Here is a 60,149-nt window from a genome sequence, read left to right on the forward strand (position 1 = left end):
AGTCCTATACTTTGTCTAGACCAGCCTATATCACTCATAACGTGGGTCTACTTTTCGGCGTAATGGTACTATTAGCCTAACAATGCCCCGCCGATTACGAGCTGATCAAAGTTTGTTCGCGGTTTACTGCCAATATTAATACTTTATGAATAGAACCCTATTTTCATTTACGACCTCAATGAATTTTTGATACTCAAAAGTACTACACATTGAGCTCTAAACTAATAACATTTCATATGCTTTCTGTTGCTAAGCTGTGTCTGGAATGGTATATATATACTTTTATTCAAGCCATGGTAACAAAAATATTATAAGTATAGCAGAGAGACCACACACTGAATTAGTGATTTTCGATAACCATGTTAAAATGTACCTACTCACCATGATATTTTCATTTTACCATACTGCTGGTGACATGAGCTGAGATATATTTGGGTTGAAAATCCAATTATTGTATTTTTTTTACCTTTTTTACCAAAAATGTTAACATAAAAATAGCAATAACTTTGAAGGTAAATTACGGATTTAGTATAAAAAAAGCACACATACCGCTTTGGATTTTTTTTTTCAAAAATCGACGGTATGTCAACGAATCTTTGGCAACTGAAATATTGGGCAAAATAGTAAGAAAAGATACACCTCTTTTAAAATCACAGTTGATTTTTTGATAATTATATGGTGCCCAATTTTTGTGGGCAAAATAATTTACCGGGTGGGCATTTTGGGGCAATGGGCAAATTGAATTTACCTGGTGGGCAAATTAATTTACTGGATGCCGTTTCCTGTTATTTACCTCCTTGCAATCCTCCGGACGAGAACCAAACAATTAGGTTTATGAGACCTTTATAATGTGTTGATTGTTTTATTTATTCTTTACAGCCGATGGTTGCAGAACAGGTTGGCCAATAGTAGACCGCGGAGGTGGTACATACCTCTCCGGTTGGATGGTGGTATCACCAGATCAACAATTTCTCTGTAGTGGCCATGTTATGAGCTGGACATATCAAGGAGAGCTCTCACGACCATGGCGAGCTATAGTATTTAGACCGACTGCAAACTCTACTACTGAATTCCAAATTGTCGGCATTAATGACATACCAGCAGGTGAAACTTACATACCAGTCAATTATATAGTACCTGAAAATGAACGCATCACAGTCAAAGCTGGAGATGTAATTGGATGGTCGTTTGAGGGATCGTTGTTTAATGGAGTTGGTGTGATAACATCTAATGTTGGGGGGAACTACAATGTCCGATGGGTTAACGGGTATCTATTTATCATAGAGGTCAACCAAATAGTAAATATCACTTCTGGTACTAGCATGAAAGTTCATCTGTGTTGGTAGACTTCATAATTGTAAATTTAAACTTATGATCTCAACACAAAATTAAGACGTACCTCAAATTTTCGGTCACAACTTTGACCTTCATCTGGAGACTGGCAACCAAGTTACCCAGAGTGTACGACCGGGTTTGGGGTCAAATGTCCAAAAGGTCACTGATCCCAAACTTGGGTTGCCAGTCTCCAGATGAAGGTCAAAGTTGTGACCGAAAATTTGAGGTACGTCTTAATTTTGTGTTGAGATCATAAGTTTAAATTTACAATTATCACTTCTGGTGTTGGGCTTACGCACTTCCCACCAGGCCACTGTGTTGACTTGCGGTTAGCACAGCTGTGTGAGTGAACATGACACCACTGCTCGCACATTGCATTGACGGGCATGGTTAAATTTGAATTTTGACTGATATATTTACAATAAAAACGCATTCAAAATGCTAGTCGATTTCACATTTTATGTTACCTACAGAAGGTGTGAATTATCCTTTATGCATCACTTTTGTTCTGAAATCGACCAAGTAATAATGCGCACACACGCACAATTCTTAAACAACATCTTTTGCACAGAATTCAATGGGATTTGAAAAGTAAAGTGGCAGTTGAAACTCTAGTGATAACATGTTTGCAGTGCATGATGGGGCTTCCTTAAATCATCCTCTGGCTTAACAGTGAGCGATGAATGCCAAATGACATCAGAGTATTCCGAAAGGGGACCTATGTAACCAACGTAAACTGTATTCAGCTCAGAAACGTTGAAACCAAAACGTTTCAGAGAACGGAGCATGAAGAGGCGTTTGTTAGCACACTTGCACATGTGATCCACCTGGGCATCCCATTTAAGATCATGCTGTATGAAGATGCCCAGGACTTTGGCAGATGAAACAAAAGAAAGCAATGAAAGGCCTATCTTCAGATTGGGATGAGAATTTAATCAAAACAACGAACATACACATAAACATAAAAAACAATTTACAAAGAACCCATCTTTAGGTTGGTCTTAACCCAGGAATTGTGGAAACTTTCGGGCGTCATAACTGCTAAATTGTTGGTCTAAAGTGTATAAAAGTAAATATATTTAGAATGGCAATGCCTTGATAAATACAGTCTGTGAGGTCAAATTTGGGCCAAAATGCTCATTTTGGCCCAAAATCAATCCCCAAAGCGGGTTTTTGGGGTTTTTTAAATTAATTTTTAAAAACTAGATAAAAATATCTAAGAGCCGTTTTTTTTTAAATTTTTTTGAATTTTGACCAACTTTAAGAAATTTGCACCAAAAATGGTCAAAAAATGCTACTTTTGAGGGTCACTAGAAGTTTCATTGTGACTTTTGAGAAGATGTCTTTCGTGAACATCTGAGTATCTATTTCACGTATTTCTCCTATTATACCCTTCTTTATCCAGTTGAGAACTGAAATAATTTTGTTTTGCCCTCCTCAATAAGGAGTTTAACCTGTTACGATACATCTTATATCTATGTACATTCGTATCAGTAGGTTTTTGGATATGTTTTTGAACAACTTTGTTCTTTCTACAAATGCATTTTAGTAGAGAATAGGTTATCCAAGGTGCCCTAGGCATCATTTGTTTTTGTATGAGATTTCTTAACTACCTTTTTTTGGAATACATTCATCAAATACCTCTTTAAATTTATCAATACACTTGTATGATACATTGGCATCATGATTTTCCCACATATTGTCCCAATCAACCTTGCTGAGTTTATCTTTAAGTGCATCATTGTTTTGTACACTCATATCCCTAATTTCTATGACAACATCATTGGTCTTTTTACCATAAACACTTAGCATGCTTAGGTTTGTAGACACGAATATAGGAAGATGGTCACTTATATCAGTTAGAATAATAGTTATAGGGTATAGAGAGTATGATGTTATAACATCTACAAATTCACCAATTGGTTTATAAACATCATCATTAAATAGGTTTATATTAAAATCACCCATTATATGTAATGCGATCAAGCCAAATCAGTCGGAACTCGGAAATATTGATTTTGAGATATAGCCAAACAAAGGAAACTTTTCCTTTTGTTTTCCTTTGTTTTGGAAACTCTTTAATTGCTCATATCTTTGGAACTGGTTGTTTAATTTCAACGGGGTTTTCGGCAAAATCTAGCTTTGTAAATGCTTTCTACTATTCTATAGGAAACTGAAAATTTATTATTGTCGAGTTCCGACTGATTTTGCTTGATCGCATCACATATAAGCTTATTTTCTTCACCTGTTATTTTACATACTACAGCATCAAACATATTTATTAAACTCTTCAATATTTTGGTCAGGTGGTCTATATACTACACCAACTACAATGTTTTGCGAATTGTTTTTTTTCTTCTATAATTCACGATTCAGTACACATGATTTAGATCACTAATATGTCTAACATTATAAGCAATATTATCGTTAACATACATAGATACCCCACCACCGCTTTTGTCATTTCTATTACACAATTGGAGGTTATATCCTCTGAGATGATAGTAATCATGAGTATTTTCTTTCAACCAAGTTTCAACCAGTCCAATGATTTGAAAGTTGACATCAATTTCTGAGAGTAACTCCTTTAATGCATCAAAATTTTTAGTCAGACTTCTTACATTACTACAAAGTAATAGTAAACTGCTGCTTTTTATACCGGCTGTTTCTTTTAGGTTGTCTGTGGAAAAATATTGTGTGTTATTATTACAGTCATTTACTTCAAATGCATCATTTTTGTCTTTAGAATTGTATTTGATGTTCTCGAAAAGAGATTTCATATATTCAGTATCAGCCGACTTATCCTTCAAATGATTAAAAGGCATTTTCAGATGTTCATTACAGCTGGAGCAATTCCAATATATTGTATAGTCATTGCTTCTGAATTCCTTTGCAGATAGGTCACTGATAAAATGAGACCTATATCACTTGAGGGACACAAGCTTACGGGGGGGGGGCATTATCAGATATGTTTTGGTTATATCTCACGTTCCTACATTGTTGTGTTTGTCTGATTCTTGGAAAAGTGTGTGCACAAGATTGATTAGGTAATGAGATGTTGATATACCACTGATATTCCCAAATTGATTAATGTATATGATTCAATATCGTACACAATCCATTTGGCCACAAACCATTCAGCAACCTTAGCAAACCTCAGTAAGTGATATCGGTCTCATTTTGTCAATGCTGTGCGGGTGTTGCTTTGGAATGTGGATAATAATAGCAGATTTCCACTGGTGTGACACAATTCCCTTCTTAAAAGAACAATTCAACACGTCTGTTAAAAGACTACTCAGTTCATGAGCAAATTCATTTATGATTTTGGGAAGAATTCCATCCTGGCCACTTGATTTTGAGGTTTTAATTCTCTTAAGCTCTCTATACTCATCCCATGGATAAAGAACGGGGGCAGGTTTCACAGCAGGCAAAAAGGATGGAAGCTCAGAATGATCAAAGTATTAACAAGGGAGGATACGCTCACAAACCTGGAATTGATGGCATTAGCCATTGCCTTGTGGTTAGCCCTATCCACTCCTGGCATGTGCCCGTTAAGATCAGAAATGCTGGAATTTTAAAAGCATACACTTGATTTGTTGATACCATTTACGTGGTTCAGTCTGTTGCAACTTTCTCACTCTGTCCGCATTATAATTCACCTTAGCTTTCTCAATTATTTTTTCACCTCATTACACAACTGGCGTCATTTTGAGGTTTCATATCACTGTGATCACCGCTTTAAGCGCCCAGTCCCGTTGTATCATTAGACTACATAAGGCAACGTTACTGACGATTTTCCAACATAACAGGGAAAAAATTATTTTCCTTGATCACTAATCGTGCTCGCCGAATAACGTAACTTCACTTGTGAGACAAGGACGGTTTATAGTCATTTCTTATTCGGCATTATGCAGATTATATACAAGTAATGATGTATGCCTTCAATTCTATTAATGAACTCCTAAATTACAATTAAAAGCGTTAGAATACAGTATAACAATATATTTTATACTGATAATATCTATTGAATTGTAAACGCGCACATTTTTAGTCGGAGTTTTTTTTAATAATTGACTGACTCTATGCCGGTTCAACTAGAGACTACTACAGACTATTCGCAAAGAGCCAAATTCTCCATGCTTTGTATTCTGTGAATTCTCGTTCGATCATATGTGTCTAAAAAATCAACGCCGGCGTTGCGTGCCTCCGCGTTACGCGAGTAAAGCAATGCATGCCTCCGCGATTTTGAAAAACCGTAAAAACACGCGGTATCTGGCACTATATGGAACGATTGGCTCTCGATCATTAACGGGGAATACTGGGACTTAACCTGTTGGCGAATAGTCTGTATTAATCTGTGATTTCATCACACACCCCCACCCCCAACACACACAGCTCCGCCCCCATGATACCGGTTATGAGATACTTAGGTTGGGTCCATAGGAACCCTTGGCCACCAATGAGTGTGAAATTTGAATTTTAAAATCGATTTAAACATAAAAACATGCTAATTTCTCTGCGTATGTGCCTTCATACTAGTTATTATTAGTTATGAATGTAAATACATGTATACATAATTACACACTAATTAATGCACGTAGCAATGCTCTATACTGACCAGATTGGTTTTGTTTTGTGTTTGTTTTGTTTTTTGTTTTTTGCTTTTTGGTTGGCGCTCGAACACGTATAGCTAAGTGCAAATCCTACGGCCATCTTTATACCCTTTGGAAAAATACAAGTTGATTAAAATCATGGCAAGGTCATGTTATAATTATTTTAATTGACTATTAATTATAGAAAATATATCATGGGGGTATTTCAGTTCCAAACTGCATTTCTTAATATAGAAGTCTAACATCTATAATAATTTTGACCAAATTGTGTGGTTTTAAACAATTATTTTAACCTAGGTCGAAGGTCATACTCAGCCACCAGAAAAGGACTAGCTCAGATCGCGCGCCAATTTCGATATTTGTTCTTGTTTTCGTGCCTCTACATCAACCCTCATATATGATGTACCAACGTTGGTACGAAAAAGTGGTATTCCGAAGGGGTCCTCGGTTACTTTCTATACTACTAAAATAATGTAATACTGCGACTCATCGATCCGATATTTCGGATATAATTAGGTATCGGGGAAAACATGTTGACGGTCAAAGGGCAAAATTTCAAACTTCGTCCGATCGGGCTCAAACTTGGTGGGTGGAATTCTTGATACGAGGGGAATATATGCGCGAAACAAAATCGAGGTCAACCAAGGTTAAAGGTCATACAGGGGCTAAATGTAAACTTCGCCAGATTGGAATTAAACTTGGTAGGTGGAATCCTTCATATGAGGGGAGCACAAAAATAAATCGAGGTTATCCAAGGTCAAGGGTCATCCAGGGACTATATTTTAAACGTCGCCCGATTTGGCTTAAACTTGGTGAAAGTAATCCTCCATATCACGGAAGTATGAACAAAATCAAACCTAGGTCACTCGAGGGCAAAGGTCATGGTTCAAACGTTTGTGTATGCACAACTGCACTTAAAAGTGGTAAAAAGAATGCTCAATATGACGCAGTCAGTCGTGAGCACGGTCGCTAATGAGCTCAATCGGCTAGTTGTGAAATGAGGATCTTGAAGAATCTCATGGTTTCTCGCTCGCAATCCGTGTAAAATAATTTGGCAAAAAACACGCTGAGAACTGGCTGACCTGAAGGATAAGGTGTATACTGGCATCTGTTTTCTGAAAAAACATTTCAAAATTGCTTCCAAATTACTAAGGAGGCATGTACATTAATTCTGTGATAAAAAACGAGACCAAGTTTGCTTTATTTTCGTTGTTTTTGGTCATTTAAATGACACTACCTTTTTGTTGAATTTACCCAAATTGAAAACCTTAGGCGACATTCCTGTACCTCCTCTCCGATTTACCTAATCATGAACTTTTTGACATCATTTTCATGTAGTTCACATAATTAAGTTTGGCAGAGGTGGGGTTCGAACTCACGGCGCACCGCTATCATGGATACTGTGATGTGCCCTGAGTAATTTAATTTGATTTATCTTTGTTTACAGAATTACATGAGTGATGACATTTTGGGGGAATTCCCCTCTTAAATTGAGCAAAACAAATTGAATCATATCTAATTTGTAATATTTGGAAACCCCCCCTGAGGTTGTAAAGTGAAGATGACATCACGGGACTCCCCTCAGGAAATGATGTCATGTGAAAGGTTAATGTTATAATTAAGGCTTGGGAATTTCCAAGATCACATTTGGCTATTAATATTTGGGATTTCCCACTGCTTGGTATATAAGAAAAGGTAAACATAATTATTCACAGTTTATAGTGTTGATCTGGGCTAGCTAGCTAATATGCTTACAGTCAATGCACTACTGCCTGCCAGTGTTGTCGGAGAAGATCTAGAATACGTCAAAGAACGTACTTCTTCCAAGAAAGGAATATATATTCTTCTGCCGATTTGCTGAAGTCTGGTTATGGAGCAACACGACTGTCAATATAAGTGGGGACAACTGCATCGCAGTCCTGCTTCCTGAAGATATTGTGTGAAAGGTGGAAATAACACCATTTTGTGTGAGGATTTCATACGCAAGGATATTTATAAACGCAAGTGTTCACTGGACTTCGCTGATTTTCGCAGGACAAGTGAATAAGGATATATTACATCAGTCGTCCAGAACATTGCAAGAACTTTATGATCACCAAGAAGAATGCTGGCTAAGTACTAAATAGTTAAAGAGTGATTATATTTGATTATTGTGTATGTGCATTTGTTGTCATATATTGTACCAATCATAACGTGCTTTCAATTAAAGACTTATATTTTGTTAGCTTAACCAAACAGTGTATTTGTGTTGTGCATTCGTGTGAGTTCGGGTAAAAGGTGATTTTGGCCTTGAGTCAAGTACGACTCGTAACAATGCTCTATGGGTCCAGCGCCTTAGACCGCTCGGCCACTTGTCTTGTTGGTATCCATTTTGTAACTTATTTGAACAAATAATCGCAACTTCAACATATGCCTACCACGTGACAAGCAAAGGCAGAAAACGTACCATATTTTGGAATTTTATTTGCTTAAAAACATTAATGTGCATTAATAGCGCTCAATTGTTGTTAACTGCGTGTTCTACATACAGAAATCAATCCGACAATAAATGGGCCTCTACATGGACAATACATTATATAGATTTTGACTCGACGGACACGTGCTCGTATATACATGTGGGTCAGTATAATACTATAGTGGAGCCTACCATTTTTCTTGTATATACGTTCGATGTTTTTATCATTTATATTGAAAATCCACATTAGACCTCAATTTGTTTTTCAGGAAATAAAAGATTAGTTTACCATAAAAACGAAACAGTAATCTTTGGCGGGGTCTAATGTAATTTTTACATAGAATTTTCAACGTTTTTTCTATCCTTATTCTTGCTCAATTAAAAAAACCATTTTGGCGCATATAAAATTGAAATATAATTCTCTGCCCCTTAAACGACATCAAATGTGCCACAATTGGGTATCGCGAATCGTTATATATGTGCAGTAAATATTCATATATTCTTTTATACATAGGATGCTTCAATTTTGACACAAAAAATATTTCATTGAAAACCCTCTCACTCGGCTATTTAAAAAGGTAACCACGCTTCCCTAGAATGTGCAATAAATTAGCATTAAAAGTTTTCTTATTTTAGCAGCATTCCAGGAACACTTGGCGTTTGGCGAAAAGAGGAGTATTATTCAACTGATTATTCTCAGTCTGAGAAGTGGTTTAAGAATTGAATATAATTTGCCTGTGTTTAGAGGGAAAACACACCGTTGCATAAAAGGCACGGGCTTTCTTATTAAGTAAAATAAAAAACACAAATATCATGAACCCAAGTAAAGAATTCAATATACAGAAAATATACTGAAATATCTCCGTAGCTTCCTTTACTGCCAAAAATCCAGACACCCAGGTTACACCTAAAAGCACACCTATAGCGAGGAGCCTTCGCACCTTGCCGTGTTCCATTGTGTTGTGAGTACTTTGGACGGTTCGATCATGAAGATAAAATATAATCAGCGGGAACGTGGCAAGATTGAAAAGAAGTATTAGTCCAATCGGTACCAACACGGCACATATAAGTATCTTCTGCGAGTCGTAGAAGCAACTGCAAGATCAAAATGTGAAAAAAATGTGAATCTATACAGTTATCATGGTTATTTATTAAAACAAGTATTTTTACACACACACACCTACACCAAACCCAGCACACTGACTAGCAAACAGACGTACAAAGATGTGACCTGATTAAGCATATCATTAGAGGATGCCAACTGCAAAATCGGGTTTCAGATTAAAAGCTACTTTATCATCAAATCACAGATAATCCAATATAAGTTCGTTGCCCAAACCATTATCTAGAGTATTGTTAGTGGCTAGCACATTATCAAAACCATATGTCAAAATAACGGTCTCTGTCTCTGGACATAATAAAAGGAATACAATGGATGGGAATGATCACAGGATACGTGTAGAATTACGGAAACAATGTTAAAATGCATTTTGCAGTTCAATGTCAATTTTGCATTCTAATTATTTCGTATTTTTTTAGGGTTAATCAGGTGCTATTAATATTGTTTAAACATTTGCGAAGTAAATACTTTAATCAACATGTTTGATTAAAGAAATAACATGCGTTTAATCAATATCCGTATTATTTCGGCAAGAAAGTTCGCGCAAACCTTAAAAGGGCATTTCGTGATCCACAGCCTCATCCCCCCACTTTTCTAAAAAAAAGTTGAGATTTTTATACCACTGGATACCTCCTCTTACATAATGTTTATGTACCAAAAAATTTCTTGCAGATTAATTCGTTTAGCAAAAATATCGCCAAATTTGAATTTCGTTCTGGTATACCAGAACGAAATTACAACAGATTGTCTATGGAGCAGTGTAATACACATAATCATGCATAACTCGCAAACGCAAAATCGGAACCAACTGATATTTTGGGAATAAACTTTTTTTCGTGGATATCTACTGCTAAATGTCATAAAATGAGGATGCTAGGATCACGAAATCCTCCTTTAATCGAAGATTGATCAAAGAAAGAATACAATAAAAATGGCGGACTGCATCGACGAGGCATTGTGCGGTGGCTGACGAGCAATGATCATAACCATTTGCCGGAATATCTACTTCAATTTCTATCTACATTATTCAGGTGTGCAGCTAGGAAGCTCAAGATAATAGTGAATTACAACATGATTGGCGAATATAGAGAAGTTTGGCATTCGATACGCGATCGATGAATGCATGTGTATAGTGTTGTGAAGGCATAGTATATGTGCTACAAATAAGACTCCGAGAGGGACACCTCTATGCATGGATCCCAGCCAGTGGCGTAGCTAGGGGTGGGCAGGGTGGGCGACTCGCCCACCCTGAAAAAATCTGGGGGAAATTTTGGAGCGAGAAGGAAAAAAAGAGAAAGGAAAGGCGAAGAACAAAGAAAAGAAGGGAAAAAGAAGGGAAAAGGAAAGGAAAGAAGGGAAAAAAGAGAAAGGAAAGGGGGAAGAAAAAAGAAAAGAAGGGAAAAAGAAGGGAAAAGGAAAGGAAAGAAGGGAAAAAGAAAGGAAAAAAGAAAGAAGGGGAAAGGAAAGAAGAGAAAAGGAAGGGTATGTGGGGAAAGAAAGGGTCAAGAGGGAAGGAACAACAGAGAGGAAACCTGAATAAATAAAAAAGAGGGAAATAAAAAAAACAAAAGGGAAGTCTAAGAGGGATGGGGGATTGAAAAGGGAAAGGGGAGCGAAAGAGGAAAAACAACAACTTGTATGTTTATTGTGGGGAAACAATTCATGTACAGGGGGAAGGAGTATAAGAAAGGGGAAGAAATTGAAGAATATGAAGAAGGACAGGGAATTTAAAGCCCGGGATTTAAGGAAGGGAGCAGGAAGTGATTTGAGGGAAGTAATTCAAGTCAGTGTAATGGAAGGGGCAAGGAATGAGAGAAAGGGGAAGAAACTGAAGAATAAGAAGAAGACGGGAAGAGAAAGAATGGAAACTTAAGGAACAGAAGGGGAATAAACTGGAATGTAATTTAATGGAAGGGGGGAGGAATGAGAGAAAGGGGAAGAAATTGAAGAATGTAAAGAAGAAGGAAAGAGAACGAAGGGGGAAGGGGGAAATAATTTAAGTGAATGTAATAGTGAATGTAACAACTTGTTAAATCAACTCAAGAATATCAGTATTGTTTTATTGTATTGTTCTTACATTGTATTATTCATTTTTGTTTCCTTTCAGATAATTCTAAAATCAAAACTTTACATTTTTACATGGCAAAATTTTGGCATAAAAACGTTACAAATGTATGCAAGTAGGCTTCTCCTCATGGTATAAAAATGCCCCCAAATCCATGAGCTTCCGGGGGCTTCCCTGGACCCCACGCCAGTGGGCGCTCCACTCGCTTTGCTCGCTTCGCTCAATTTATTCAACTTGGGGAAATTTTTGGACCCTTGCCCACCCTGGCAAAGAGGGCTGGCTACGCCCCTGATCCCAGCATAGATACACATGGATATATGGACGGTAGGCCCTATCTGTCTGTTTTTTGTTTGTTTTGGTCTGATCCTTCCCAAATGAATGTCTTGCTTTATGTATGGACCTCGTTGTGTACATGCCATGCCTGGTGGCAGTAGTGATCTATTTCTTTCAGGGTTATCTCAGTATTATAATATTAATAATCTGTCGGGGTGTGTTGCGAGCGCAGCGAACAGGAAAATTTGCATCTATTGTGTTTACATACTGTTTTCCTAAGCCGCCTTAGAGCGTTTTATTTAAAAGGCGCCCCGTGAATGTCTGCCAAACATCGCTTCCCCCCCATCTCGGCTTGCCAAAATTGCCCCCCCTTTTGGCTCGCCAAAAATTTCTTTCCTCCCCAATTTTACCCTCACCCAGGGCTCGATTTTATTGCACACCCTGACCATGTTAGGTTTGTGAATTGGGTTACCAAATATTTGTCATGTGCAAAGGGCAGGATTTGTTGGCAAGCGGAGAGGGTGGGGACTGGGGAAAGGTTTTTTATGGGCATGCCGGGGGAAGCAGTATTTTTGTCAGGCCATTTTCAATTTTTTACATTAGGGACCGTTCACAAACACTTGTTAGGGAGCCTGATGCAAAATGGGAGGCCTTAAAAGTTTTGACCCTCCTACTAAGGGGGGGCCCTGAAAAAATTGACCACAAATTTTTCCGGGAAAATTGAGTTTATATGCTTTTCTGATGATGGGGTTGACCCATAATTTTCATGTCAAAAAAGAAAAGGGGTGGGCCCTGAAATGTTGGAGACCTGAAAAGCGGGGCGGCAAACAATTTTCGTGTTAAAATTTTTTTGCATCAGGCCCCCACTAACAAGTGTTTGTGAACGGTAGGCCTATTATTTGAGGACTTTTTGTAATTCTATAGGCCTAATTTTCATTTATTCATTTTTATTATTTTGTTTTATTTATTTTATATATCCTAGGCCTATATTTAGGAGAGAGGGAGAGAGAGAGTGAAAGAGAGAGATGAGAGAGAGAGAGAGAGAGTGGCAGGAGAAAGAAGTGGAGGAAGAAAACGGCACAGAAATTGGACACAGTTGTTTGTCATATAGCAGGGCAAATCGGAATTGGGCCGAACTGGTTCTTGGCCGTGCGGACGTGAGCTCGCCAGGCGGCATAGGAAGCGCAACACGTGACGTACGAGGCTGGCGAAGATACAGGGCTGACAGCCCCATTCCAAATACACTGTTAGCAATTACAAATGGAAAATTAACATACTTGCAGTGTGGTACATTCCCGGGGTACATTGTCGTACCCCGACGGTTTTAGAGTAAGATAATTTTGCTTTGACACCACATAACAAATTTAGAATTGTTTGTGTAAATTTCATGATTATGTGTTAATCCAATGGCGACCTCAAAATTGGCGATATCGCTTCCATCACCGCCTGGAGCTCGCTACGTCATTTGGATGCGAGTTGTCTGTATCATACGATACAACGTGTGTGTGTTGTGCTGGCTTGAATTCTCGAGGAAATAATATAAAATGGTCCGTATTTCAACATTTTTGATGAAAAAGTAAGTATTTAATTTTTGATTAGAATGTCACGCTAATCATTAATAACCATGTCCATTGTGCTGTGAACAGATTGAAAGATAAAGCTATAACAATTCATTTTGTTCATGTGTAGCCTATTTCTGTCATGGCCCATAACTCGAGATATTGAAATCCGTGAAAATGACAGCATCAATGTGACAAAACGCACAGATATTTCATTTTTGGCGAATCCTAGTAAAATTAGCATACCACGTGTGGTTTAAGAAGGTATCATAGAAATAATGTGGCTGAGAATTTTGGCGATAATATCATACACAAAAACAATATTATTGATGCAAAATGACAATAAAGTGGTACCAGATTTCACTCAAATTTTGTCAATGCATAAGCTTATAAAATAAAATCCACACAAGCTGTGTTTTCAATTGATAGCAACATTATTATGTTGACCTGTTTATAATCTGCAGCCAAATCGAGAGAGAAATCGGGACTTGTATAAATAAATTATGGCCTCTGTCACAAAAATCTTCATGCTCATTTTACATGAAACAAAATTGAAACACTTTCAAAGTACATTTGTGCTTGAGCTAGATTAATAAATAATAATTAATAATAATGCTTAGAATGTTAGCTTCGAGATGAGATGACCTATGATTTTTAGGCCTACGATGTTTACTTTCTGCAAAAAAAATATGGTTTAGGTGGCTACGTAAGTACGTAACAGCCAATTTGAACCTGGAGGTTAAATACCACTAATAGGCCTGGGCGATACATTGAAATACGATGAGGAACTATTTGTTTTCATGGCATTCGAAAAGACTGCATTAAAATCACTGAAATTGATCAAGTTATATAGCGAAAAAAGTACTTTTTAGAGTTTGATGCTTCAAAATGGTACATTTTCTCTCATTATATGACATTTTTGATGTAATAGTACCAAAATTCATACGCACGGCTTCGGTTTTAAATTGTAACTTTCAGCTTCGAGGGCGCACTGTCATTTTAAGGTGTTTACGGTTCAGTGCGTTAAAACAAGAAAAGTCTCAGGTCAACCTATGTTGAATTTTTGATCATTTGGCATCTAAATCATATAGTTTCACCTGATATTGGTGGCATTGAACTGTGAGAGTTCTGAATATGAGAAAATTCTACCCGAAATTAGGCATTTTCCCATTGAAACACGTGTAATACATAATTAGTGGTATTTAACCTGGAACCATCCAAATTCAGCGTAACCTTAAACCGTGAAGAGAGTTACAACTTTTAACCAATAAACGGGTTACCGTGCCATGTAGTGAACCCGTTGCTTACGATTGCATAAGGTTGTTTAAGGATTTCGTATGCGGAAAATAAGAGTGTATGTAAGTAAACGGTTCAAAACAGACTATTACCAGAAAAAAAGGGCGTGTTGTTCAGGACTGGCTCAATGTTGCTTGATTTTTCAACCTCTTGGGTGTCAACCTCAAACCAACACCTCACTAGTCCTGAACCACACGCACACCTTTATCTAATTTGGTAGGTTGCGGTACTTTCTATGAGAAAAAACATGGAAATGATCGGTGAGTTTACTGACGAGTCGGGTAAAAAAGCTTGGCAACTTTTTGAAAGCAGTATAAACATGTTGATTGAAATATTTTAAAATTAAAACTGCGATTATGAGGCCATTATGATATGAATACATAACATTTTGAGTTTGCTAATGGAGATGGGACAATCCTTTAATTACATAATCTAATTTAGTTTGCAAACATAACAAGAGTATGCAAGCATTGTGGTTTGATCTCACATTTCTAAAGAAATAAGTTTTTTTTTCTTTTGACCAGAAAATTATTTTTTAAGTATACTTCAGATTTACGTTGACTTCAACACACACCTAATGAAACGACTGATCGAGGCTTCTAACAATAACAGGCAATTATATCACTCTGAGTGATAAAACAAAATCATCATAATCATCCGAAGGTATACCTCAAGATATTGCAAAACGCAAGCAACTTTTGCATGACTTATACAACGGTGCTTTATGTTCCAAAGACGTCCCTCCTTCCAACACGTGTATGAATACTTGTGTGATACCAGTGATGATAAGTGGAAGACCTTTAAAAAAAAAAAAGAAATATGATGATCCACAATAATGAAACAACAAGCGGATAACCAACAAAAAAATCCGTATGGCTCAATAAAATCAGGCGAAACTTTATTTATTCAATACTATTCACCATCCGGTAATATATATAACTAGATTTCGCGGTTCTCGGGTCGGGCGCTTCTCGTGATAGGCCTATTTCTAATTACCCAAACCCGTTACCCATATACCTGCCCTGACTTTTTAAACTACTATGAAATGCGTCTCTCATTGATCAAGACCCAACTTGACACAACTTAATCGACTCTGTTTGTTTTATAGGTGTGAAGCTTACTGTACTTCAGTAGTTCGGTACGTGAACGCAAAAACGGTTATAGGCCTTACCACAACGGATAATTTTTATGTTAAACATTCTGGAGGATTCCGGAAATAGTCATGTTCTGCTGAAATAGGCCTATATGCACGTGTTTGGTGTGTGCACGTGTTCGGTATTGAAATATGTGTTGAAAATAAGGCCTATAATTATTGGTCCGATGAGATGCACCTGTTAGTCACACTGTAATGCTTTTCCGATGCGTGCACTGTACTCCGCGCATACTCCCGTTGATACATCGCGATAGCGCACCGCGAGCACGCGATACTGCACCGCGTGAACGCGAACCGCGCGGACGTGAACGCGATAGCGCGCGGACGTGAACGCGATAGCGCGCGGACGTGAACGCGATAGCGCGCGGACGTGAACGCGATAGCGCGCGGACGGACGGACGGACACGCCGTTATTAGTATTAAGATATCGAAACGACGTACATGTACAGCTCATAATATCAATCACATAATATAATTCGTTATCTTTCTATATGTTGTATTTAATTTGAAAAAAAGAAACCGTTGAATGGGAGACCACCAACAGTGGCGTACCGTGACCGCTCCTATCCCGGGGGGCTGAAGAAAATTCAATTTTGCCGCCCTTCCCCAACAGCCCGAAAAGGTTGACCCAATTTTTTTCGGTGGTTTGAAAAGTGAAGAGCAAAAAAAAAAAAAAAAAAAAAGATTTTAGGCGTTAGCGCCCTAAAAGCAACACATTTTGATGGATAGTACCATTTTTCAAAATTGTTAATACTTTTCCAATTTTTTCCGCCCTTTTTTCTTTGCTAATTAGTTTTGCCGCTCCTTCATTTTTTGCCGCCCCTGTTTTTACCGCCCCTTATTCTTCCGCCGCCGCCCCTGCTTATACCCCGGGGGATGGCGCCCCCCAACGCCCCCCCAAATACGCGCATGACCAATCAGTATAGACTCTAATATTGGATTTAGAACAGGTATGGCTCGCAACTGCTACATGGCGCCATTGCCCGTACGCGAGCATTTATTTTCACCGTTTCCCTATATCTTAGTCTGGTTAATCAAGCGAGAAAACGGGATTGTTCATTTGTTATTACTTAATTTCTTTGACATGAATAGTCTAAAATGTTTTTTTTTAAAACATATAAAAGGCGCATAACCAAATAATATATACAGTAGGCCTATTATACGTTATAATAACGCCACTTTTTTACAATAACAATTGCGTCGCTTCGGTCATTTTTGTCTCTAAAGGTGGAAATAAAATTTGTAATATTTCATAACATTATCCTACATTAAAAAAAGAGAGATGATAATTTCATAATGCATAAACATACCCCAGCAAATGATACATGCTTTCAACATGAAATGTGGTATATCGTATAGTAGAGTTGGCATAGGACGCTTTAATACGAAGAGATATATCATAAGTATCCCTTCAGCTGCCGTCCAGAAAATGGAAGTCAACAGTAGATAGTGCAACACCGCGGCGATGATGATACAACCCGGAGTGTACTGCGTTTGTTCGATACCACAGTAAAAGGAGAGATAGAGTGCCAATAAAGATAGACAGAGGTTTAGCCTAGCTTGGTATACAGTTGATCTACGCAGTTTACTGTGATAAAAGAAACAATATGTTTACATGTATATATAATGCAAAAGTCGGACAATTACATACATATCTGAAGTATAATAACGGAAAAGGCGAATAAATATTGTGTGCCACTGAACCCTCTTTTTCATGCGGTGGAGTTTAGAACAACAACAAACACAAGGATATATAGGAGCGGTTAAGTGGAATACTGGAAAACTGGGTAACTCCGAACTTCATCAGGCATCTGATTTGTCACGTGACAAGCGATGGGTAAGATTTTACAAAGCTTGGTCCTAGGCGTGTAGCAGTTGGAAGCGGAGGCCCCCCCGGGGAGGCCCGGCCCTTTTTGTTGTTGATGACTGAGCTTACTCATCCTCTCTCTCCCATATGGCTGTCCAGGATCACCTCCTCTGGCTTAAAAAAACTCTAATGTTTGGCAATGATTGGAAATGAGTTCTGAGCTTCAATCCCGGGCTTCAATTGACCTAGGTCTACGGTGGTGGTTAAACCTAGCCGTGAGGAACTGTTTGGTCTCTCCTACGCCCGGGCTCCTACGTAAGCTTCACCACAGACAGTAACCAAATTACTCTGTTTGTCCCTGGGGGTTCATTCGTTACGTGGACTAACTTCCCCCTGATGATGTCTGGGTTTATAAGAAGTTTCGATCCCAAAGGACGTCCACCAATAAATCCGTTCGCTCGCCTAGAGTCTTGTCCTTAATGAGATATTCGCCATTTTAGAAGGAATGGATGTGAATATAGCCATGATAGCGGTCACACCGTGTGATGTGATAATCTCATTTCATGAAAGTTTTCTGAGCGTTATTTAAGTGGTATAAACTGACCAACTAGGGGGCCGATGATCCGATGCTATATTAATGATCGGCATGACGGGTATTGGTTCAGGATTGTGTAATTTCGGTAAGCAGTAGAAAGCTGACACATTGGGTTCTGTGGGAGGAGTGTATTTTAAGCTGACGTCAATAGCTCCCTTCGAGTAAACTTTGCTGATATATTTGTCTGCGACCTGTTTTGCTGAAATCGTTGGCAGGGTTGTAGCCAATAGACCTCTTTTGGCATTTGTTATTGTCTGATGTATTCAAAATGATGGCACAATATTATTATTAATGTCCTTGTCCTTAGCTAACTCATCAAGTCTTGAAAAAGTTAAAGCAAATGTTGCTGAATATCATCAACACAGCCTGGCCTGAAGAAAAAATCCCAGACTTCAATTCGTAGACTTCAAAGCAGCATTTGACACCATATGGAGGGAGGCCCGTTGGAAATGTCTGCGATCAGTTGGAGTAGAAAACAAACTGGTGAACCTCATTGCAAGACTGTACGAGAGACCAAATGTTCAGTCGTGATAAATGGAAAGATCACTGATTGGTTTGAAGTCTTAGTTGATGTGAGACAGGACTGTCTTCTCTCTCCATACCTCTTCAATCTATATCTGGAGTTCGTTAGGAAGGACATCCAAAATCTACACCACACTCATGGATATGAATTTTGAGAACCTGCAAATCTCCTCTATGAATTGGAAATGCTTTCTGGGTATTAGTGTGCCCTCAGTAGAGGAGGATATTAAACGTTGGCAGCTTGGGCATTTGGTAGATTGAAAAATACCATCTGGTCTAACCATGACATCACCAGATTTCTAAAAGTAAGGATCTACCAGTCGATCATCTTCCCTATTGCCATCTATGGATTAGAATCCTGGGCTGGACACAGACTGGCTGTTTTTGAAATGCGATGCCTTAGTGCAATGCTTGGAGCCTCGACAAAAACCGCAATAATTCCATCAGACAGAGTCTCAACATCACTAGCTCCATCAATGATGTTATTTGCCGGAGAAGTTTGAAATGGGCTGGGCAGACCTTCAGGATGCCTCAACATCGGCTTCCCCACCAAGACTACATAAATTACTTCAGCAAAAAATTACCACCAGATCGTCCACCAATCAGATGGAAACTCCAAATTCAGAGGGACCTGGAAATGACCCCACAGGAAGCAGAGACACAAGCAGGGGACAGAAATGAATGGAGGAGCCCAGCAAACACAAAACGTTTTCGACATCATTCGCAATAGGTTATAAAAGGTTGTCAGAAAACGTTTAAATGTCGGTATATAAAAAGGGTATATTAAGGGTATAAAACGTTTCATAACCAAAGGGTATAAAAACATTTTAATAACATTCCAAAAACATTTTTGAAAACTTGATACAAAACATTCTAAACAGAATGTTATTTTGGAGTTGAAAAAATGTTTTGCGAAAAATATTTGACCAAAATATTTGCAATAACGTTTTAAAAATGTTTCCATGACCTTTATATAACCCGACATTTAAATGTTATTAAAACGTTTTGAAAATAACATCTTAAGAACATTTCTGTGTTTGCTGGGTGCAAATATTGTAACATTATGTTATTTAAGTGTTGACAAAATATTAGGCAAAATATGTTTTCAAAAGTAGTTTACAATAGCATTTTGAAAACATTTAAAAAATGTTGTTGTAGTGTGTTTACATACAAAATGTTTTAAAACGTTTTCATGACCTTTATATAACCCGACATTTTAATGTTATTATATAAAACATTTTCACCTAAACCAAAAGCCAAAATATAACTTATTTAAAACGTTTTTAAAACGTTGTTGTGTTTGCTGGGAGGCTTACTCAGCAGGGGGCAAGGGACACAACGTCCTGTGCAGCTATAAGTCAAGTCCAGATAATACCTAATCTATATAAATTTTATATATTATTTAGCGGATGGCTAATCTACACCAAGATTAACGCAAATACTTACGCAACTAACAAGATTGTGAGTACACTGATAAGAAGAGCTCCAATTGAGACGAAGCATCCTATTTTACTGATATAATCCAGCACAACGGATGTCACGAGTCCGTCAATCCTCTGAAGTATTTGAATCATGATGGAAAAGTGAAATTTAGATCATAATTAAGATGAGATAATAAGAGATAGTGCGTTATTCTTTAATCAATGATCAAAACAAGTGAATAAATTCATCTAAATATATAGGATTTTGCAAATACAAAATTACTCAATGAGTAAAAATGGAACAGACCAACAAAAGGAGTCAATATAAGAGGCTGTGCAATAATTATGAGCCCTGGGGAGGGTAAAATTGGTGGCAAGAATTTGTTGGATAGCAAGCAATTTTTGACAAGCCGAGAGTGGAAGGAAGAGATTTTGGCATATATTCATGGGTTGCCTTTTAAATAAAACGCTCTAAAAAGGCTTAGAAAAACGGTACCCAAAACAAACCCGCTGCGCCCGCAATATATATCTAGACCATTTTAGGTTTGCAAATTGGGATCCCAAAAATTTATCATGTACAAAGGGGCAAAAGATTTTTGGCAGGTCGAGAGGGGGCAAGCGATTTTTAGCAGACCTTTTGGATATTTTACCCCTAACTCAATGTTAATTACATTGTACTCAAATTGAGTAAAAATTTGATAAATATTGAGCTCTATTTGATTCATTTTATTGTTCTGTTCCTTTTTACTCAAAATTTAGTAACTTTTATTATTCTTTATTAGAGTGTGATTGAATCCATTCCATATCATCGCGGTCGGCTCGGAGCTATTAAGCTTAATTGCTTACCACTAAAACGGCAAAATGTGTTAGATGATCACATGAGCACGTAATACGGTTATTCTGCATTATGTCCATCTGACAACCTTCTGTTGACCATTCGCCGACTCCATAATTTAAATCAAAATTCCAGTAGACACATTCAACAAGATCAGTATCACCTACTGTCTAAAATAGAAAGAACACACTTCTAAATTAGTTACCGTCAACTCACTTCTGTTTGAAGGTACTTGGTCTGTTCATATAATACCTTGTACCTCTGTGACCCAGGCTTGGACGTACATACTGCCTCCGTGCGTGTATAGTAGTCCATGAAATACACCGGTTAGCACAGGTTGAATTTGGCTAAAACAACCAAAAGTCTAGAACATTTCTTTAGAAATCGACGTAATGATAATACAATTTTGTTGATTAATGGGCAATAAGAAGATATATTTTACAAAGTAGGTACGTTTTTTACTAAAAAAAAACATTCCTGAGAATGATTTTAGAGATGAAAGTATTAGTGAAGCCGGTGATCATGGCGATAGTTTGAGACAGAATATACCCCAAAAATGTTGCAATTTTTACCTAATTGGACTTGAAGTGCATTTGTGCAGCCAATCTTGCAGTTTAAACTTTAATGCAAAGGTTGTTATGGGTTATTATTTATTCTATCATTTCATCTGAAATATGCAGGTTCGGCCGTTTTCTATCTCTATTTGTCTTTCTGTTCATAGGCCTATAAAAATACCATTTACGTATTAATCAGTTATATTCACAACTTGTATCTTCATCGATCCAGAACAATATGTATAGAAATCATTGACAATAGAGTACAATGTTGCCAACACTGCGGTTAAAGCGCCAAATTGTGTTTTACATCGTTTACAGATCGTTCATAGACTCTTCATATGAATATTTCACTTTAGATCCCGGTTTTGGATATTGTTTGAAAGTATTCTCTTTACGACATGATGGAGCAACATACATCAATATGTATCGGATGGGTTGTCAATGAAGTATCTCCGTTGGCTAAACGTAGCTGACGTGGGACATTTGGCTCGGATTGGAAGGTCAATTGTTGATTCGCCACGCCTTTGTGCTTCTTTCACTGCTTGTAAGGTATCGGCAACACTGACTGAGCGAGTTGGGTTCAAATGAGGTTTTCTTGCGGGGTCAAATAGATGTGTAACTCCCCTCTATTTGACACATTTGATGCCCGATGTAATATGATAAATTTTGGCAATAGATAATTTCGATGAATTTGTAATCACAGATTCTAGAAGTGCTTTTAATCATGGTTCTGATGAAGGCTCCACAGCAAAGAACTTTTATAAAAATTAACCAATGCTACTTGCATATCGTTGTCATTTCTCATGTCTAAATACATATACAGGCTGAGTCAAAAAGAAGTAAACTCATGTTTCAGGGGCTGTAACTAGAGATATGTAAGGAATCTGCTAAAAATGAAAATATCATTGGAAAGAACAAATTCTACACGTCTAAATTTAAAAATAATTGCTGCAATTTTATTGCTCACAGCAAACTCAAGTTATACTCATTTGAATACAACCATCCATTTTTGTAGCTGCACACGGTTTCACTTCCCAAATATCTATTATATTGATTGGTAAGGCGCGATATTCAAATGCAAATAAAGTTACGTGGCAGGTGTGGTTTCGATCAACAATTAAAGGGTCCTTTTCAATATGAATTTTACCTCATTGCACTACATTATAATGAAACTGGCCAAACGACAATATGGCACCACAATTTACGGCACAGGAACGCACATTTCTGTCGACGAAGTATATATCATGAAACTAAGAGTCCAACTGAAGGTTTTTTTCGTGTCCAATTTCCCACAGCTAATCGGATATCCGCGGATTCCATGTAAGGGAGCAGTATATAAGAATGTGAACAAGCTCAATGTACATGGGACACTAAGGAACAGACAGCCGGAAGCTTCAGGCAGACCATGAACTGCTAGATCACAAGTGAACATTGCCAGAGTTAGACATGCGTTACAGCAAGACCCAAAGATCTGCTCAAGACGCAAACCTTCACCCAACATTCCCCAATCAAGCTTCTGCCGGATTGTTCGTAAAGACTTGAATTGGGATCCCTACAAACTACAGTACCGCCATAGACTTCATCCTGAGTTTATATGCATTGCATTGTTTGTTGATTATTAATTAAAAGCAAAAGTTGTCATTTCAACAATAAATCCTGTTAGCACTTTGTTGATTCGTCGAAATTGAAATAGATGAAAATCAATCAGCCGTGTGCAGCTACAAAAATGGGTGATTGTATTCAAGTGAGTGTAACTTTAGTTTGTTGTGAGCAATTGCAACAATTCTTTTTTTATTTAGACGTATAGATTTTGTTCTTTTCAATGATATTTTCATTTATAGCAGATTCCTTACAGACCTCTAGTTACAGCCCCTCAAACATAAGTTTACTTCTTTTTGACTCAACCTGTATAATGCAGGCCTGAACCACAATGCAGGCCTGAACCATTTTAAATTTGACGGAGACCTATATGTCGCTTTAATGAATATGTCCGCGTAATATACCGTGGATAATGACATTATTTTGGTCTCCCAAACAATCACGACTAGAGCTTTATTTTGACCGTGTCACCATCCCTTGCATTGATATATTCTTACCTGAATTTGGCGAAAATATACCTTCACTGGAGTAGACGGGGAAATCTTTGAAGCATCAGCAATAGTAGCACTCATAATACGACTATTTACATACGTGTCATCTTGCATGGTTTCAAAACTTTGAAATAGGTTGTCATTCAGGAATACAGTGAATACAACTGGAGATGAGACTGTCAGAAAGGAAGCGCGTCATGTATTTTATATGTAATTTATTTCTATTTATTTATGTACAATACGTAAGAGAATGTTAAAGGGTACGGAGTACATGTATAACTTGTTATTTCATTTCTTTATTACATCAACATTTTTAGCAGTTTTGAGAAAGGGATCCACGTTATTTATGTCTTTTGTATTAACTTTGTTTGCAAAAATGTTTCAGAATTTTAACATATAATTTGCAGTATATTTGCTTCTCTATACAATTAGCATTTTAAAACATTTAAAACACTGCGGAACCATTAAATAAAAAGAGTTTAAAAGATTTAACAAGTTATACAACTGATAACGATCTAATGTGACAACGATATGACATTGTAAAAAAGCTTCCTCCTTCCTGTTTAAAATAATTAAGGCCAGTTAGAGTTGTTAGCTGTTGTGAATTGGGCGAATCCTGGTATCCTGTGAATAGTACTCATTTCAAATCTTCAAAGTGTAACTTTTTATTAATCCTCTAATATAGATAATGAAAGTTATTATTGTTTGGAGTTAACGACCATGATTACTCCATTGTATTTGTTGACCCTACACCATGTACACTGCGACCAAACCTCAGAGCAATAATTTTTATAATATTGCGCTGCCAGACGCACAAGGCGGCAACGCTACACGTAGTTTTACATAACCTCTTTCTCATAATTTTCGTACCTCCTGAAGAATAATTATTGACCTCACCTGGCAACCAAACCGCAACCTCTGCTTCATCGACCTGGATGGAGGATAACTCGAAGTGAACCTGTTGTTCATTGTTTGAGAGGTTCTCATCAATTGTGCGATTTGAAGGAACAGATGAATATCCCAGACCAGTGTTAACGAGCGTTTCATTCGGATATATCACCGTCACCTGTAGCTGCTCCTCGCTCTGGTTGAAATTTTGTCCAACCTTGTTTAGCTGGTCTTCTAGTGATTGGAGAATTATTCTCGTATCAAGTGCGTTTACGCCACCGGATGTCGGTATCGATTTTGCTAAGTTGTTTGTAGTGACAATGAAGGATGAAGTGACCTAAATGTAAAATAATTATAACCCGATCAGCGAATATGTTATTGCTCTGAAGATCTGTTAGTGATGTTTTTGAGATCCCTCTTGCAATTTCACTCATAAGGTTCTGGAAGCTATTCATATGAACCAACTGAACCGAGTAAAAGGTGTAGAACCAGGTGGTGCAACATCTTCCTATTTTGACGTCATCAACATATGTGACGTCATCAAGTATCTCAACATCATCCCAAGCTCTCAAGAGCAATAACACCCGCTGAAGACGCCGGTTGAGCCGATGCAAGTGCCGGTAGCATCCTGCACAAGAACATAATTATAAACACAATGGCGAACGATTGCTCGCTACAAGAGGAAATTGAATATTAATCAGATAGAAAGAACAGTGAAAGAACAGTTTACCAATCCCCCGACCAATCCAAAGGGTTACAATTAAACAAGACAACAAATAAACACAAATCCCGCCCGACACACAACCCAACTTGAAAAAAAAACCCCAAGGGAATGTGCCGGCATGGGATTCGAATCCACGACCTTCCGATCACTAGACGGACGCCTTATCTATTAGATCACCAGCTCCCATTGATAAACAGTGGTTAAAACTGGGTACTAATGTAGGTAGTCGAAGTATTTTTGAACGCTCGAAGACATTACATGTACAGTCTCTGTAAAAAACCGCTAAAAGTATATTTCCGACTGATATTCAATACCGGGTCAAAATGATGCAATCGGGAATTTTTTCGTCTTTGCCCCTAAAGTTGTTATTTTGCCCCCCCTATTTTTGTGTGTGTTTTGTTTTGCTTTTTGACCAAGAAAGCTGGCTACGTCCCTGCATTCACTCTGAGCTCAGATTTTTTGTTATTTGTGACAATTTTAATCTGCTTGTGCCACTTACGGGGCTTAGTTTGTTGGATAGATCTAATTCTCTGAGCATAATAATTTAACTTAGCTTTAGTAATCTCTCTTTGAACCTTGTTACGTCATTTACGCCAGTCAATAGGATTAACTTCAAAGTGACTAATATTTTATGTTTATTGATCTTTTGAAAAATACAATCCCTTCATGCCAAAGGTCAGAATATCTGAACACCGACGAGCTACAAAACAAAAGAAAGAAGAAGGATCGGCATTGCCAGAACAAACTTGCAAAGAAGGCCTTGAACCTCTGTGGGATGAAACCACTTGGGGATAAGTTTGACACATTAAGCATTAGCAATCAGGGTCAATGAAACTTCTACCAGCTGCTAATCTCTACCACGTCCGCAATGAAGTGATACTCATCGCGCATCTAATCGTTGTCAAATAATCATCTGACGTCATTCTGTATGATCACTGACCTAATAGGCAAATGGCTCTGAAAAGTATTAAATAAATAGGCTGCCCCCAGTAGGCAAGGGGCTGCATACTTGGGTACTTTGTCCTGAAGAAGTCAGAGATACTTGACAGCTTGACAATTCTAAATATGTCAGACGGCGAACCCGCTAAAATCTTATTAATTCATTTAGCAATATGTGGGGGAGAAGTCCTGGAAGAATCAAATTGCAAACTTAAATTAAAGTTACTTACATTAATAGATGTTGAATTTGTTAAAGCCACGTCCTGAAGTATTTCAGCAGCAGCTCCTATTCCAAGTTCTGAAAGGCACATAGGCCTAAGTGTTAATTCAGCAACCTCTGTTATTTTTCCTGCTACATTGATCTCATCTGTTGGAATCTGTGCGGAGAAACAGCGAACCCCATTATTGACCATATCTCAATTCTCATACCCACCTTTAGAGCCACATTCAGTAAGGTCACAGAAAGGTTTACTTATGATCTTACCATACTCAAGTCGATCAGTGCGGCATCTTCTGTCAAACACTTGCTCGTTGGGTCTATATAAAGCAATAGAAAATAAAACTGTTGGCTGATGTTAAGGTCTCAATGGTTACATTCTCAACACAACTCTATTTTTTCATGTCACTAAAATAATGGGCTCCATGTATTAATTCGTTTATCTTTTTCCTTATCTGCAGACTGCAGTTTTGTATTTTAGGTAATTATGTTCTTGTCACCATTGCTCGTTTATGATTTTGCTCTTATGTTGTTTGCTTATTGACACTTGTTAACCTTATGGATAAGGCGTTTAAGGTATTATGGGTTTAGCAGTTACGTTAGCTCAATCGATAAGGCGTTCGACTATGGTGCGAGAGGTTGCGGGTTCGAACCATGGCAGTAGTTTAGTTTGCTTGAAATTCCCCTGGACAAGGAACCTACTGCTAATTGTCTCGCTGTAACCCGTATGAAACTCGGGGAGCTGATCCTGGTTGCGATGGTCATTTGTGGATGCGCTCTTGTTTTTGTTTTTTTGTGTTCTTGTGTGTTTTTTGTGTGTTTTTTTGCATGTGCTTGATGCCAGAGGGGTCTTGTTAATAAAAGAAACAGCCATGCAGAAAAGAATTCGAAGAACTGGATGCGTAGGCCTACTTATATCAAACGAACCTATGATCTGGAAGTAGTGGCATATTGTGATGTGCCCTTGAGTAATGTAATTTGATTATTTATCTTTGTTTACAATTCAAAGCTATTTCATGAGAGAGATGGGAACCCCCTTGCAAGAGTTTTGAGAATCCCCTCTCAGGCAATCCTGTTTACAGTATTTTGTAATTGCCAAAGAGGGCGCTTTTCACTTGCACAATTTGTTTTGAGACAGGCTGTATAATGAAAATAACAAGTCAATCACTGTAGTCGGCTAATCAATAAACCGAAAGAAAGTAGATATGCTGCGGTCTTGTAAGACCACAAATTCCAGCCGTGACCTTGAAATGACCTCTGATGATTTTTAAAGGGTGTTATTTGTTGCAGCGCCCTCTTTCTTTGATCAGAGTATCATTATGATACCATGCAAATTCTATAGTTAACGTGGAAATAACGTTTTGGAAATACCTACAAATTGATATATACAATTAAAGATACTCATACCTGATACTACTGAAGCTGAAACGGAAAAGGTAGAATTGACACCTTGTATTGCATCGAATGTGTAATTTACAGTTGCATCGGTTAAGTCTCCCAGAAGTTTGTAAGAGAACCGACTACCAGCATTGTAGTCAAAAAATATTCCATTGCCACACGTGGAAGTAGGTGGAATGCAGTTCACAAAACCAAGAACATCTCCTGCTTCAACTGCAATACGAGATAACTCTGGTACGTCATACTCATTAGCCCTACCAAGTGTCACATTTCCTAGAGGAACATCATTAATACCGACGACTGTGTACCCGCTTCCGATTGGTCGTAGAACTAATAGTTTGAGAGGCTGTGCTCTCGCTGGAAAAAAGTTCCATGTTGTAAGAAGTCCATTACACGATATCACGTCATTCTGGAACACAATAATTGAAGTGGGCGCGCCTCCTATATCTAATGTTGTGGACCTACGCACAATGATATCTTGTCCTTGGAAACACTCTGTAACATGGGAAATAAAGTGTGATAAAATCAGGAAATCAGATATGATCGATAAACTTGTTTCGAATTATTAGTAATCATTTTTCCCATTTAATACTTTTATAAAACAACGCTAACTAGATTCGATTACCTGCAACAAACATGATTTCGTTAGTCACTGTTCGTCTACTTAAAGACGACGCTGAAGAGTAACTCATTGTTTTCGTTAATTGTGCATCAAGTAAAAAGAAGATATATATATATATAATATCCTTCTTAAACCTTTCTTTTCCAATTTAATATTTAGTAATACCCAAGTCAGACGAAGAGTTTGTGTCTGCTATACCGCTTAATATAACTATGAGCTTATAGGTTATAAGTGATTAAACAAAAAAAATGGAGTTTTGTGTGATGTACTCTGTCACGCACAAATAAATGATCGATTTTTAAATATGCATCATGCTCAATTCGTCTAATAACGGACATTTTATTGACAACAATTCCTTTGATATAACCCCATTATAACGTTAATTTCCAGCAAATATCCAGTTTAATATGAAATCCTAGTTAACTCAAATTTCAAAATCGTCAACTTACCTTGCCCAAAAGTAAAGGAAGTGCCTCTCAAAAGAACAACCATTAAAACTAAAATCATCCTGGTTGTGTCATATTCTATAAAAGAAGAAACAAATTGTTCGACAATATTTGTGCTTATATATCTCATCCTAAATTTGGGGTATTATTATTATTGTTATTATTATTATTATTATTATTATTATTATTATTATTATTATTATTATTATTATTATTATTATTATTATTTTTTATTATGTCACCTATAGGTGTGATAGCACACCCCATCCTCATCCTTATTCAATCAGTAAAAGGGCTTAAAATGTAAACATGGTTAATTTTAGTCAATGTTACATTAAGGTTACCCCTAACCCTATCCCTAACCCTAACCCTAGCCCTAACCCTAACCCTAACCATAAACACTAACCCTAAACATAAACCATAACCCTAACCTTAACGGTTACTTTTTTATACTTTTTACGCCATAATTTCCCTCATTCATCAAGCCAATCGGGCGAAGTTTAAAATTTAGCCCTTGGATGACCTTTGACCTCGGATGACCTCGATTTAATTTGAATTTTGACCACCGTGAAATTTGAGACTCCATATTTTAAAATGCCAAATACTACGGTCTTGAGAAACATTATTGATCAAAAATGAATACGACCAGCAACGGATGATCAATGGTGTAAACAACATGTTATATAAACTCCCCTAAAATAACATGTCATATCGCCATAGAAAGTCATATCCTAGGACCATTATACCATAGACATGGAAGGGACAACTTTTCTTTTCTTGATAAAGTGGCTGATCAATTCAAAAGTACGGAGGCCATATGGATTAAGAAAAATGGAGCCAACACCATGAACTGGAACATCGGCAGTTTTTACTTTAGATCACGTATATGACTCGCTGCTAACACGAGCGCACCCTGGGGATAAGCTATAGACAGTTTCCGCGGGAAAAGTAGCGATCCAATTCACTTCAGAGTAATGAGATTTGGACATTGACCTTGGCTATACCCGGGGCCTATGGGGGTCCTCGCAGATTTGGGGTCAAAGGTCATTAAGGGGTATTTCCGGCACCAATACCTTCAAAATGCTTCTTTACCTACAGGTTAAATGGTACAGAGATGCGACTGACACATATGCATTAACATTAGCTGGTGTCAGTGGGGTCCTCACATATTTTGAGTTCAAGGCCATACATGGGTCAAACAGGATGAAAATTACTTAAAAATTCAATATATGCTGCATATATTTAATGTTGTGATCATCAGAATAATACCAAAAGGACTCTAGCATTATGTGCATATAGGATTATAAGATTATGGAGGGGGGATTGTCTGTTTTGGGGTCAAAGGGGGTATAATTCCAAAGTTTGTCCAATTTGAATGAAATTATTATATGTGATGTTGATATGATCCAAAACATGATGGAGGTCATTTCAAGTCATAAGAGGTCATTTCAAGGTCACGACTGGACTTTGTGGTCTTATAAGTAGGTATGTCACAGTGGCTGCACAATAATTCTGCTACACTGTGCATGCAAGCATAACAGTGAATTGAAAAGCGCGCGCTTCAAAGTTGGCCAATTTTAGAAAACATCCATGTCGATAAATGAATTTCTTCATATGCTTCATTTATCCAAATCAATTGAAATAACTTTGTATACATATGTGTGCAAAAAAAACCGCACCCTGATATCATGTACGGTTTTCTATTGGCATCAATTTTGCATATTAATTAGCTGAACTTAGTCATGTTTTCACCTTTAATTTGTCTGCAGATTGGCTGAATTTGCTAAAATAGTATATTTGGTTAATTTATTATAATTATTCAATGATAGATTTTTTAATTTTGTTTTCTTTAACGAAGTTAGGAAAGATAGGCATTTAACATGTGGTACTTAAATTAACGCTGCTTTTTCAAGCAAGCGTCCAAATAAACCTTCAAAATCTCGAAATGTGCCAATTTTGTCATTATAGCCATTTGTGGCAGGTTTTAATTCCATTTACGAGCATCTTAAAATTGACACTACATCACAATGCATTGACCGATTTCAATTCGGTTTTTTGTTTTTTGATGCTTTTAAGCTCATTCATGTAGAAACATTAAATAACGTTTTTCTGCTGTGCTTATTTTTGAGGTGATATACCTATTATAAGACCACATCTTATCTTGTTCCTTGCCCAATGCGCAGCATTTGCTAAGGTCTGTTTTTGCTGTGTTCTTCTTCTGCAATCGTACCCTGGAACCGTACAAGCTTTAAGCCATTGTGCCCATATTTGGTCACTAGGACCAATGGGTGGGCGGACAAATGTCACATGATCAACTTTTAGTCAAAGGTTATCCACTTCCGGTCAATGGCCAAAAACGTGATGTTCACGAAAAATGCTACTCCTTCCACAAATTTTATAGCACAGTGTTGGGACTTGCACACATGCATCAGCTATTGCCAGTATCTATAAGTTATTATCCAGAGGATCCACAGGATCAGGTCAGTTACGTAATACAATTAAAATGTGCTTAACAACAGGGAATTAAGGCTGTAGCAACCTGGAAGCTGGTCACACACAGCGTCAACACTAGGTAAATACTGGTAATTATTTTTGTACAGGCGGTAAACTAGGCAATAGAAATGAGCCATGGAGCGAATCACATGCTCTGCAAATCCACCACCAGGCGCTAGCGCTACTGAGTTGAATTTATACTCTGTCGTTGAGCTATTGGTTTTTGACCAATAAGGTAGCTCATTTTTCTCAACACAACAAAATGAGTTGGCTAAACACCAACAGCTATCAGATGGCGGAACAAACTCGCCCACGCGTGGCTGTTGAAGAACTTGTGCATTCATCCCTATTATCATGGCAATTTCTGACACGAAGATATCGGGATGACACTGTGTCACGTCTTGATAGACTCTATGCTAGTATGCAATAAGCCAGCCGGAATGGTATAACAATTGAATGGCAGCCTTGTAATTTGGAGGGCAATTCTAAGATGACAGAGGGACAGGTCTCTAGTTCGATTCCACAACCATTCACACATCACCCGTTTTATTCGCTGTAGAAATGATGATGTAACAGGATTAACTACCATAGCAATAGGTTAGAAATTGGTGTCAGAATAGCAATAGGTGTCAGAAATTGCCATGATAATAGGGATGAGCTCCCCAAGTTTCGCAATGCATCGCTTCAAACAAAATGTTTGTGACAAGTTTCACAGTGATGTGTAACGGTGATGGTGATTTAGATGTGATGATTTACTGATAGTTAGATGTGATGATTTACTGATAGTTTAACCAAAGTATTCGTTTAACCACAAATGTCGCACTGACAGCGGGACAAAGTCTCATCCCGGTATTTTCATCTGTCTTCGATACAGTTACTGAACTTCGTTTTGCTCATACAGCTATACGACGCTTGTAGTATGACGCTTGTCAACGTTTGGTTCTTCCATATCTATGTAGTTATTTAAGGTAGTTCAATAAAGGTTAAACAATACCTATACCTTGACTTACCTGTCTGTTCTGCTTGCAGTTCAATAAAGTTAAACAATATTGTAATTTTCACTTAGATTCACAAACGCTTTTTATTGAGGCAGACCTTTACAGAAGTGTATCTTACTTACTGAGTAACCGATTGGTCTGACGTGGCAGCTGAACACATTGCACCATGATTGCACAATACTTTGCAACTTCTTTTCAACTTTTGAACTAAATATAGATCTGATCTAAATATAGATCAGATCACAGGCCATATTTAGGCCTATGCAATATAGGTTCCAGTCCAATGCAAAAACATACATAAGTGCCACAGCAAGGTGTTGAGTCATACTGGGAAATTCCCCGTGGAAATCACACACAATTAAATCTGCTGAGACATGTTTTGGCAAGTGGTCTCATGCCCCACAATAAATATGGGATGTGGTTTATATAAATATATTAATGAACCCATTTTACGCTTACACCTACTCTAATCTACAAAACAGCCATTTATTGTTTAAGACTAATTGTCTGCATAATTTGCACAATTAACATAATTATGACGTCATTTGTTTCATGCCCTACAATACTTTCTGAAGCCTATCTGCTCTACTACTTGCGTGATTTTGCCCCCCCCCCCCCTGTAATTCACTTCCCCATGCCCCCACCCGAAAACAATCCTGGTGCCGCAACTGCTTGTTCCGTTAGCAGTTATACGGAGAAGGCCTATTTTATTTGTGAAATCGATTTGTAGCATGCCAATTCACACGAAGACATATGGTCCCAAAGGACACCAAATTGTCTCCAATAGGCAATACGCCCTTTTGTGTAGTGATTTGCGATAATGCGTCCTTTGAACGACGAAGCATTCAGACCCATTCGACTGAATCAAATGCTGTTTTGACATCCGCAAAACTTGATTATTTTGATAACACCTTCCACAGTAAATAAATTATGTCAAATCAACATTTTTAAGGAACTAATCCTGACATGGTATGTATCAACATGTTAACCAGCTTTAGCACTTTGGCACCCGCTTTGGTGCCGGTTGTTCATAGCGTAATGAAGTTTTCAAATGTATACGACGACGGCCGTGTTTAATATAATAGGACCTACTTGTATTAGTTTGATGACCTGACCCAAAGATTACAGGTCTAACCGATACCACAAACGGGGGCGCAAACGGTGTTACTTGCGTGTTTGATAGAATTTGATGCATGCATGATCAATTACCGAGGTGAAACGCATACCAGAACGGTGACTAACAGAAAACACATGATAACATTGATTGAAATGTGATTTTCTGGTATTTTTTCTATCCTGCAATTGTCACGAAAAATAGCCACACAGGACTGGCTCTCGACCAATCACGCGCGCCGTTAGTAACGCGTATGATTTACCTTTCCTCGCAACAGTTCGCCTATTAGCATTTAGCTACTCACCTCCCATGACCAGTTTGCATATCAAGCAGGGGCGGCGCCACAGGGGGGCGGCCGCCATCCGGGGGGGGGCACTCGAATATGAAAGTGACGTACCTGTGCACACCAGCGTACGAAACTAGAGGTCTATCAGTGTAGAAATTTTTTAAAAAGGGGGTTATTCGGTGTTGGCAATGTCAAAAATGGGGTGATTTTGTATGGGAGCACCCAAAATGTCACACCATTAACAATCAAAAATGCCTTTTTACCAACTTTTACAGTACAAAATAGACAAAACTCATTTATTTTTTCAAAATGCTCGCGAAGCGCGCCGAAATTTCAATTTGAGGGCTAATTATTCAAAAAAGGGGGTATTCAGTGTAGGCTAAGAAGAAGGAAGAAGAAGAAGATAACCAAAAAAAGGGTAAAATTGTTGCAAACCATTATGGCTTTCATGTGGATTTTATCCCCCTCAAACACCTCTTCGCCATACTCCTAAAATAACGGGTACTGTCGGAAATACGTTGTGCGTTGGTCCCCAGAACGTGCTCTGCCCCCCCCCCCACTATTACGGTTTGGTGAGGAAGAGATAAGGGGTAATTTAAGACAAATAGGTCTAGCGACGGCCCTGGACCCACTGTGTGAAAACTATCTTGCTTCTATCAGACAGTGCATAATCGTTCGGGTTAGCAGCTGTAATATCTGCATAGTAACCCAGCAAACACAAAAACGTTTTAAAAACGTTTTAAATAAGTTATATTTTGGCTTTTGGTTTAGGTAAAAACGTTTTAATAACATTAAAATGTCGGGTTATATAAAGGTCATGATAACGTTTTAAAACGTTTTGTATGAAAACACACTACAACAATGTTTTTAAATGTTTTCGAAAAGTAGTATTGGAAACTATTTTTGAAAACATTTTTGCCAAATATTGTGTCAATACTTAAATAACATTATGTTAAAATATTTAAACCCAGCAAACACAGAAATGTTCTTAAAATGTTTTTTCAAAACCTTTTAATAACATTTAAATGTCGGGTTATATAAAGGTCATAAAAACGTTTTTAAAACGTTATTGAAAATATTTTGGGCAAACATTTTTCGAAAAATATTTTTCAACCCCAAAATAACATTCTGTTTAGAATGTTTTGTATCAAGTTTTCAAGAATGTTTTTGGAATGTTATTAAAACGTTTTTATACCCTTTATATAACCCGACATTTAAACGTTATCTGTAAAACATTTTTATTTGTTGAGCAGTAGATTATCAAAAATGTTTTTAAGGTTATGAAAACGTTTTATACTCTTAATATACCCTTTATATAACCCGACATTTAAACGTTTTCTGACAACCTTTTACAACCTTTTGCGAATGATGTCGAAAACGTTTTGTGTTTGCTGGGAACTTCTGTACTTATCATACTGTATGGGATACGACACAACGCGGCTGAAACGTTTAGTCTCGGTCCCAGCCAATTTGTGCTCCTTCGTCACTAAACAAACCGTCTGGCGACAACCTCATAGTACGTCTTTTCTGATTGGCTGAACATCAACGCCATAAATACTGGCGTTAAATTTTGCTGTCAATCAACGCTGGGCTTCGGCGCATGCAGTGGTTGATCACTCCGACTCAGGGATCCCACAGTTAAGCAATGGGAGAAAATGGTCTTTTTTCACTTTCAACTTCAAATATTATAAAGGGAAAGTCTTTTATTTTTTGGCTCACTCTTAATTGTCTCATGTATATATTAAACTTTACTTTCCCCGATTTTTAAGGAAATCTGATGAAAGACCTCGTCGTACAGGAGCACTAAACACCGCAAGGTATTCCCTAAATCTCACTCGATTTATGGCGAAATACACTGACATGCACCCTGTGTCATTAAAGTAGCGTGCTATAGACGGCCCTCACTTGATAATAGAAAGTCCGATTGACTTGGCTCAAACGGTATTTTCTAGAAATACTTTGCCAGATTCTACTCTCTAAAAAGGAATCTAATTGGTTACAAAATGCTGTCGTACTGTAGGAAAAAACACACCCTCTTCAGTACAGCCCTGCTTAGTGTGTTGTGTGGTAATGTATGCATTGTGCATTGACCTTGAACGCCTCTGTACACACAGCGTGCACACACTGGAGTCGAGTATAATTTATTTAAAGAGACTTTCATAGGAAAACTTTTCCATATGGTCTTGTGTCACAACCTGGGGTACCTTTGTGTTACATAGTAAAAAAATGAAATGGTTTAAACATTTTACCTACACATCTCATTTAAAGTGGTTCATCCTTCTGAGCATTTTGACACCTTTTTTATGGAAATTGGTTAAAAAATGAGAGAGTGTGGGCAAAAACCATCACAAAGTAGGGAGGATGTAACCTCACCTCTTTTTTCCACATTTGCAATCATTCTGAGCAAGTATTTGTCTTTTAAATGAACTTCTGTATTTATTTACTTGGTTTAGATGTCTAAGAGTTCATTTAGACATTTTTTTACTAGATTCAAATTTTTAAGGGGGGTGTTAAATCAAATTTACAATATAAATCCCTCCCCCTAATCCTCCTCCCCCTAATCCTCAGCCACCCTTGGCACATTTCATGCCAAACGTCATAAGAAAATAATTGAAAAATATTTTAAAACAGGATAAAAACATGAGTAATATAGAATAAATTAGCCTCAATTTAAGACCTAATTGAATCTTCTAAGTGAAGGAATACTCAAGAGACAGTGTTTTGAAATCCAAACTGCACATCAAAATGTAACAAAGCCACCTTTTTGGGTACCCCAGTATATGACACAAGATCATATATGAGCTATGCGGTTACATAAATCCACACAATGTACGTGAGTACGCGCTGCAAGTCGCGTACATGAAAGGCGATATCGGACGATCGGCGCCTCAGTGGCTGATGATTAGCTAGCGTACATTTTTCGTTTGCGGTATATACAAAGACTACAAATAGTGGAGGGTCTATGATGTTTAGTGTCACTTACACAAGTCACGTCCTATAGCCAATTGAAAACAGTTTTATTTGGAAATCAATTAACCAATCAGCGATTGTCATTTCAGGGTTGTCGCCAGACGGTTTGTTTAGTGACAGAGGAACACAAACCGGCTGGGACCGAGACAACTGAAACGTTTAGCCGAATTTTAGTGATGGACGATACGCGATCTAATTGTCGGCGTACCGATAATAAGGAGAACTCGTCACCAAAATCGTAAACGAGGCATTTTCTAAATTGTATGGCAATTTGTATGAGTGCTACAATGTCCTGTATTTTATGCCGAATCTCTGTCAGAAATTGTTACGACTGTTGGTCCGTCATGATCACAGCCCGATTTATCTCACTTTTTGGCTACTTTTTCAGTTATCTGGAGTCAATTTATACTCAATATCAATTAGTTTCAAGAGGTAATAGTAAAATGATCACTTTTGCGAAAATTACCGCGGTGCAGATCGATATCGAGGCTGAGATTTTTCGGCACTTGTCGTGCCAGTCAAATCGGAATACCGTCCATCCCTAATAGGCAATTCTCACGCGTATAGGAAATGGTATGGCGATATTTCTTTGGTCGAAGATGAATACGCGTAAGATGATATGTTGTTTGGGTTTAAATATGGGTTCTTTATATATGATTCGTCAATTTAAGAGGCATTATCTGTTATTTTGGAGAATTTTTTTAAAATGTTTGCCACGGTCAAAAAATGGATTTCCTTTAAACTTTCATATTTGATGCACCTTGACCTGAAACAAACACACATGAAATAAATTTGGGGAAAATATCCCCGTTGCCATGGTAACAGCCAAATTTTCATTTTAGGCCTATTTTCACAATTTTTGCATTTTTCAGCAGTCAATTTGTCAAGTTTTGAAGCCAGTGTTACTAATATACACAATATATATATACTGTTTTCTTTATAAGGTATGAATAGGTCAAACCTTAGATGCCGCATTGAAAGTATAAAAATAATCACCAGATGTCAGGGTGGGTTATACCATTTATTTGAAATAGGGGTGTTTTTCAATTTTTTCAAAGTATGAAAATATACCAACTTTGTATAGCTCATAAACCATATGGTAGTGCTCCGATTTCAACATCGACCACAGCATGATGAGATGATACATTGGTCTTATGAAAAAGTTACATTTGAGCTTGGGGAAAACACATCTGTATATACAGTGTTGCCAGACATTTTCCTATTTTTCGAAATTCAACACAAATCTCACCTTAAGTTAAATGATGTGAAAATGAAACATCATCCTTTCAAGGAACATTTATTAGAAAGAGAGTTTTTATTCATATCAAATTTGATCAGTTATAATGGTCAGCGTTGTTCTAAACCACATGGGTGTTGCCATAATTGGGGTTTAATTGTGATTTGTGGATATTTTCAACTTTTTACAAGTCATAAAAATACCAAAATGCATTTCTATAATAAAGAAAGAAACATCGACCTCGTCATGTTGAGATGATACATTTGCCTTATGAAAAAGTTATTTTGATCGGGGGGGGGGGTAAAACATCAGTGTATACAGTGTTGCCAGATATTTTCCTATTTTTTTCAAAATTCAACACAAGTCTCGCCCTATATAAGTTAAAAGATATGAAAATGAAACTTCACCTTCATACGGAACATATCTTTTTAGAAAGAAAGTTAATTTCATATTCAATTTGATCATCTGGGATGGTCAGTGTTATTCTAAGCCATATGGGTGTTGCCATAGCTGGCGTTTAATATGACAATTTACATATTTCCAGCTTTTTACAAGTCTTAAAAATAGTACACATCCTTAAAATTATTGTGGAATGAACGCAATATTAAGGTTAAAATTAACCTAAGAACACTTAGTATGTGAATTTAAATTTTAAATTTGAGTTCGGAAAATATTTCCTTCTATACAGTATTGCCAGATATTATCACATATATTCAAAATTCAACGTATGTTGAGCTTTTTTCAGCTTTTTCAGCTATTTTTCAGTCTTAAAATGCCAAAATACAATGGCAAGCATTCCTAAAGTAAAGATGTGAACATGAAACATCGACCTCATCATGTTGAGATGATACATCGGTCTTATGAAAAATTTACATTTGAGCTTGGGGAAAAACATCTGTTTATACAGTGTTGCCAGATATTTTCCTATTTTTTCGAAATTCAGCACTAGTTTCACCTTAGTTTGAAAATGAAAGTTTATTAGAAAGAAATTTACTTTCATATTAAATTTGATCACTTGTATAAATGGTCAGTGTTGTTCCAAACCACATGGGTGTTGCCATAATTAGGGTTAAATAGCGAGATGTGGTTATTTTGAACTTTTTACAAGTTTTAAAATACCAAAATACCATGGTATGCATTCCTTAAAAAATATGTGAAAGTGAAACATCAACTTCACCATGTTGAAATGATACATATTTGGTCTTATGAAAAATTTACACTTAAGCTTGGGGAAAACATTATGTTTATACAGTGTTGCCAGATATTTTCCTATTTTTTTCGAAATTTAACACAAGTCTCACCTTAAGTTAAATGATGCGAAAATGAAACTTCACCTTCACAAGGAAAGTTAAAAATGAAATTTACTTTTTAATATTAAATTTGATCAGTTGTATAAATGGTCAGTGTTGTTCCAAACCACATGGGTGTTGCCATAATTAGGGTTTAATAGTGAGATGTGCATATTTTTATAAGTCATAAGGGTTCAAATAGCGACGTTTTCACATATTTTTTGTGAAATTTGCGATATAATCCAAATTTTATGACAAATGATTAAAAATTGATATTTTTGAAATTTAACAGATCTCAAGAGTAAATTGTATAAATCTAGTGATATGTACTTAAAGTATATGTAGCTGAAATGAAAAGCCGTCCATATGAAAATTTGACCTTTCGTATTGAAGATATAGATTTTTTCACCAAAACACCTAAAAATGTAGGTCTTTTGGGAAAAAATCTATATCTTCACTATGAAAGGTCAAATTTTTCAATTAACATTAATTAATTGATTAGTGGTCCCTTTTCATCCCAGCTACATACACTTTAAGTACACATCATTAGATTTATTAAGTTAACTTTGAGGACTGTAATAATGTAAAAAAAAAAAAATCAATATACATAATTTACCCGAATTTAAAAAAATCAAAATTATTTTATATCAGAAGGACATTCCTCGTATTCAAAATGCAATGTGGTATGTCTGATGTGCTCTCAGGTCCGACAAAAATACTGTGCAAAGGTGGGTGACCAACCCCTTAAAATACAACACAGAAAACATCAAACATAAAAATAAATTAAAATAACATAAGATTGTTACATAATGTAACAATCTTATGTTATTTTGATGCATATAAGAGTAAGATAATGTTAAAATTACGCCTACCCCATATTATTAAAGCACACATCCCAACTATACTTGCAAAAAAGATATGGGGAAGAAATGAGCAAAAAACAATAATGCACAGAACCTTTTCACAGCCAGACAAATGTCCAGTTATTACTTTTCCCGAGAGGAGCTCGCAGGAGAGTCGAAAGTATGACATTTAAAGTCATGCTGAAGAAGAAATGATCATTGAAATGTTGCATGATATTGTTGCTAATTCTCTGTCATTCAAGCATCCCCTGCTCATTGATGACATGAATTTGTATGAGCTTGTAAAAAGGAAGCAGCTAACTAAAATTAAGCTTTCAATACTGAAGGAGATTTATATGAACTACTTGCAGGGTTAAAGCAAAATTAAAAATCACCAAATGTTGATAAAAGTTGTCTGAGGAAATATCCGTTTCAAGTAGAAAAAGAGGACTACTGGGCACAGTATACCTATGACATGACCCCGGAGGGGGTTCTCCCTGGTTAAAGGTATACGGGGATGTGCCGCGGTTTTGGGGGTACCTTAGAAATTTAGGTATGTCGATTGGTGGGTTTGCAGTGGAGACAATACGCCAAATTGGGTGCATTAAGGCAAAAGTGCCCATAAACGGCCAAATTAGGACAAATTTGTGTGCTTTTTGGATGTTTTTTGTGAAAAATTGGAATACTATAGCTATAACATTAATAAGGTGTCATTTTAAAATTGAAAATGTATCCACATTTCACTATTAACTCCATTTATAGTGGCATCATCCATGTGGTTTATTTATGGCAGCGATTTAAACAATATAAATCCTAAAGTGAGACATACGTTGAATTTTGAATATATGTGATAATAACTGGCAATACTGTATAGAAGGAAATATTTTCCGGAAAATATCTGGCAACACTGTATAAACTGATGTTTTACCCCCCCAGATCAAAATAACTTTTTCATAAGGCCAATGTATCATCTCAACATGACGAGGTCGATGTTTCTTTCTTTATTATAGAAATGCATTTTGGTATTTTTATGACTTGTAAAAAGTTGAAAATATCCACACCGCACAATTAAACCCCAATTATGGCAACACCCATGTGGTTTATCTAGCAACACTGTATAAACTGATGTCTTACCCCGCCCCTAGATCAAAATAACTTTTTCATAAAGCCAATATATCATCTCAACATGACGAGGTCGATGTTTCTTTCTTTATTATAGAAATGCATTTTGGTATTTTTATGACTTGTAAAAAGTTGAAAATATTCACACCTCACAATTAAACCCCAATTATGGCAACACCCATGTGGTTTATCTGGCAACACTGTATAAACTGATGTCTTACCCCGCCCCCAGATCAAAATAACTTTTCATAAGGCCAATATATCATCTCAACATGACGAGGTCGATGTTTCTTTCTTTATTATAGAAATGCATTTTGGTATTTTTATGACTTGTAAAAAGTTGAAAATATCCACAAATCACAATTAAACCCCAATCATGGCAACACCCATGTGGTTTAGAACAACACTGACCATTATAACTGATCAAATTTGATATGAATAAAAACTCTCTTTCTAATAAATGTTGATTGAAAGGATGATGTTTCATTTTCACATCATTTAACTTAAGGTGAGATTTGTGTTGAATTTCGAAAAATAGGAAAATGTCTGGCAACACTGTATATACAGATGTGTTTTCCCCAAGCTCAAATGTAACTTTTTCATATTTCTTATTTATCATCTCAACATGCTGTGGTCGATGTTGAAATCGGAACACTACCATATGGTTTATGAGCTATACAAAGTTGGTGTATTTTCATACTTTGAAAAAATTGAAAAACACCCCTATTTCAAATAAATGGTATAACCCACCCTGACATCTGGTGATTATTTTTATACTTTCATTGCGGCATCTAAGGTTTGACCTATTCATACCTTATAAAGAAAAAATTATATATATATTGTGTATACTAGTAACACTGGCTTCAAAACTTGACAATTTGACTGCTGAAAAATGCAAAAAATGGGAAAATAGGCCTAAAATTGAAATTTGCCTGTTACCATGGCAACGGGGATATTTTTCCCGAAATTTATCCCATGTGTGTTAGTTTGAGGTCAAGGTCCATCAAATATGAAAGTATAAAGACAATCTATTTTTTGACCGTGGCAACTTTATTCTCAAAAATAACAGATAGTTCCTCTTAAGCATCCCGCTAGATTCTAAGACGTATAAGATGCAATCTTACACGAATAAGATGCAATCTTACACGTGTAAAGTTGCACGTATAATCTTACACGTTTTTTGGTCCACTTGGCCAGGCTAAAATTCGTTGTATAGTGGTGTAACAGGCTTAATTATAGCAATGGGGCAAAATAATTTTTGCATGTATTGCCCCTGATAAGCAGGCTGCACCCATCAACATTCATGCCTGTGTAATGTGTAATACCGCTCTTTTCAAAGACACTAATGCTATATATACAGGTGCACAGTGGTACGAGTATCTAAAAATTAATAATGAAACTGACATCGACCCTTTTTTCGGTATCCATTGGAAATTAATAATCCATTTCCATTAGCCTAGTATATTTCCTCGGATATGCAATTCATGAATATCTTTGTAAACTGAACAATACAATACAGGCTCAAGCTAAATAAATGTTTAAAACATTTGAACAGTAGTACACAATTCAGCAACTCAATATTTATTCATCAGATATATTACCCTTTACGACATCAATATTTTATGGACGAACACAGAAGCAATTATTACATTATTGCAGCTTCTTTTATAACATAATTATAGTAATTTATAAATAATATATTTTTGATTTTTTTAAAGTTTAAACTGACTTTCAGCACAAAAATCCAATCTTTTGTTGACCATTGGCGACTTTCGGTCGAATGAGGGCGTTGTAGAGGGTTGGCAATTCCAGTTCTTGATCACGATTTAGTTCTGGCGTTTTCTTTTTGATCTTCAAGAAGAATACGCCAGAACTAAATCGTCAGAACTAAATCATGTAAATCAACAAAAGGACAAGTCCATCACAAAATCCTAGGACTTCTTCTGATGAAGATGTGTGTCACACATCGAAAATTCAAAGTTAGTTGGATTTTTGTGCTGAAAGTCAGTTTAAACGTTTAGAAATTGTTTATCACCAGCACGTATGAACTTACTTTCGAATGGTTTTGATAAAAATATGTCTTTTTTAAAGGTTAACAAAAACGTGTTTTTATGTCTGCTTAATTAAATCCATAATGTACGATTTCCGTCAAATTTTAATTGTGTTATTCTTTACCCAAAATGCTGAAATAATATTAGTAATAACTGCTGGAAAGGGTTTCTGTCCATTTTAGGCTGAAAAACAAAACAAAACAAAGTAAAGAGTTCTATGGGGGACTTAAATTCATAATATGACTACAAACACAACACATTTGGCTAATTCCATTTAGGTGCAAGTTGGGACATGTGTAAACGTAACAAAATATTCTAAAAATCATGCCATAATCATCAATTTCATATTATAATATCGTACATTATGGCTTTAATGTTGATAATTTACACAAAGACATTTTTAAGATGGATGGTTCGATTCCAGCACATGAAGTTATCACCTTGATTGTATGGCCTTTACGACCACTCCCAATCTGTCAATGTTTCATGCTGATATATTAATTTGTTTTGGTAGGCGAGGCAAAAAAATTACTTACGACACGTAATCCAAACTATATTTCAAAGTGTCAATATTGATGGAGAATAAGAGGTTGTTGATCTTTAAAGCCATATTGTAACAGCTCAATAAAAATAGATTAGTATTTCTTTTCCATAAAATGTTACCTTTTATTGTCCCCTTTATAATTTTGAACCGAACAACTGAGGTAAAGCAAAGAAAATTGGAATTTACTACCAACGCCGATATCGCCAATGCGTGTTAATCCCTCAGTCGTACTACGGCACGATCCTTTGATGTGTGTATGCCGTACCGATACCTTGTTAATTGTACGTACTGTGTTATGAACATCGCATAAGCGTTCGACTACATTTTCTAATTATTTCCATGGTAATAATTAAACGACGGTTACTGTGTTTTATTCAAAATTTCGGATTTTGACAAAACTACAGCACCGGGAGTCTTGATTTTGTTTTTGCAGGCTATGTTAGTTAATAAAGTACATTTTAATCGTGTAAACAAAATCATTGAAAAATATTGGGGGCACCCTCCTCAACAAATAATACAATATGGCTTTAAGGAAAGCAAGGAAATGCGTGTAAGCCCTATAATAGTATTCTATAATGTCATTTAATATTAAATTTAACAATTTGATCATCATTCGAATCCCATCAACGTTCATCAAGATGCCTCCTCGTATTTGTTGTTGTTATGTTCATTTCTGTCGCCGTCGTTTATATTCCGTCTTCTCCTGAAAAACAAAATATGCTAACAACTGTAAAGAGTATTAATTTATATTTATGGACAAAACATTCCTTTTGGATCAGGGGGACTTGACTTCAAGTTTAATAAATGAAGGATTATGATCATGATTTTGTTTTCTTTTTGAGGGTGGGAGGACTCGATCATCTACATTTATCGACCTTGCAATTATTGTTATCGTACATTTTTCTTAATAATTGACGGAAAACGTTTTTAAAAATTAATGACGATGCCATTCTCATATTTAAGCTATGGCAAAATGCATCCAATTTCATCAATCAATACTGGTTCGCTCATAATAAAATTATTATTATACATGTACACCATAAAGAGCAGTGTTCAGTTTATTTACAAATTTGAGAGAGATTGCGATGTTCCATACACCTAGCGCAGTACATTCGTTCATACGGGCGTTCATACGTGCGTATACATAGCGCTAGTCTCGGTTCTAAGCTAGTCTCGGTACCCGATTGTGGTTGCCAAAAACCAAATATTTCGCCCAAAACTGTCAATTTCAACGTCCTCCGTGTATAAACGTGGAATTTGTTTCAAAGATGCAATTCGCAATCTCCTTTTTTACAAGGCCGTTCTCACGCGCATTTCAATGGACCATCTGCATGTATGAACTGCACATATGAAAATTATATTATCTCACCTCACTGGTACTTTGTTATCATGATTTCCCACAAAAAGATGTATCATATTAATAGTTAGAATTTCTTCCGCATGTTCAATACCCTGTACTCAAAGTTGACTATCTTTAAATTTTATGCATTTTCTACGTTGTCTGCGCGTTCATTTCATACGTGCAGAATTTCCAATACTGGCTAAAATTGACGACCTCGCTCCGCCACAGTAGAGTTATTTTGAATAGTTAAACGGACGTGCAATTACGGCGTATGGAAATCACCACCTCTCTATTACTATAGTGTATAATTACCTCAGTTCTCCATCAGATAGCCTATATCGCAACAAGGATGGCTATAATTAAACAGAAGGCGACAATGCCTGCCGCCCCCATACGCCTTAGTCCTGAAGATTCATCTGGCTCACCAAAAGAATAAGAATAAGAATAAGAATAAGAATAAGAATAAGAATAAGAATAAGAATAAGAATAAAAGAAGAAGAAGAAGAAGAAGAAGAAGAAGAAGAAGAAGAAGAAGAAGAAGAAGAAGAAGAAGAAGAAGAAGAAGAAGAAGAAGAAGGAAGAAGAAGAAGAAGAAGAAGAAGAAGAAGAAGAAGAAGAAGAAGAAGGAGGAGGAGGAGGAGGAAGAGGAGGAGGAGAAGAAGTAGAAGAAGAAGAAGAAGGAGTCAAACGGAGACAATGATATATAGTTAAAGTAACAGTTATGGCTATATTAAGAGCTTACAAAGGTTCAGAGAGAAGCTTTGCATTCTTATGTACAATACTGACAATAGGCTGATTCTGTGAACAAAAAAGAAACTGCGATTTTATTTTTTAACGGGGCACTCTCTAATTTTGTTCTGTTAACAAAACATTACATAATTTTCAATTCTAGACTTTACAATTCCAACATAATTTATTTTTTTATGGTAATTTTATTCTATAAACTGTATATTTGTGAACAAATTGAGGGCGCTATTTACATATATTTTAAATTTCATTAAGCCCAATAATGTGTTATTCCTTACAATTTCATGCAACGTGCCCGGGGCGCCAAATTGACCAATTCCGCATCGATTCTGCGCCCCTCCAAGCGATGAAAGTCAAAATGTTCGCGCACTTCGCGCGCATTTCAGCACAAAATTGAAAGAACATTTTAAGACAGGATTCAACTTCTAGTAACCAGAATTAATTAGTGGTAGGCCTTGTTTATTCAGGAATTTGTTCAAGAATAGAGGGGACGCCTAAGATATTCTCGGGTGGGTGTAGGGGGAGTAGGGGCGCCAATTTTGTTTCTTGCCCTGGGCGCTACCAACCCTAGTTACGCCACTGACCAGGGCTTTTGGATGTTAGTAGTAGTATTAGACATACCAGTAGTAGTATTGGACATGATGGATGTACTCTCGGGTAAAGGTGTGCTAGTATACTCTGAACCGTCCGTAGGATTCTCAGCTGTTATGAAAAAATGAAAGAGTGGGTAAAACACTGGGAGATTGCTGGCCTAACATGGCTAGAGATCCAATCCAATGAAAGGAGTTCCAAACGACTCTTGTTAGGCAGATCTGAAGATCAAAAATCAAAGTGACGGTTTCATTTCTATTGTTAAATTAAAACATATGATTTAAAATTTGCATTATGAACATTTTCATAACAGGATCGATATGCCTAAATTTGTTCTTCGGACTTTCGGGAGCAAGGAAGACTCAGCTGAGCCAAATTGCAGATTCAATTTTAAAGCTGTCAGTGCCAAACACTTCCTGTTACCATTATAATCATGATTATGAAATGTCAAATTTGAGGAGCACCGTGACTAGCTGTCTTGTATCTTGTAATAAAGAAGAAACATATATGTCAAGTTTAGTATCAATATAAAAGCATATTCTTATGAGTTATGGTCATTGAAAATGGTAGCACAACTTTGAAGGCATTATGCGATACTTCGTCAATCAACTCACTTTTCAGCAAACACCCCATTACTATCATCACTATCATCAAGATGTACATTTCTTGTATATCTAACTGTCTTATATTATAACATTTGCTGAGGAAGACGCCCTCACTGAATTTTAAAATTCCTTTTTTACACGATTAAATTGTACTTTATTAAACCAATATACCCTGCTAAAATCATGACTCTAGGTGCTGTAGTTTTGTCAAAATCCGAGATTTTGAAGAAAAAAAACCCGCCGGAACCGGCGCTTTTTTATGATGGAATTATTAGCCGAACGCATACACGATGTTCATAACACACATTTTCTTTGCTTTGCCGTAGTTGTTCGGCTCAAAAACAAAAGGGAATATATCTGACAGTAAAAGCTAACATTTTATGGCAAAGAAATGCTAATCTATTTTGTTTGAAAATGTTATAATATGGCTTTAATGTGACAAGCGGTTTAACCATTTTGACGTTTGCTCAAAAAACCAACATAAGTTAAACAATATATTGTATTATAGGGCCTAGAAACATAAGGATATTATTATATTATTTGAAAGCTTACCATCACACGTCTTGTTGCGACATACAGCCGACTCCGATTGACATGCTGAACAACTGACTCCAGTTTGGTAAGGTCGGCTCCCTCCCATGTTGCCACTACAAATGAAATTGAGATGTGGGGAAAATAGGGAGAAACATTCAATCAAAACATTAGAAAAATTAACATATCTATCAAAAGTTCATAACTTTGTGACCATGTATGCCAGATATGTGTGGATTTCAAAAGTATTTTTTGTGGGACATGAGAGCACATCCGACATATCGAATTGCATTCTGAATACGCAGAATGTCTTTCTGATATCAAATAATTTACATTTTTTGAAATTCACGATATAATACAAATTTTATGACAAATTATTAAAATTTGATATTTTTCACATTTTTGATATATAACAGTCCTCGAAGTAATTTTTATAAAGCTAATGATATATTCTTAAAGTATATGTAGCTGGGAGGCATCGTCGGATCAATTGAAAATTTTGACCTTTCATATTGAAGATATGGACTTTTTTTTCCCAAAAAGACCTAATATTTTTGGTGTTTTGGGAAAAAAATCCATATCTTCAATACGAAAGGTCAAAATTTTCAATTGATCGTCGGCTTTTCATCCCACCTACATACACTACAAGTATAAATCATCAGATTTATAAAGTTTACTTCGAATACTGTTAAATATCAAAAATATCAATTTTTAATGATTTGCCATAAAATGTGTAAAACATTGCGAATTTCAAAAAATCAAAATTATTTGATATCATCAGGACATTCTTCGTATTCAGAATGCAATTCGATATGTCTGATGTGCTCTCATGTCCCACAATAAATACTGTCGAAACGTTCATACCCCATCCCTTAATCGTTGGTATTTCAGAATGTGCTGATTGGATCAGATCAGGTAACATTATATTTATATCTCTATTGACACCGGTCTCATATGGTACGAGTCTTTTTGCTAATGCAAAATCCCCCGTTTGATGTGCTGTATCACATAATATTAACAAATGGGTCAACCAGGGGAGTATTAAGAACACCTTCACCCAATCTAAACAATGGAAAAAAAAAAAAAAAAAAAAAAAGGCCAACATAACTTCAAAACAAATAGTGTTTGGAGTTGGAGCTGAAAATTCTGAAGTGCCTTTTCAAAACCGGTCACTTTTAAAATTCCCTTATGAGAGCATAGGTAAGTAAATCCAAGGACATTGGGCATTTCTGGAATGTAGGGGTGATCGTACTAAAATCTAATCTGACATTTCAGAAATGTCCTAGTACTTCAAGCACTCAAAATAGAGACGTGGAAATTTATGTAGCTTACGCTGGTGAATATTGACAGGCAAATATGAAATCGGGTCCACCACCATCTGGATTGCCATCTTGATCTATGGTATTCATACAATACGCTCTACCACATCCGAGTTCCTTAGAAGTCCCCCATACGAGCTTTATTATTCGAGAGAAAAAAATAAAAAAATAAATTTTATATAAATCAAACTTATGAAAAGTCGAACAGAATGATCAGGCACTTTGGCGACGAAAAAACCTGGTCTACGTGAAGGACCAACCCAAATTTTCCTTGAACTGGGTGTACGGTGTGTGTTTTTTTCGTCGCCTTATCAAAGGTTTTCAACAATATTCCCAACACGACCACAAGAATCAATCGGCATGCAGGCTTAAAAATAATGTTGAGATTAATACATATTATATACTCTCTTACTTTTATCAGAGAGTGCACAATGATTCAGCTTAGCAGTTGTACTGCTTACTTTAGTGATAAGGCTGAGCATATAGACGAATCCAACGAGCCAAGTCATGGTCAGGATTTGGTCGGCCATATTTGGGTACCCGCATGCACCAAACAGGTGTTGTGAGTACCCAATTGGGTGGATTAAACCCGCTTAAAATTCGATGTTAGATTCTTTTGTGTTGTAAACTGACATCATTCTTTTGTCTACGTGTTACACGGGTGATAGAATGAAGTTTATAATACTCTTCAAGGCCGCAATCATCCCACATTTTAGGGTGGGATAGTTGGGTACCCGTCGCGGCTAATGGCTGCCATTGAGGAGCAGGAATGCGTGAAATTGGATTCGTCTATAGGAAAAATACACTGGATATTTTCAGGAAGCTGATTTACTCCCTGTTCTTGGGCATGATAAAAGAAACCAGTTACATTCATGCTTCATAGAATTTGAATACATATCTAGCTAGTAATGCTTGCTTATCTTTTCTGTCAATAATTGGACATTATTAAATATAAGTGTCCATGTATGAGAAGAGTGCGTATTAGTATACGCATCTTATGGTTATTCCTTCATGTAATTTTACACGAAATTAGGGTTAGGATTAGGGTTAAGTTTAGGGTTAGGTTAGGGCTGGGATTAGGGTTAGGATTAGGATTAGGGCTAGGATTAGGGTTATGATTAGGGTTAGGGTTAGGATTAGGGTTAGGATTAGGTTACACGAAATAATTACATGAAGGATCGACCCATCTAAAGTTTCTGGCTGGCGAGTTATATAAGCTTCATTAAATTCACCTTCAATTCAATTGAATTAAATTCATCATGGGTGTGATTACATAGAATGATATAAAATTGGATCGATTGAGCCCATATTTATCGGTCGAGCTATGAGTTTTAAAATATTGGGCGAGACGTAGTCGAGTCCAATATTTTAAAAACTCAAAGCGAGACCAATAAATATTGGGCGTAAAGCATCCAATTTTATCATTATTGATTATGTTTTGGATGCAATATTTTTACACACTTGGATTCAACAAAACATAATATAATATGTCAATCTGGACTATAATTATACATCCGTGAACTGTGTCTTTTTCTTTAAAGACTCTTCTTGTTTGTAATACCCCATGCTCCATCACCTACCTGTGTGTAGTGTCCACATCCTCCTGTACACTGATTCGCATCGTAATCATAATTGTCCTTTTCATCATGCCACTTCTCCACCGATGAGACCCCGTCTGGTTTGGCGCCACCTGACCATAGATTCTGACCGATAGTAGGAAATTTGCTGCGGATGTCCGTGTGATTTGTAAGCCCATGACCGAAATAACACACAGAGGCCCATAACTCGGCAAGGGTGGCTAAATCATCATTCCATACCTGAGGGGATCGAGTATTAAACAAGATTCCAAAAATTAAATTATTATCATGATCATTTGGTGGACAAGACGTACATCCTAAATATAATATTGTTAATGGTTATACCGATGACTACGACAAGGCTGTGGGTTTCTCCAGATGATAATCAGATAATACAGTATCAGAATCTGGACAAATTTAGTTCAGCATTATCTGGACAAACCTACATTATTAGCTTACATTAAAGTATTGCAACATCCACAACATCCACTAAATGAGGTTTTTAAGTAAGATCAGCTTCGGACAGGGAGGAGAGAGATGGGGAGTGAAGGAGAGAGAGAGGGTGGGGGAGGCGATCGTGGTCCCAAAAATATCCAGATGGTGGCAGTAAGTATTACCGCTTAAGCGACGAATCAAGAAAACCTGTTCTAGGGGCCCGACCGACCCAGATTTTGAACAAATTGGGGGAAAATTTCCTGTACAAATGAATGCCGGCCCAAATTTTTGAAATTTCAGGATAATTTTTTCCCCAAATTTCAAATTATTTACAAATTTTGGTGATTTTTTGGGTCATTTCAATGGCCGACCGGCCAACCCTTCTTGAACGGTCCGTCCGCCCGTTGAACATGGTGTTTTTTCGTCGCCTTATTATACGGTAATGTGTCCAGAAAATTGTGACGGGAGAAAGTTGCACAGACGTGGAGTGACTGAGAAACTCAGCTGGAAACCACCCATAAAGGCATTGACAGCAAAGGCCAGCAAAACCCATGCTTTTATCAGATAAATGTTCTTCCTCCATCAAGCACAAGTATACACAACTTTAGTCAGATCACAGCTAGAATATGGAGCAAAATTAGGATTATTTACAGGCAGAACCAGATCGACAGCATTGAGAAAATTCAAAGGAGGTCAGTACGTTTCATAACTGGCAATTATTATGAAGGTAAATTGGGGAATTAGTCCAAGGGAAAAGCAGAGCGAGGAACCGGATTTGGAGTCCCAACATGCCCAAGGGATGAGGGATAATGAACGGGAAAGGGAATGACTACACGAACTGAACCAAATGAAACAGAAATACGTTTACGAGATTTATTGTGAATTTATTGACAAACTGATCAAAATAACATAATGTATGTGTTAATAATTCTTACCAGAGTCACATTGCAGTATAATTGAATATAATTCACGAGCAAGACATGGACAATAGCTCGCTCCACGGCGTTCAATTGATGCGCGGGACGATACCACGTTCACTTGATGAACAGGTATTTAAGGCACAATGATCAATGATTCAATAATGCAAATTATAAATTATCGTCACAACACAATTACCAAAGGGAAAAAAGCCTCACATCTATCCCAGCGTTTTGGATTTTGTTTCTCCTTTGTCTTGTTATGTGTGGGTGTGTGTGTGTGTGTGGGGGGGTAATTGAAATATAAATGCAATACTTGTTTTTACCACTGTCTTCCCTGCAAATTATTTCTTTATGTGTTTATCAAATCACCAGAATGATTTATTTTTTCAAATCTGATTTTTTTTTTTGGGCATATTTGTAATTTTTACGCATGTCCCAACTTGCACCCCTGGCGTAACCTACTTGGAATCAGCCAAATTTCAGCGCCTCTTTGATGTCTCATTAAGACATTTAATCCCCCGTATAGCACAGCTGCAGTAGTGAACATAATTGGTGCTTTCTTTTTCTTTCATTTTACCTCATTATTTTTGCTTCAAATGACCAGAAAACCTTCATGGCAGTTGTATGCTATTATTATAAATATTTTTTTATTTTTGGCAAAGAAAAACTAAACTGAAATTTGACCACAATCGTATATTATGTATTTTTAACAAAAATATAAAACCTAGGATTAAGAAAAAAAATATAAAACCGAGTTTAAATCAAATCAAAAGTAAAGTAGAAGAGCCATATCGAGGAATATATCGTGCGTCTAAACATTTACTGATAAGTCATACGAGTGGTTCGATAGTTTGGTTTTAAAAGCAATCTTATTCTCCCTCAGTGGCTCACTTGTGTATACTAATTATGGAATTAATTTACATCATCCAAATAATGCAATACCAACATTTATGCTGACTTTAAAATTGTTTGGGAGCATTTTTCAAGGTAGATAACAAACAATAGGCAATTAACAACGAAAGTTTGTTTATAGGGGAAACAATTAGCCGACGTATAATACAATACGTCACGCACAGATATACTCTGAAAGCCAATATTTCAACATCTTCAATATACGACTAGGAATATACAGCTACCACATTTCATGAATTTTTCAGGCAAGCTTCTTCTTCTTAGCGTGTCCAAGCACAGGGTCAAATGCGCCCGAGCCAATAGCTGACGCAGTGACGAGCAGTCGAATTCAGCTAGGTCCTCACGTGTGCAGTGTTGCCCCATCTGTGGACAGACCAACAGGTGTTCCATAGTCTGTGGAACCGTTCCACACAACTCTCACAGGTAGTGTTTTGTCCTTCTGGTAGGTAGCCCCATTTCTGCAAAACGACCTTGCACCTTCCGACCCCTGATCTTAGTCTGTTGAGATACCGCCACTCAGGCCATGTAGAATCAGCTCCAGGTGGTAGCTGCTCACTGGGTAGCAGTCCCATAGCTGGTGAATTGGGAGATCTCTCTTTCCACATGGTGAATCTTTCCGCTTCCTTGGAGACTGCCCCAAGAGGATGAACTTTGCTTAGGAAGCTTCCTCTGGATCTAAGGCGTTTGGGTGCAGCGGTCTGGTTGAACATGGGGTGCTTCATATCAGTGGTCTGACGCTCACGCTCTTGCATGCTGGTCACTTGGCGACGTATATACATCTGGAGGGGCTATAGCAGCTAAGGTGTAGACTGTAGAGACTCTCCGTTGATGTTGATCGGAGGCATCCAGTGATAAGAGTTGAGTGCTGGGTCCACCTTCTTGGCATAAGTTGATCTTCCCCACACTGGGCAGGCATATTCAGCACTAGAGTAGCATAAGGCCAAGGCTGTTGATCTGAGAGTGTCTGGTCGAGCTCCGCATCTGGATCCAGTGAGCTTGTTCAGAATGTTGTTTCGTGAACAAACTTTGCTCCTTGTCTTCTCAATGTGGGTCTTGTATGAGAGTGTGCGGTCGAGAGTGACTCCCAGATAAACGAGTGTTTCACAGTGCTCTAGTGTGGTTCCAGACCAGGTCACCTTCAGTTGACGTTTAGCTTCACGGTTGCGGAGGTGGAAAGCACACACCTGTGTCTTGGATGGGTTGGCACGGAGGCAGTTTTCCTCATAGCATGGCGTGAGCTCATCCAGGGCTTTGGAGAGTCTCTGTTCCACAACAGTGAAGTCGGTGTGTTGTGCACTGATGCCAAGATCGTCTGCATATATGAAGCGTTGGGTGTCTTCACTTCTCGGTTGATCATTGGTGTATTATATTGAACAGGAGAGGTGCGAGAACACTGCCTTGGGGTAGTCCGTTCCTGAGTCTTCGCCACCGGCTCTTCTTGTCTCCAAGCTGAACAAAGAACATCCTGTTGTCAAGCATACATTCGATGAGCTCCGTCAGGTGGATATCTTTGGTTAGCTCCCGGATTTTGCTGAGGAGACATCTATCTATCAGGTATCGTATGCTGCTGACAGGTCGATGAAAACAACTTCGGTTACCAATCCTTCCTCAAATCCATCCTCGATGTGCTGAGTAAGGTTGAGAACTTGGCTTGTTGTTGACTTGCCAGGACGGAAACCTGTTCTGGAATGAGTTGCTCATCTACCACAGGTGCCAGTCAGTTGAGCAGAAGGCGTTCGAATAGCTTGTAGGTATGGCTGAGATGCGATATGGGTCGATAACTCTTTGGGATGGATGGATCTTTCCCTGGCTTCAGCAGACTGATGATATGATACTTCTTCCAGATCTTAGGGAGTATGTGGCTGCGACGACAGGTGTTGTAGAGCTGTAAGAGCCATTTCTTTGCCTCTGGACCAAAGTTCTTCAGCTGCTCAGTTGCGATGTTGTCAAGGCCAATTGCTTTCCCTGGTTGGAGTTTGGCGATTCCTGCTTCCAGCACCTGCATAGTAAATGGCTTGGTGAAGCCGGGATCTCCGCTGTATTTCTTGCGGTCTAATTTGGTCTTCTTATGTTTCTTGCCACTTCTTCCATTCAGAAGCAGTTGGTGGGCAACCTGGTTGGGTGTGACTTTGGGCTGCTGTGGGGTTATTGTACGGTCACCTTGAAGTTTGCGGATGGTGGGCCATGCCTTCATGCTCTTACGGGTCATGTCTGTTGACTCTATGAGGGTATGCCAGGTCTTACTACGCTCATGGGAGATGGATTCCATAACTGTCTAACCCTTTGCTCTTGTTTCCTCGGCGAAGGGATCAGCTTCAAACATGGTTACATACTTCTGGTATTCTTCTGCACATTCCTTGGAAAGGCCTGGTATGTATTCCACCCTACAACCTCTTGGTATATGTCTACAAGCAGTCTTGGAAACTAGTTGGGCAAAGGTGTCATAGTTGTCTGGAGTTGGAGTAATTCTCTTCACCTTCTGGTCTAGCTCTTTTGCGTCGCTGAAAAGGCACTATGTTTGGTGAGATTACGGTGTTAACGTGGATACAAATTGGCCGGTGTTGTGTTTGGGGATCTGGATCCAGTACAATCTTCTTGCACATGTCAAAGATGTTGTTGGTGACAATAGCTAGATCAGGGTTGTATCCTCTCTTCCAACGGGCACTATGCAACGAAGGAGGAAGTTTGAAATCATGAATAAGGCGCAGCTGGTGTTTGTCTATCCATTCCTCAACTGCAGCTCCATTGTTGTTGGTTTCTTTGTAACCCTATTGAGTGCTGTGGCTGTTGAAATCGCCGATGAAGATACATGGCTTGGTGTCAGTGTTAGAAGTGAAGAGAGGGAGCTTGAAGTCTTCTGCTGGTGGCTTGTAGACTGGTGTTATTGTTACATTACTGAGCTCAACGGTGAGACTTCAATGTCGTTGTCATCAGCCATCATAGTGGCTTCAATCACAACACCTTCTTTAGCTTTCTTTCACAAATATCGCACTCCCGTATTGACGATGTGGTCTCTCAATGGCAAGGTATGGTTGGGCGGTGGTTAGTCGCTCCTCTATGGGTTTCCTGTAGGCACAGGACATCACAGTGGAGATTGTTGCACAATCCGCTGATGATAATTTGCTTGGCGGTAGAGAATCCTTCGACATTCTGTAACTGTCAAAGCAGGCCTAGAAAAGGTCTGCTTGGACTTCCTTTGGCGATACTGGGCATGATGGGCAAGATGATAAGTTGCGCTTGGTGGTGGCAGGATTGGTTGGTTATCCAGGGCCGCGTGAACTATTGGTTCGGACGCTCCTACCATGACCCCAAGCTAATTCTACTTATTATCTAACATGACCCCCCTGGCAGCTAATTTTACTTATTATCTAACATGGCACCAGTTTTTGACGCCCACCGTTACGCTTATGACGTTCTCGTACTTTAATTTTAAAAAAATGTCACAACACTCTGCAGACCTGTCCTAACTGCTTGAATATCTTAACTTAATCTTCAATAGACAGCACTACTGGAGACCAAAATTATACCATCAATTTAATTTAAGCTATCGTTAGTAGTAAAAGTAAAAACACGAATTTACCATAACTTTATCCTAAAAGAAAATGTGGTGAGACATGCCGTAATTTGCTCGATTCTGGTGCCGGTGTCTATAAAGCTCCTGCATTGATTTACACGGGTAATATTAAAATTGAAATATCTCAAGAACCGAATACCGCACGACGCTGAAACAAACTTTGAAATAAAACCTTTGCATTTCTCTATCGGTTTTATGTAATTTGGTTTTTGTTGAATTCGTGTGGTTTTGCTATCAACTGCAGATAGCTCAAATTTAAATGCCCGTTGGTTGTCGTTTTTGTCTGCTGAACGAGATACAGCGTACATACCACAAAGAAGCTTTCCATAGACTTTACATGCTAAATAGGGGTCGGGAAGTCGAGTTAAGTCCAACTTTGAAATATATATTTGATATCATCTTAAGGGCTGGGGTATGAACGTTTGGACAGTATTTATTTTGGGACATTAGAGCACATCAGACATATCGAATTGCATTCTGAATACGAAGAATGTCCTTCTGATATCAAATAATTTTGATTTTTGAAATTCTCAATTTAATACACATTTTATGGCAAATCATTAAAAATTGATATTTTTGATATTTAACAGTACTTGAAGTAAACTTTATAAATCTGATGATTGATACTTAAAGTGTATGTAGGTGGGATGAAAAGCCGACGATCAATTGAAAATTTTGACCTTTCGTATTGAATATATGGATTTTTTTTCCAAAAACACACACAAAAAAAGGTCTTTTTGGGAAAAAATCCATATCTTCAATATGAAAGGTCAAAATTTTCAATTGACCGTCGGCTTTTCCTCCCAGCTACATACACTTTTAGAATATTATCATTAGATTTATATAATTTACTTCGAGGACCGTTATATATCAAAATGTGAAAAATATCAAATTTTTATAATTTGTCATAAAATTTGTATTATATTGTGATTTTCAAAAATGAAAATTATTTGATATCAGAAAGACATGCTTCGTATTCAGAATGCAATTCGATAGGTCTGAGGTGCTCTCATGTTCCACAAAAAATACTGTCGAAACGCAATAAACGCTCATTCTAGATCCCTTAACTAGAACAAATTCTGCATAACATTTCTGAAAATGACTACACATTTTAGGGGGGATTTTAGGTCTGACTATTTTTTGAGAAAATTAGTGCTATATAAAAAGACCACATTTTCCCGTGTTTACATCCGACTGCTAACCGCGTTCTGACCTCGTTTGTTCATGCGCACATAATCGTAAATATCACTCAACTTTTTGCATTATCTTTTCAAATTTGTAGAGATCACATTCACAAGTTCTAGTAAAAAGCGATTTTCAACACTAAAATTGTTAATATTGTACCGATTTTCTAGAATTTTTATGCAAAGTTTGGGACTATAGCGTGATAAACTTTTACCGGAAACCGCTTCACAGGCGGATTTAGTGGTATATGAACCCTAAAGCGATATTTTAATAGAATCATGTTACTGGTGTGCTATCTTCTGAAGATCAAATTAAAATTTTAAAGGTTGCTACATTTTGTTTTGGTTTATAATTTTAATTGCATGTGGGTTTTTTGTTCTACCTACTGAATACTAGTATATATCTGAAATAAAATGTTTTCATTGTCCCCTGCGCGAGATATATATTTTCGAATCGAATTAGGCCTACTGGTGCTATATCTACTGAGAATCAAATTAAAATTTCAAATGTTGCGACATTTTGTTTTGGTTTAATTTGGGACTATAGGCGTTAATTTGGGACTATATGATATTCTAAATGCTAGACCTATCTCAGTAGATATAGCGAAAAAAATCCTAAAACGCAGCATACGGTTACTCTCTTGCGAATAAAAAAAAAAATCGGCATTCAGCCTGGGGGGAGGTAAAATAAAGAAACACAGGCAGATGATAATCTCTGCTTTATAAGTGCCGTTTTAAATTTTGGTCAGCTTCGTCATTTTTACATTTCTTTATAGCTCTGAAAATTTCAAATCTTGCGACATTTTGTTTACTTCTTGCTGTTGGTCAATGTTTGCTTTCTTGCCCTGCAGGGCCTTTAGGCCTAGAAAAAATTCAAAATTGTTTGATTGACGTAGGTCGGTCGGCAATTACTAGTATTTGTTACACACATTTTAAGCGGTAAATTGGGCATGATAAAGACCTTGGAACTTTTTTGTTCCTTTTTTTTTTTTATTATTTATTTATATTTTTTCCATTTTTGTGCAAAAAAAAGAAGAAAAAAGTCTAGGGGCGGGCATATTTTAGGGTCGGTCGGGTTACGCGAATCAAACAATATTTTTTAGGCCTTATATCATGTTATATTGGGGTACCACTTGGAGTGTTTAGTCATCGTATGGGAGTGGCAATCCCTTTTGATATGACAGCCAACATGTGTATAAGCTTGTATAGGCCCTGTAGAATATTGTGTGAATAGTAAGTGGGTTCGCCCACTTAGGACACATTCTAAACAAAAAAGTTTTCAAATTTAATTATTTTAATAAGTAAAATATGGGATATCCATTGATGGCGAAAAAATATGGAGGAGGGTGGTTGTAGATTGACCCATCCTTTAAGTTTAAATATTATTTAATTGGGAAAAATTTTATCTACCCTGTCATTTGGACACAAAAGCAGATCAAAAGTTACAATGACCTTTGGCATATTAATTTTGAGAATATTTAAGTCTCCAAAGCAACGCATAAACGAAACAAAATATCAAACAAACAACAAACAAAACACCTTACCATAAACTCCATGTTGCTAGCTTCCGGATTCACAGAGCTTCTGAACTCTAAATGTTTATCAAGAATAGCTTTCTTTTCTGCATCACTAAATTTATTGACTCTTCCTTCATTATAAAGATGACGGATCTTTGAAATATCTGCTCTTTTGTACCTCAAATGTTCCGCATTCTCTGCAGCTTCTGCATCATTAGACTTGAAGAGAAAAGGATCAGAAACCACCGACTTTCTTTCACTTGCAACTACTATTGCAATGCATGCAAACAGACCAAATATTGCTGTACTGATATTGGAATCCATGTTGTTTTGACAAATATGCCAATCGAAATGACATTCGTTTTCTTTTCTTAGTGTAAGATTTGGTTGGATTTTCACTCAATGCTGCAAAACAATCTGCCTTTGGTCTTGAAATGGCCTACAGATTCCAAGGCTGCTTTATGCCTCAAATTATGTGTTACAGTGGGTTTTAAATAATACATACCACACAACAAATAATATTCCTTTTGCTTTAGCCTAGCCCTTCAACTCCTATCACACACTAAATGGCAGTACCATGCCCAAACCACCCCACCACCACCACATCCACAGTTTAACTCCACTGCATTATTTTGAGCAAAAAATAACAACTTTTAATGAAAAACTCTTCCATTCACTTGGCAACATTGGTACAGGCAAAAATGACTAAGAGCAGCTAGCATATCTACTGTCTTTTGGCGTGGGGTTCATTACACTTCATGGTTTATTGCCAACAATGATAACTAACTAGTAACAGTTGGGTGATTCCTTTTGTCACTGTGTACTTACTATAATTTTGTTACCGTACTATTTTGACATTTTAAACAAATTTTGATCTTAGCATGTAGTATAATTATACAGGTGTAGGAGGAAGTAAACTGAAATTTAGATTCTATAGAATTGCTATAAATAGCGTAACGTGGTACTAATTGTTGTGTCGTCTTTTGTGATAAATATCATTGACTTTTCAAATCTATAAT

General features: G+C 37.2%; 2 protein-coding genes across 2 annotated transcripts; both read right to left on the reverse strand.

Moving 5' to 3' along the window:
• Positions 1–3,560: 3,560 nt before the first annotated feature.
• On the reverse strand, positions 3,561–28,994 carry LOC140135777 (adhesion G-protein coupled receptor G4-like). The gene is made up of 11 exons (XM_072157394.1): positions 28,934–28,994; positions 27,872–28,357; positions 26,732–26,784; positions 26,478–26,624; positions 24,594–24,921; positions 23,703–23,872; positions 21,061–21,219; positions 20,240–20,349; positions 17,180–17,457; positions 15,430–15,514; positions 3,561–9,498 (listed from the first exon to the last, which is right to left on the reverse strand). The coding sequence occupies exons 1-11, from the start codon at positions 28,989–28,991 to the stop codon at positions 9,117–9,119; spliced, it is 2,256 nt and encodes a 751-aa protein (XP_072013495.1). The 5' UTR covers positions 28,992–28,994; the 3' UTR covers positions 3,561–9,116.
• Positions 28,995–44,546: 15,552 nt separating this feature from the next.
• LOC140135789 (GLIPR1-like protein 1) lies at positions 44,547–59,543 on the reverse strand. The gene is made up of 7 exons (XM_072157407.1): positions 59,158–59,543; positions 50,592–50,828; positions 49,025–49,149; positions 47,714–47,808; positions 46,587–46,667; positions 45,531–45,634; positions 44,547–44,579 (listed from the first exon to the last, which is right to left on the reverse strand). The coding sequence occupies exons 1-6, from the start codon at positions 59,452–59,454 to the stop codon at positions 45,552–45,554; spliced, it is 918 nt and encodes a 305-aa protein (XP_072013508.1). The 5' UTR covers positions 59,455–59,543; the 3' UTR covers positions 44,547–44,579; positions 45,531–45,551.
• Positions 59,544–60,149: the final 606 nt, after the last annotated feature.

This window comes from Amphiura filiformis, chromosome 16, assembly GCF_039555335.1.
Source record: "Amphiura filiformis chromosome 16, Afil_fr2py, whole genome shotgun sequence".
Lineage (NCBI taxonomy): Eukaryota > Metazoa > Echinodermata > Ophiuroidea > Amphilepidida > Amphiuridae > Amphiura > Amphiura filiformis.

Excerpts from the sequence above, each read along its gene's own strand:
- LOC140135789 (XM_072157407.1), bottom strand. The coding sequence starts at position 59,454 with ATGGATTCCAATATCAGTACAGCAATATTTGGTCTGTTTGCATGCATT. Across the intron at positions 47,809-49,024 it reads GCCTGTCAATATTCACCAGC|TGGCAACATGGGAGGGAGCC; the intron begins GTAAGCTACATA and ends TTTCATTTGTAG. Across the intron at positions 45,635-46,586 it reads CATGTCCAATACTACTACTG|ATGAATCTTCAGGACTAAGG; the intron begins GTATGTCTAATA and ends TTGGTGAGCCAG.
- LOC140135777 (XM_072157394.1), bottom strand. The coding sequence starts at position 28,991 with ATGATTTTAGTTTTAATGGTTGTTCTTTTGAGAGGCACTTCCTTTACT. Across the intron at positions 23,873-24,593 it reads GGTTGCGGTTTGGTTGCCAG|TCTCATCTCCAGTTGTATTC; the intron begins GTGAGGTCAATA and ends CCTTTCTGACAG. Across the intron at positions 21,220-23,702 it reads TATATTTTCGCCAAATTCAG|ACAGTAGGTGATACTGATCT; the intron begins GTAAGAATATAT and ends TTTCTATTTTAG.